We start from the raw sequence: 70,202 nt of genomic DNA on the forward strand, positions 1-70,202 counted from the left end.
TTTCCCACCCTTGAGAATGTACTTTTTGAGATCCACCCCCTGCCCACAAAAAATTGCTCCTAACTCCACTGCCTATCCCAAACCTATAAGAACTAATGATAATCCCACTACTCTTTGCTGACTCCTTTCTCAGATTCAGCCCGCTTGCACCCAGGTGAAATAAACAGCCTTGTTGCTCACACAAAGCCCGTTGGTGGACTCTCTTCACATGGACGCACGTGACAATTATATTTGAATCTTTTATTTTCTAAAAGATCCACATATGCCTTCCAGCTTAAGAAATAACACATTATTCCTGTATCTTTAAAGCTCTCCAGGTTCTTCTTCCTATTCTGTACTCCCTGCTACCCCCAAGAGGTGGTAGCCACAATACTGAGTGTTGTGTTAATCATTCTCTTGCCTTACTTTATAATTTTAGCACATAGGTATGTATCCCTAAACAATATGTTGTTTAATTCTGTCTATTTTAACCTTTATAAAATGAAATAAAAGTGTATGCAACGGATGAGAGATGCAGTGGCTCTCTCAGAGGCCTTTGAACCAGAGCAACACTATCTTGAGTAAGGGCTGGGTAAATGAGACCTGCTGGGCTGCATTCCCAGGAGATTAGGCATTCTTAGTCACAGGATGAGATAGGAGGTTACAAGATACGGGTCACAGAGACCCTGCTGATGAAACAGGATGCAGTAAAGAAGCTGATCAAAACCCTCCAAATCCAAGATGGCAATGAAAGTGACCTCTGGCTGTCCTTGTTGCTAATTATACACTAATTATAATGTATTAGCATGCTGAAAGACACTCCCACCAGCACCATGATGGTTTACAAATGCCATGGCAACGTCAGGAAGTTACCCTAGATGGTCTAACAGGGGGAAGAACCCTCAGTTCCAAGGAAATCCCCTCCCCTTCCCCAGAAAACTCATGAATAATCCACCCCGTGTTTATCATATGAGCAAGAAATAACCATAAAAATAGCCAACCAGCAGCCCTTGTGGCTGCTGTGCCCATGGAGTAGCCATTCTTTTATTGCTTTACTTTCTTCATAAACTTGCTTTCACTTTACTCTGCAGACTTGCCCCAGATTCTTTCTTGTGGGAAATCCAAGAACCCTCTCTTGGGGCCTGGATTAGAACCCCTTTCTGATAACATCTTGTTGAGAAACCGTGAAGGGACAATACTGGAGAGACCTCTGACCCAAGGGAAATAGACTTTAGCACCAGTTGACCAACTTTGGGTACATGGTGGGGTATTTTATCCAGGGTAATGGATGGAATTGGGATAGAGGCCCAAATTAGAGTTAGAGTCCCTCCTAAGACACAGGGAGTTAGAGGCCCCTCTCTGTAAAGAACAAGAATGCTTGTTCAAACTTCGGTTCAAGGCTCAACTTAAAAAGGTTAGAGGCCACCCTCAGTAAGAGCCCTCTTGGTTAAAAATGGACTCAGCACTGCAGGATGTTAACCACCATTCTATTTGGATTAATTTGCCATGCCCTCTTTGCTGATGGCTGCGGGTGACAGGATTAGGCACGTGCAGGATCATGGGACCTGGGGCGCTTTTTTTCCTCCCCCAAAGGGGAAAACTTGAGAGCTGATGGGACTGCTGGAAAAGATCCCTTTTTGACAAGCAGCTGTCTGAACTTTTGATTCAGTGTCACTGTGATGGATGGGTCTTTCTCTGGCTTCTGTGAGCTCCTCACCTCTGCGGCCCACCACAGGCAACACTCTTCTCCCTTCCCTTTCTGCTCTCTCTCTTTCTCGCCTTTCCCTTGTCTGTCTTCTCTGTCACTCTGGGTGATGATCTACTCTTCCATCTTGCCCAAAAACCACCTGTTGAAACTCCTGGTTGGCAGTCATTCCGCCCCACTTTGAATGGCTTAAACACTACAGGGGCCAATGGGGGAAGTTTTGAGCCTTGCCAGGTTGATATTGGGTGCTGAGGGAGGTGGCTAGTGTCTGTGTTTTGTCAAGTGTATTTTGTTCTGGCCAGAATGGAAAATGTTGATTCGATTCCCCCATGCAACGTGTTGTGCAGCATCTTGCAAAATTGAGAGGCTTTTGCCTGTGGTTCCATGAAATGGAAAAGGGTGATTTTTCCTTTGTGATGTGGCTTGGCCCCCACGGTTATGGTGCTGTGAGCAGGGTCACGAGGGCTGCTTAGGGAAAGGGATCCCAGAAACCTGGCATGCTGGCAAAAGGGTAAGAATTTCTTACCAGTCAGGCCACTGGTTTCTCTCTCTATGCAAACCAGTTGAGTGAATGGTAAAAATCATTGTCTCCTCTGCAAGGTTTTGATGAATGGGAAAAAGGATTTGTGAGGCTAGTCTTAGGCTGTGATGAATCTGGTGTACTTTGTGCAATGAATTTGGCTTTCTGTGTCATTCTGTCATAAGAGGGGTATCATAGGATAGAATGTGGCCCTAGGACCCCTGTAAGCCCACTATTCAAGCTGGCCCAGCAAACTGGTCTGTTGACAACTTTGCTTCAGGTCACTGAGAAACTGGATGAGGATCCCCCCTCGTCTTGTTTTATGTCCTTGGGAGCTTGACTTGTGACCATGTAGGGGTATTTTCTCTTGGTCTCTACCATCCCTGTGAGTAATGTTTTACAACCAAAATATATAAAAGAGCTCTATTTAATTGGCTTAAATAAAAATAAGCACTTAAATAAAATATTTCACCAGAAAAATTAAAATGTTAATGCCTTTTTGTTCACATGACTTTAGTCATCTTTGGAAAAGCAAGGCAGTTTTAAAGATTATTGGTAAAATAAAAATGTCTTTGAAATTTAGACATTTGGTCTAAATTAGGCAGGTCAGATACTATGTTTACTAAACTACTTCTCTGACTTTTGATAATTGTTCAATTTACCTTCTTTGGAGCCATTAGCGTCTACGTAAGGCCTGGGAACATATGGAATTAGCCATGCCCCTAGCTATGTTGGAAGGAGTCAGACCTTATCTGCACTTTTGTCTGGTGCCCCAAGCTCTACACCTGGTACACAAATAAAATCACTTACCAAATTTTTTGCCAAAAATAAAAGTTGCTAAGAGTTAACATTGTACCATATGTAACTGAGGTTACTGAAAGAACACTTATACATGCACAGTGTGTAAGGAAAGTATAATGTGTATTTGGTAAAAGATTATAAGAAGGCATGGGAAGGCAGGCTGTTTTTGCCTAGTTTGGAAGTTTAAAGAGTTGTTCTTAGATAGGAGAAAACGGAAGGTCTAAGCAAGTCGTGGAAGGTTTGTGAAAGACTAATCTTGTAAAAGCAATTCTCTGTGTTAACATATTGGCTAAAGTTAAAGGAGTATTATTCAGTTTTACCATAAATTGAACATTGGAATAAAAGCACAACAGGGTTTTCTTAGGGCATTGGTCTACTCTTTAACAAAAAAAAATTGTAAAGGGTTATAAAAGCTTTATGAAAATCTTACATTATGGTCAAACTGATTGAAGTTAGGAAAATTTGTCTATAAAGTTTTACTAGGAATTGAATTTGACATCAATAGTACACTCATGCAAAGATGAAATTTGGCTTTCTCTCTTGAACAAGATTTTCATGTAATATTAAAAGATAATGAAAGATTTTTGTTTGCCTTTTAAATAAACTACAGGAGAAAGAAGGGAAAGAAAAGAGACAGATTGTTTGAAGAGCTAAATCTTCCCTCTATCAATGAGTAAAGCTTTTTGCCCCTTTTAAATTGTTGCGTTAACATTTTGGCTAAATAAATGACTTATGGTGACCTGGAATTTTATTTTATAGTATCAAGTGTTTTAAACTTTTGTTATTTGATGAACTTTCCAAAATCAGATTCTAAATATGTCTTTTTCTGACCTGATTAATCCTTTTAGATGGTAAAAACCCTAAAGTCCAAAAGAGACTTATTTGGCTTATTTGGTATGTTAAAATCATACAGGAAGCATTATCAAGTATGAAATGGTGTTTGGCTTTCTTTAGACAATATTTGTATAAATATGTTATTGGTATACATTCTAAAATTATGGGAAATTCCTATAATGACTTAGTGTATGTTATTGGTGACTTAGTGTATGTTATCAGTAATAATTATAATTGTTATGTAAAATTGTATGCTACAGAAGTAACGAAATTTCCTTGTCAATTGCATCTTTGACTGTGGGTGTCCTAAGACTTTTTTGTCATTCAGAGACAATTATTGTCTCATTTAATCCTCTTCAAAAGAAGGTTTATAACCAGTTATGGATGCTGACAATTACTCTTAAATGCAAGTGTCTGATAACTTTGGAAAGTGTGCCATTAAAATAGAGAGGAAAAAAAAGCTTCCAGGACTCTTTTGGAAAGCTAATGTGTTCTTAAATATTGAGCAAAACAGAAATTAATTGCACAGACTAATGAAAGACTGAAATAATCTTTTTACGACTTTTTGCATAAAATGTTGCTGTTCCTTTCTGTTTTGTTTTCCAAGTCAAGCAAACTTATTTTTTTTTTTATTTTTTTTATTTTGAGACGGAGTCTCGCTCTGTCACCCAGGCTGGAGTGCAGTGGCGCGATCTCGGCTCACTGCAAGCTCTGCCTCCTGGGTTCATGCCATTCTCCTGCCTCAGCCTCCCGAGCAGGTGGGACTACAGGCACCCGCCACCACACCCGGCTAATTTTTTGTATTTTTAGTAGAGACAGGCTTTCACCGTGTTAGTGAGGATGGTCTCGATCTCCTTACCTCTTGATCCGCCCACCTCAGCCTCCCAAATTGCTGGGATTACAGGCATGAGCCACCGTGCCCAGCCAAACTTTTCTTCTGAACTATTTACAGCTTTTAACAGTTGAGTAAAATATACTCCTGTAAACAAAATTTGGAGCATATTTCTTTCTCTCTACCTGATTTCTCCAAAAATTGAAAACTATTTGCGAGTATTCTTAACTTATGGCTATATATTAATAGTGATTTGCATAAGTGCAATAAGGATCTGTTTTCTTTTGTAACAGGACACAATTGGAGAAATTGTTTTTTACTAAGGCTTTGAATGGAATGGCATGCTTTCAAATATAAAAAAAACTGCCTTAAGGAATCAAAGTTGATTTATAGAGCTAATAAAAGGCCCTTGGAAAAACTGGCTTTATACCTTGTCTATGCAGTCCCTGTACAGGGTTCCTGCCATGTGGTAAGTAAAGAATGTCACTTTGTGACAGGTCCAGAAGCCCTAAGTTATATTGGGACTTTGAGAGGAGAGAAATTTACCTAACTCATACAAGTATTTGAAGGCATAAACCCATGGCTGGGCAAGGCTTTAAAAAGTCAAATATAAGATTCCTTATGGAACAAGATTCTATCAAAGCCAATTTTTTGTAAAAAGAGCCTATATGGTGAATAATTATTCTTGCTGCACTTCATGCAAATGATCATGCCAAGTATAATAAGACTAAGGCTTATTTTTCAAACAAATAAGTCCTACCATTATTTGTTTTTAATAAAAATGGGGACTGAAGAGAGAAAAATTATGTTTCAAAAACTATGGTACACCTGTTACGAAATTCTAGTCTCATTCATTGTTTTTTGTTTGTTTGTTTGTTTTCTGCAATCTAGACTGACCCTGCTTATTTCTATGAACCAACCAGTGATCTCTGGCCATGGCTCAGAACAAATAATAGGGATGGGTAATATAAGAAAAATCTGGATCAGTATTCTAATTCAGGGCACATATTGGAATCTGTTAGCAACCCCATATCAGCTTAGTTCCAACAGTTGCCCAGTTTATGGAATGCCTTACTTATTTGGGATAAAGTATTAGCTCATTCTTACACTGCTATAGAGAAATACCCAAGACTGGGTAATTTATAAAGCAACAAGGTTTAATGGCTCACGGTTCTGTAGGCTGTACAGGAAGCATGGCAGCATCTGCTTCTGGGGAGGCCTCAGGGAGCTTTTAGTCATGGCCTAAGGCAAAGGGGGAGAGGCATCTTACATGACACGAGCAGGAGAAAGAGAGAGAGGGAGGAGGTACCATACACTTTTAAACAACCAGATCTCATGAGAACTCACCCACTATCATGACCAAGGGGGATGGGGCCAGGCCATTCATGAGAAACCGCCCGCGTGATCCAATCATCTCCCATCAGGCCCTACCTCCAATTTTGGGCACTACAACTGGACATGAGATTTGGTGGGGACACAGATGCAAACCATATCAGATAATTTTACTTATTTTGCTTTACTATTGTGAAATATATTCCTGTTGTACTCGTTGTGTAGGAATGCAGAATAAGCTTACTCACCGTTTTCTTAAATTGAACATTTGACAATCTTCCAGATATCACCTTTTGTTGGAACTCAGAGTTATGAATGGCCGTCACTATACTCATGCTTTCTGACTGAGTTCCTCTCTACCCTGAATACAAAAGACCTTAATAGTTCCACGAGAATATCATTACCCCTATTTAGCCTGAAGAAGCTCCAGAAGAGGAATCTTCCTACCTCTACAACCCTTAGGCTTAACGGTCCTCTTGTAAAAAGGAAGGGGAAATATGTCAGAGGCATTGGAAGCAGAGCAACTTTAACTTGAATAGGGGCTGGGTAAAATGATGCTGAGACCTGCTGGGCCGCATTCCTGGGAGGTTAAGGCATTTTAACCTGAGATCTGAGATGAGATAGGAGGTGACAAAATACAGGCCACAATGACCCTGCTCATATAACAGGATGCACTATAAAAGCCGGCCAAAACCAAGATGGTGACAAAAGTGACCTCTAGTTGTCCCAACTGCTCATTGTATGCTAATTATAACACATTAGCATGCTAAAAAACACTCCTACCAGCGCCATGGCAGTTTACAAAGGCCATGGGAACATCTGGAAGTTACCCTGTATGGCCTATGACAGGGAGAAACCCTCAGTTACAATAAATTCTTGCCCCTTTCCCAGAAAGCTCATGAATAATCCACCCCTTGTTTAGCATATGATCAAGACATAACCATAAAAATAGCCAACCAGCAGCCCTTGGGGGCGCTTTGCCTGTGGAATAGCCATTTTTCTTTTCTTTTCTTTCTTTTTCTTTTTTTGGCAGAGTGTCGCTCTATTGCCCAGGTTGGAGTGCAGTGGCGCAATCTTGGCTCTCTGCAACCTCCATCTCCCAGGTTCAAGTGATTCTTGTGCCATGGCCTTCTGAGTAGCTGGGATTACAGGCGTGCTACTTGAATAAAGCTCGTTTACTTGGCTCAAATGAGGCTGAGACCTGCTGGGCTGCATTCCTGGGAGGTTAGGCAGGAATAGGGGTAAATAGGGGTAATTATATTTTTAGTAGAGACAGGGGTTCACCATGTTGGCCAGGGTGGTCTCGAACTCCTGATCTCAGGTGGTCCACCTGTCTTGGCTTTCCAAAGTGTTGGCATTACATGCGTGAGCCACTGCGTCTGGCCTCCTTTGCTCTCTTCATAAACTTGCTTGCATTTTACTCTGTGGCCTCATCCCAAATTCTTTCTTGCTCAAGATCTAAGAACCCTCTCTTGGGGTCTGGCTCGGGACCCTTTCCAGTAACAGCTCCACAGACATCATCAGATGGTTTAATTTTGCCAGTCTGATGGTAATCAATGTCTTCTCCTTGCCTGATTACTGTGAGGTTGTATATCTTTTCTTATACTTTTTGGCCTTTTACATTTCTTTTTCTGTTCATTCCCCATCATCTTTGTGTGTTTTTAGGAATTGATCCATCCCATCCCCATTGATATATGTGCAATGCCAATTTTGTCATAGATCAAGTTTCCATACACACATGGGTCTTTGTCGGGGGGGCCTTCTATCATGTTGAACTAATATACTTGATCACATCTGTTCCAATACCAGTATCTTCATTATTATGTCTTTATAATAAGCCTTCCTATGATGTAGGACAAGTCCCCTCCTACCTTACCCACCTTCAACCTTCTGGGATTTTGAATGGAATTGCTTGGAATCTATAGCTTAATTGAGCGAGAACTGAGATTTTTTTTTTCTTTTAATAATACTGAGTCTTCTATCTAAGACCGTGCTTTGCTTTTCCATTTCTTTGGATTTTCTTTAATGCTTTTCATTAAGGGTTTGTAATTTTTCACTTCACAATATAGCTTGGAGATTGTTCCAGATCACATATAGAGAGCTGTTTATTCTCTAAAGAGCTACACGGTGTTCCACTGTGTGGAATTTATTTTACCAGGCCCCTAATGATGTCCTTTGAGGATATCTATGCTCTTTTTATACTACAGCAATGCCTCAGAGGATATCCTTGAACTTACTTATTTGAGCACCATTCTAAGTTTATCTGTAGGAGAAACTCCTAGAAGAAAGATTACTGGGTCAAAGGGTATTTGCATTCTGTGAGCGAACACACCCTCCCTTCCAGAGAGGCTGTGCCATAAAATCACTTTCCTTAAGGTCAACAAATACAATCAGGCTTTCATTGGATTTTCATTCTCCTTGTCTTCTTGGCATCATCAGAGACTTCACCATAGACTCCTTTTGGAAATTCTCTTTAGTTTCTGTGGCTCTGCATAAAGGACAAGACATTCTTTATTGAATCATTCGTTCATGTGTTGACATGCATTTACCCACTCATTTCATAGTTAAGTGCTTGGAACTGGGGATCCACCAGGGGGCCCTCCCATCTTATTTATCAAGTAAAATATTGCCTAGTTGTTCAGTATATGCCTGTCTCCGTGTAACTGAAAGCATTCATTGCCAAAACAGGAGAGTAAATGTTCAGAGGTGGGGAAACTGAGGCATAGGGAAATTAAATGGCTTGATAGAGTTGCAAGGCACACGTGTACATGGCCTCAGGGGAGACTTCTGTGGAAAGGCATGGCTTCCTGGGAGAGGGAACGCCCTTGCCCTCCTGGTTTTCTGCAGGTGTGAGGACCATAAAGAAACCTATTCACCTGGTGTGTCCTTGCAGCTGCCAGTCCTGATCTCCACCTGTCCCAAGCTGCTCAGAACGTGGGCAGCGCCATCCAGGAGCCATGAGCATGGGCCAGTGGCCAGGGAGGCTGGATCTGTCTGCCAAGTTTCCACTTTTCCATCTTAGCCGCTTCCCCGAAGCTCTGCGGAGACTCTCCCCACTCCCCCTGCCTTGGCAGTGGGACATCACCATCGGAGCCGGCCGGTCGCTACCCTTGGGAACAGAATTCAAAGTTTGCAATACCAATCTCTGCCCTTGTGGGATGACTGGGCAGCCATACCCAAAATAGCTGGGAAAGGCGGGATGTTAGGGCCGTGGTGGGAAAAATCACAGTGCCACTAATGACATGCTGCGCTTATCTGGAACTGAGTGTCTTGCAGACTTTAACTGAGGTCACATTGCTTTTTCCAGCAATAAGTAAACAGACCCAGCGAGTGGTGGTGACAGGCCCAGGGAGAGACAAAGAATTACCAAATCGGGGAGGGCACAGAACGTGCTGTCTCCCCTGCCAGGGGTTCCAGGAAATATTTCTTCCCGTTCTAGGACCTACCCTTGACTAAGAATATGGGATGATTTGGAAATATTCAGGAAGCCTTTAGGGGTTTTGACCCAGACACCTTTGTGTAGATGTGAGCTCCTAGGGAGTTTTAGGATGGGTTTGTGGGGGCTAAGAGAGAGACCTTGGGGAGGGGACTCAGTCTTTCTGGAAGTTGGCTTTGACTTCTGACCCATAATCTCAGGGCTGATGAAATCCCCCAGGCACTGTGGCTGATTTTTGTTTTTGATTTCTGTTGTTGCCCAACAGGGAAGGATTTTGCCAAAGGGAAAACACTCTGCCTCTTGTTGCTTGGGGTAGCCTAAGGCTGAGAAGGAAGAAAATCAGCCCCTTTGCAAGGACATCCCTTGCTTGCCAAAGTTTCCATCTTTCCTACTTACAATTACAAAGCAGAAGTGAAGTTGATGACAAAGAGCATTAGGAACCCGGCATGCTCTCTATTCTGGATTTTTTTTTTTCATTTTATTGAGGACTAGCTTGTATTCTCTGGGAGCTGGCCTTGTGAGTCTTTGCCCATCGCCTGCTGCCTTGAGTTGTGAGCCACGATGGTGGCACCTAAGATGTGCTCAGACCTCACCTCCTATTCTTTGAAAGTTCCCATGCCTTTGAGCCTTAGGTCTCACACAAGATCTTAGGAAACCCCAGGCTGTCTTTGTTATCGTTTGATACCACTCCTCCCTATCCCCAGTTTCTGCAGCAAGGAAAATGAGTAATCCATTTTCTAATCTCCTCCTTCCCTCCTCTTCCCAAGAGGAGGGAAGGAAGATTATACTTGTAATAATGGTAGTTGCAGTGAACACTGTGTCTGCTCCACCAACCTTTTTATTAATCGTGTGAGAAACTACAGGTTCACAATCACTTCTCCATAATCCCTGAAATGCAAAAAATCTGAAAACTTAGTTTTCCTCTAAATTTGGCACGCACAAATTGGACAGAACGATGTGGCTTGAACTATCCTGAGACTATGAATGCCTTCATCCCACTGCAGAATATTCAAGTGTTTGATGAAGGGGCGCCGCCCAAAGCCCACTGGGTAAGATGCTTTGTGGGATATTTGCATCTGACTCTGAACATAGCTGACTTCCTTGGCTCCAGATAAGAGACCCTGGACCTATCTCTGCTTTGTAGATAAGGAAGCTAAGGCCCACTGAAGTTTGGTAGCATCCCCAGGCTGTCTCAAGGCAGGACAGAGCCAGGACAAGGCCTCCTAGTAGGATGAGCCAGGTGCAGCTGGAAGAGATGACCAGCCTTCAGCTGTCTTTCTAGAACTTTGCACTATATTGGGCCTCTGAGTTCTGTCTTGGAATTGTGTTAAAGATAACTGTTTTCCAGTTCTTCAACACCAAAGCCATCTTGGATGGGGTAAAGAGAAAGAATAAATATTCCATCATCCACAGCTTTTTTTTTTTTTTTTTTTTTTGAGATGGGGGTCTTGCTCTGTTGCCCAGGCTGGAATGCAATGCCACGATTAGGGCTCACTGCAGCCTTGACCTCCTGGGCCCAAGGGATCCTCTCGCCTCAGCTTCCTGAGTAGCTGGGATTACAGGTGTGTGCTGCCAAGCCCAGCTAATTGTTTTATATTTTGTAGAGACAAGGTCTCACTATGTTGCCCAGGCTGGTTTCAAACTCCTGGGCTCAAGTGATCCTCCCGCCTCGGCCTCCCAAAGTGCTGGGATTACAGGTGTGAGCCACCACACCCAGCCCATCATCTGCATCTCCTTCTCTTTCGAGCTGTGTGTCCAGCTTTGTGAATTCTGGTATCTGCCCAGGACTTTCCTGAGTCTGAGGCTCCCAGGCAGGGCAACAAGAAGCCTTCTCATTGCACTGAGGGAGTTCCTAGCTCGTAAGAGTTCTAGAAAGGCCCAGATTCTCTGAAGTATGGATGAAGGTCTCATAAGGGCTGCAAAAAATGCTGTTGTTTTCTCTGGTATCCCTGCACCAAGGGCTATTTGAGGACAGAGTAACTAAGGAAAGGTCAGTCCGTGTGCTAGGCCTTGCTCCTGGTGACTGGGAAACTTCCTCATGTCACTTACAGGAATGGAGACAAGCTTATCTCTGGCTTTTCCTGTATCAATAAGCAACCAGGGATGTAGGTTTTTGCCAAGCCTCAGACACGTATGCCAAGAACACAAGCAACCCCTGATCTTCTAAGCCTAGCGGAGGCTGCATCTCTAGTTGGTTAAGTAGTGTTGACTTCATATCCCTGTCCTGTCCTCTGAGTTCCCCCGGGTGCTAGAGGCCTGGCAGCCTTTCTCCCTGTACTGACAGGAGGGGTTGACGCATGCAGTCAGGGCCTCTGTGGAGTGGCTGTTGGGTGCCTCGCCTGCCTGGAAGGCTCCCCTTCTGTTCTCATCTCCATTCGTCCTCAGCTCTACCTGAGTGCTGGCCTCGCCCAGCCTGGGGCAAGGCAGCGGGCATCGTGCTTGCACCCTCTTCTTCCTCTCCTTTTTGATTCTTTTCATCTGTCCAGTTGTTGGTGCAGTGGATGGGAGGACACTCCAGGCAGGGAAAGGTGAAGCCTCTTAGTTTTGCTCTGAATGTCCCAACCAGCATCCCCGTTTTCACATCTCCTCTTTGTCCAGAGACAGACCCTCACAGGAGGGATAACAAAACAAAAAAATCCAGCTACAACATCCAGGTGAGGGGCAGCTCGGAGAGAACAGGGCAGAGGGGGGAAAAAAAGGGGAACGCTGTTATCATCAGAGCTGGCTTCTGGTTCTCTGGCCAAATCCTTCCCCTGCTGGTGATATGGGAAGTGTCCAGAGCAAGCTGGGCTGACGCAGAGTCTAGGGATGGAGACTGGGTCCCAACCAGGGCCGGCTCTGGAGCAGCCTGGATCAGGAATCAGGATGGGAGGGCAGCCTATGGGGCTTGTTTGGAAAAAATATTTGTGTATGATTGAGAAAATGTCAGGTTTTCATATCAAGGAATGAGAGGCCTGATAGAGACTGAGGAGTGCTTCCAGCCACCCGGGGCCCACCACTGTACTCGTGCTGTTCTCTAGAAAATGGAAACCTTCCCGGCAGGGGCTCCTTCCTAACCTTTCGATCACAGAGCTCTCAAGACTCTGAACAAAATAGTGGACCATCACCTTCCAAAGATGTGTGTGCGTGTGTGTGTGTGTGTGCGCGCGCGCGCGCACACACACACACACGCACACAGAGTTTGGCATTTTGTTATAGGGGGTTCACAGATTCCCCCGAACCTGAGTCCCCGATAATGCACAGGGTGTCTCAGGTCTGCCACTGTTTGGAGACCTGACCCCTTGGGGTTGGCTACAGCGGATCCCGGAGGCCTTGGGGCCCATTCCTCTGCTACCAAGTGACTAGGAGTGCTCAGCCTTGCTGGGCACCCCCATCCTGCGGGGGGGCATCCTCGTCCGGGGCTCGCAGCCCCTCCGCCTCTGGAGGGACCTCCAGACTCACGGAATCGGCCCCACCCCCACTCTCAGCCTGGCGGGCTCCCCAGGGAGCCGGGAGGAGGCGGCCGCCGGATTTCCCTGAGGCGCGGCGCGGGGCACACACGGTTAATCCTCTGCGGCTGCTGTTTGGACGAAAAGCGCTGGGGGTGTTGGAAGCTCCTCGCTGCTCACATCTGGCTGGGCTTCGCTCCTTGCGCGTCTGTCCCACTTTCTTCGTCTCTTCCTTTACTTTCGAGAAACCGCGCTTCCGCTTCTGGTCGCAGAGACCTCGGAGACCGCGCCGGGGAGACAGAGGTGCTGTGGAGGGGGACCTGTGGCTGCTCGTAGCGCCCCCCACCCTCCTCTTCTGCACCGTCGTCCTCCGGCAAACCTTTTCCCCTGCTCTGTCTCCTTCACCGAGTCTGTGCGTCGCCCCGGACCTGGCAGGGAGGAGGCTTGGCCGGCGGGCGATGCTCTAAGGGCGGCGCGGGAGGAGCGGCCGGCGGGACGGAGGTAGGTGGCCCAGCCGGGGGACCCAGCGCTGCCCCGCCCCTATCCTCGTGGCTTCAGCCTGGTGGCCAGGGCGGGGATGGCAGACACCTGGGCCAGGACGGACGGAGAGCGTCGTGGGAGGGGCCGGGTTGGCGGTGGCGGCGCAGGGGCGGAAAGACCCGGGTTTTCGGGGGCAGCCCTGGCGGCTGGCTCTGGCTCAGGCCCCGCCATAGGCTCCTTTGCGCCAGGGTCAGATGGTCCCGGGTCTCCCTGACTGTGGAGGAGCCGGGCTCTTCTGCACATGGATACTAACGGTAGCAATTGCACCTTCCCCCCAGTTTTTTGTGGAATGTTTATCTTGTTTCACTGTTCTCCGGTGCCTTTCTGCGGGTGTGGAAGGAAGGGGAATGGTACTAATGCCCGCGGCTGCACCTGGCGGGGATGCCCTCACCCCACTCCTTATCACGGGGACCACCTGACCGCCGGGTCTGTCCAGTCCTGTCTGTGGCCAACCTGGACCTTCACGGAATAGGAAGCTCTGACTTTGGCCCCAGCATCTGACAGCCTTGGTGTCCTGGAGGGGGTCCAGCTTGGGCAGTAAAAAACGATGTTGCTTCCCCGGGGCCCTCCTGGGAAGTGAAGCTGCCTGTGCCGCTGGGAGTGGCCCCCGGCCTGGGGCTGGAGCCTCTGAGCCGCCCGGGGCCTTCTGGACCTCGCAGGTGGACCCACCGCCCACCACCCAGCCCTCCAGGGCTTCTCCACCGGTGCAGGTGTCGTCCCCACTGTTAGCCCGGGCCTCGTGGGGCCAATTCCCAGGCCACACTCTTCCAGCCCCAGAAAGCCAGATTATCTTCCCTGGACCCTCCACATGCTTCAGGCACCCTTGGGCCGACTCATCCCTGCTTGGGAGGGAGGGAGGAAGCGGCCCCCCTCTGTGAGGTGTTCCTGACTCTTCTACCCCACCTGGTTTCTAGGAGAGGAGGCAACATGACGTGCTGGGAGCTTTCTGGTCCTGAGCTTTGAACATGAGAAATGCCGTGAGAAACTGTTTTCTCCACCGCTGGCCACTTCACGGCCCCAGGGGAGCATGTGACGTCCTTACAGGCTGCCCGGCCTTTGCTTTTTATAGTGCAGGAAAGTACACACTCTCTGGCAGGCCGTGCAGCCATGAACAGCCACAGATAGATGCACTTGGCTGTTGTGTGTGCTGCAGGGAGCGGGAGGATGTGGGAGGACGTGCTCCAGGAGGCCTCTCCAGCACCTGCCAACCAGGGAGGAGGGAACCAAGACAGGGAGATGGGAGCCGAGGGCTGAGGACAAGCAGAAGCTTCCCCACCCTCCCTCTTAGACCTGTAGAGCTGGAGAGGCCCCTAGAGACGACCCACCAACAACAGTGGCAATCGTCATCATCATCATCATGTTAGCCACAGGTTTGTCTGTCTGCTTCTCACATGGCAGGCCTGAACATTATATTAATAATTATAATAATTATTATAATAGTTAATTCTCAACACTTCTATCAAGGGAACTCTCACTTGTGGAAAGAGCAGAGCTGCAAAGCTCAAGAGGCTCACGGCTTGCCTGAGGTCCCAGAGACAGGGATGGAGGACTCAAGACTCCAATCTGTGTCTTTATCCCAAGTGCGTCGTATGCTTCTTTTTTTTTTGAGACAGTTTTGCTTTTGTCATCCAGGCTGGAGTGCAAGGCCAAATCTCGGCTCACTGCAACCTCCACCTCCCAGGTTCAAGCGATTCTCCTGCCTCAGCCTCCCAAGTAGCTGGATTAGAGGTGTGTACCACCATGCACGGCTAATTTTGTATTTTTAGTAGAGACTGGGTTTCACCCTGTTGGTCAGGCTGGTCTTAAACTCTTGACCTCAAGTGATCCACCCGCTTCAACCTTCCAAAGTGCTGGGATTACAGGGGTGAGCCACCGCGCCTGGCCTCCAGGGCGTATACTTTTAACCTTCCTATCTGGTGTTGGGAACATGGCGCTCAGCTCGCCAAGCTGATGCTGGGAACTTGTCTCTCCCAGCTGCTAACAGAGAATGCCCAGGGGCAGGAAGGGCACAGGTCCGCTACCCAGGGACTCTCTACTTCTCCTCCCGCCTCCCTCTCCTCCTCTTGTGTTGCCAAGGGTGGTGTCCCCAGTGAGCTTGTTCAGGGGGGCAGGAAGCCCTAGGTGGGCGCTGTGCAGCTACAGGACTCCACTGCCCCTCCCAGGCAGGTGCAGCCAGCTGGCGAGGGACGTCCTCCCCAGTGGGAGCAGAGAAAGCCCAAGCTGTCCCAGGGAGGCCATGGGTTCCCTCCTTGTTCCTAGGAAGTGACCCCCCTGTTCAGGGCCACCAGGACAACAGAGTGTTTTTGGAACTTGCTCCTTCCTGGTGCCTCCCCCCAGCTGTAATTTGCATGACTCATAAACCAAATATTCTGGCATTGAACTTTGCTCATCAAAACAAAGATGAAAAGAATTTCGTAGATACAGTTGTGCGCAGGGACCGGAGCTCCCCATTTGTGTCTTGTCCTCAGGGGTCCCTGTTCCTGGGGTGGGGGGCTGTGGCTGAGGCTCCAGAACCTTAGGGAAGGTGTGGGGGTGACGGACACCAGGAAGGGCAGGAAGAAGGAGCAGGTTACACCATCCCCTGGACAGTCCCACCTCTGCCTGACAATCAGTAGCCTCTAGAGAGGGGGCACTCCCTCGTGGGCCACAGGTTGCCATTTCCCCTGTTAACCTGCTGAAATCGGCTGGTGTCAAATGGCACAAGGCAGCTCTCTGGACAGGACCCTGCCATCTCCCTGACCCCTTCATGCAGGGCAAGAACTCACCTGCCCGCTTTAGAGAGCAGTCTGGAAGGAACAGCGACGCCAGCTCAGCTCAACAATATGTTTCTTTCAGGCTCTCATGAGCCAGGGATCCTTGGGGCCCTGTCCTGGGGTCTATGCTGGGGTCCTTGGCCTGGAAGGGCCAGTCCTGAGCTTAAGCAGGGATGTGCAGGAGCAGGACATGCTCACTCCTTTCCTCCTTCCCGAGCCCCGCAGTGAGATGCTCCAACTGCCGCCGTTGCAGCCTCTAGTTCTCTGGCAGAGACATGTGGTGTGAGCAGGAAGGGAGGGGCTTCGGAACCATGTGGGAAGGATCTTTATCTCTGGGTCCTTGTCAAGGTCACGGCTGTGTGACACTTGTGCTGGGGTGACATGAGTGGCTCTTGGCAAATCAGCACACCTCCAGCTGCCCGTTCTTGCCCACACTTGATTTCCAGAGCTGGGCTTGGCATCTGAATGTGGTTCAAAGGGGGATGATCTCTGGCAGGGGCACAGGGAGCCCCACGGTCCCCACTATACACCAGGGCACTGCTATCTTGCCTCTGAGGCCCCCTGGAGCTAAGCCCTTCTCCAGCCTCAGACGGGGCTGGCACAGACTGCAGGGCCCTCCCCGGGCCCCCATCCCATCCAGGACGGCCGTCGGGACGGCTGTGGCTGGGCCCATGTCTGCCCATCTCCCTGGCTCCTGTAGGAATTTTCCTTGACACGAGACAGAGTAGAGCAGGAGATGGCAGGCAGGGAGGCAGGAGTCGAGGGGAGGAGGAGAAGAGGCAGACGGGCAGGCGGGGCATGGGGAAGTCAAGTTCTTGGTGCCCTGTGCTGGGTCAAATGTTGCTCTTGGCCACGGCTAAAGCCACACTTGCTGGAATGCCCCAAACCCTATGCTTTGGGTTGTACCCATCCCCCTCAGCAAGACATCTGGATAACAGCTGCCCTCTGCCCTGGGGAGCAGGGAAGGAAAAGGACCTCACCTGGGAAAGCTGCCAGCCCTGGGTGGGTTCGAGGCAGATGTAGGTCAGAAGGCGGGCAGGGCCCCCCGACTCTGCCCACAGGTTCCTGGGGCCAGTCTTCAGAGCTGGGGACAGAGGTGTGTTCAGAAAACGCTTAGACTCATTCTCCTTGTAAAGAATCTAAAGTGAGAGATGGAAGGATCTGGGTGGGTTAGGGGGTGACCACAGGTCTCTTGCATCTTCTGGCATTCAGGGGAGCCCCCTCCTCCATGAAAGGATATCGATGAGGGCAAGACCCATGGTCCTGTGGGTCCTCCCTGTGTGGTGCGTGAACTCAGATTCCTCTGCAACCCAGAGCTCAGGTCTGCTTCTGCCCATTAGAGGGTACTGGTCGGGAGAGGAAATCATCTGTACCCCAGCACGTGGGTCTTTTCCTCCCTTCTTCAGAGCTTGCCAGCATGCTGGTCTCTCTTCACCCTACAAAAGCAGTGCCCTAAAAATGCACATCCAATGGGCCACACTGCCCAAGCCCCTCACATTTTAAGGGGTGTGTGTGTGTGTGTGTGCACGCGCGCACGCACGCGGATGTTCCCGGTGATCCTGTGCCTAAATCCAAAGGAATTAAACTCCAGTGGTGTATTTTAAGATGCTAGCAGGCTGGCACCAGGGATATCTTAGCACATTGCATCAAGGAAGATGGTTACAGGTTTCCCTGGTGCCCCATACCATACATGGCATGTAGTGGGCACTCGGTAATCCTCTGTTGAATGATGAATGCAAGGGCTCAGCTGCTGGAGACAGTCCTCAAAGCCGAAGGCTGCTGCAGCTGTTCCACCTATAAACAAGTAAGGAAATTGGTGGGCACTGTAACCCTGAGCCCAGCGGGCGGGAACGGCCGCCACACCATGGCTTGCTCTCTGGCATCTTTCTGGCCACCCCTCGGGGTGAAGTGTAATGTACTTTGCTGTCGGACACACCTAGGTCTAATCTGAGCTCCAGCACCTCCCCACTGTGGAAGCTGGGGCAGGCATCTCCATCGCTCTGAGCCTGTTTGCGCATTCTAAGGATCAGGTATTCTAGGGATCAGGCATTCTAAGGATCAAGCTTTCTAAGGATCAAGCTCAGTGGTGTAGGGAAGGCACCATGGCCAGAGCCTGGCTCTCAATGGTGGCTTTTCAGGGGTAGCGGGACTTCGTCAGAAGGAATCTCTGATAAACTTTGGGCTACTCCTGGGTCCAGGAACATGCGGGCCATTGCACATCACGCACAGGATGGGCTGCAGGACGGGGCTCTGTTTCCTTCTGTTTCACGGCTGCAGGCCACTGGCCCTACTGAGGCAGCCTCCTTCAACAGCAAGGGCCAAAGACAGACAAAGCCCCTCACGCTAGGAAACGGGTTCTCTCTGGCTCGCCTAATTCCAGCCTGGATAAAGTGCCACCCTGCTGGGCTCCCTACCACCTGTGCCGTTCCTGGTCCTAACACATCCCATACCATAGCTGCCAGGGACTCTACTGCCCAAGGGAAGGGGCATCTTGTTCCATTCGTCCCGAGAATCCAGCTCCCTGCTGGGTACGTAGTAGACACTCAATAAACACCTGTTGAACAAATGAGCAAAAGAGCGTGAGACTTCAGCACTAGGTCAACTTGTATTCCCCACGGTTCCGCTTGAGCCTTAAACGATGCAGCATCACAAGCCCTCTTTTCTCCCCATCCTACTCTTCTATGCATCTAGTCGAGTTTCCTGGAATAAACGAAATGCTCCCTTAGTCCCCAGGGTGGGGCTTATTTGTCATTTTTCTAAGTGGAAAATAATGTGTACTTACTGTGAAAAAGGACCTGACTGTTAAAGGGGAAAGAAACAGAGAGGCCAAAATAAGAAAATGGTAAGCATCTGTATTTTCATCACCGCAGATAATTGCTGTTGGCAGCCCGGTGGGTGGCCTTTGGGTCTTTGTGGTTTTGTGTGTGTGTGTGTGTGTGTGTATGTGTGTGCATGTATGTGCGTGTGTTTGGGTCTGCATGTTTTCAATCTGCATTTTCAAAACTCATTATTGCTTTACAAACTTTCTCTCTCCTGCCTTCCTTCTTCCTTCCTTCTTTCTTTCTTTCTTTTTTTCTTTCTTTCTTCTTTCTTTCTTTCTCTTTCTTTCTTTCTTTCTCTTTCTTTCTTTCTCTTTCTTTCTTTCTTTCTTCTTTCTTTCTTGCTTTCTCTTTTTCTTTCTCTCTCCCTTTCCCTTCCTTCCTTTCTTCTTTTCTTTTCTTTTTCTTTTTTCTTTTTTTTTTGAGACAGAGTCTCACTATGTTGTCCAGGCTGGAGTGCAGTGGCGTGATCTCGGCTCACTGCAATCTCCGTCTCCTGGGTTCAAGCGATTCTCCTGCCTCAGCCTTCTGAGTAGCTGGGATTATAGGCGTGCGCCACCACACGCAGCTAATTTTTGTATTTTTTAGTAGGGACTAAAAAATACAAAATGGGGTTTTACCATGTTGGCCAGGCTGATATTGAACTCCTGACCTCAAGTGATCCGCCTGCCCCGGCCTCCCAAAGTGCTGGGATTACAGGCGTGAGCCACCATGCCCGGCCCAAACATCTTTCCATGTCAGTAAATATTCACCTATTTACAGAGATGCCTAACCGGTGCTGCTGGCTGATTCTGCCTCCCATCCCTCCATATTATTTCTTTTTTTTTTTTTTTTTTGAGATGGAGTCTTGCACTGTCACCCAGGCTGGAGTGCAGTGGTGTGATCTTGGCTCACTGCAAGCTCCGCCTCCCAGGTTCATGCCATTCTCCTGCCTCAGCTTCCCGAGTAGCTGGGACTACAGTCGCCCACCACCACACCCGGCTCATTTTTTGTATTTTTAGTACAGACAGAGTTTCACTGTGTTAGCCAGGATGGTCTCGATCTCCTGACCTGGTGATCTGCCTGCCTTGGCCTCCCAAAGTGCTGGGATTACAGGCGTGAGCCACCGCACCCGGCCCATATTATTTCTTTAAATGTCTTTAGAAAGAGCGTGTTTCCTGGTCTACCACAATCCCCATCCCTCCCTATTGCTGAGTTCGCCACTCTTATCAACCACTTCGTTTTTCTAGTTTCCATCATATGGATGGATGCACTGTAAATTTTTTGTTTTTTTTTGAGATGGAGTTTCACTCTGTCACCCAGGCTGGAGTGCAGTGGTGCTATTTCACCTCACTGCATCCTCGACTCCCAGGTTCAAGCAATTCTCCTGCCTCAGCCTCCCGAGTAGCTGGGATTACAGGCATGTGCCATGCCTGGCTAAATTTTGTATTTTTAGTAGAGACAAGGTTTCACCATGTTGGCCAGGCTGGTCTTGAACTCCTGACCTCAGGTGATCTGCCTGCCTCAGCCTGCCAAAGTGCTGGGATTATAGGCGTGAGGCACTACACCCAGCCATGTATTTCATTAGACTGTCTTCCTGGACTTGTAGGTGGTTTGTAACCTTGGTGAATGGAGGCAGTGGTTTCATCTCTTTGAAGCAACAGACTTTCTGAGTGCGGATAAGAGGAGCGTTTCTGGGGAAGATGGCTACATGGCCACACCAGGAGTCAGCATTCTGGTGACAGTGATGTACCTTGGATCTCTGTGTCCCCAGCTGGAGTTAGAGAGAGATTTGGACAGGCTTGTGGCTGGGCATGTCATCTTTGGATGATGGCTCTGTACTTGGGATTGATTGAAGGTGAGGAGAGCATTCGAGCCCCATTGAGAATTAGACGCCAGATGCTGGTGGTGCCTGAGAAGTGAGATGGGGCTCCCATTTCCGAGGGGCTTGGAGTCGTGGGGACAGGACGAGGAAACCAAGGACTGTAGATCAGTTCGTCTGGATGCTGGGGGAAGGGCACCTACAGCACACCCGGGTCTGGGCAACTTCTCGGAGGAGGTGGCCTCAGGCTGAACTCGGGAGAATACACGGATGGAGAAGGTGGAGGAGAAACAGGCATTCAGACACAGGAAAGAGCGGGTGCCAGAGGACGAGACCTCAAGTGTGACCTGTTAGGGACTGAGTAGCTCCAGGGAGCTGGAGTGAAGGGGACTCACTCACCCCAGCGGGGTGGGGAAGGGCCAGATGGAAACGCTCAGAGCTTACTCCCTCCTTTACTGGCATAGGAAGCCCCTGGAGCCAGGGGTGGCATTCAGATTTGCGTTTTTCAGAGCTGCCTCTGGAAGCAGTGTGGGAGACAGATGGGAGGCAGAAAACCAGCCAGGGCTGGGGAAGAAGTGATGGAGAGGAGAGGAGACCTGCAGGGGGTTGGCGATGGATGAGATGTGGCGGGTGCAAGGAAGGTGGCATCCAAGTGGCTTGCAGGCTTCTGGCCCGGGACCCTGCGTGACGGTGTGCATAGCTTTCACCAAGCTGCAAGCCACAGGAAGAGAGGCTAATGTGGTAAGGACGGGGGAGAAGGGGATGAGTTAATTGGGGGCTTAAAAGCCTTAGGGCAGAGCAGCCCGGTGCGGTGGCTCACACCTGTAATCTCAGCACTTTAGGAGGCCGAGGCGGGTGGATCACTTTGAGGTTAGGAGTTCGAGACCAGCCTGACCAACATGGCGAAACCCCGTCTCTACTAAAAATGCAAAAATTAGCTGGGCGTGGTGGCGGGCACCTGTAATCCCAGCTACTTGGGAGGCTGAGGCAGGAGAATTGCTTGAACCCGGGAGGCGGAGGTTGCAGTGAGCCAAGATTGTGCCATTGTACTCCTGCCTGGGCGACAAGAGCAAAACTCCGCCTCAAAAAAAAAAAAAAAAGTCTTAGTGCAGAGCAAAGAGGAGGTGTTCAGCAGATGATTGCGTATGTGGGTCTAGACCAGCGCTGCCCAGCAGAACCTTCAGCTGTGGTGCAAGGTGCTAAGAGCTGTGCTGTCTAGTATGGCAGCTGCTAGTCACGTGAACACTTAAAATGTGGCTCCTTGGCTGAGAACTGCATGTTTCATTTTGTTTAGCTGACATAGCCCCATGTGGCTTGTAGCCACTGTATTGACTTAAACATTTGCAAGCCCGGGTCTCAGCAGCCAGGTCAGTGGTGGGGACATGGACTGGGGCATTGTCAGCTGAAGACGTGGTGTGGACCAGGACAGGCAGAAAGAGGTCAGGCATGGTGGCTTCACGCTGATAATCCTACCCACTTTGGGAGGCGAAGGCTGGAGGATTGCTTGAGACCAGCCTGGGAAACATAGCGAGACCCTGTCTCTAAAAAAAAATTTTTTTTTAAATTAGCTGGATGTGGTGGAATGTGCTTGTAGTTCCAGCTACCCAGGAGGCTGAGATGGGAGGATCACTTGGGTCCAGGGGTTTGAAGCTGCAGTGAGCCATGACTGTACCACTGCACTCCAGCCTGGGTGACAGAAGGAGATCCTGTCTCCTAAATAAATAAATAAATGAATGTAAGAGAATTAGGAGCAAGAGGAGCTGAGAGCTGAGGAACAGCCTGGGAGAGCACCTGTCTTTGGGTGTTGATCAGGAAGGCTAGACACTGGGAGACTGTGTGGGCCAAACCCCAGGGCTGAAGAAGAGGGCTGTCGACATTGGCAGATGCTTGAAGTGCGCACGAGAGAGGAATACAGAAGGGTGTTGGGTACCACGAGGGTCGTGGGTGATCATAGCCCAGCAGTCGGGGCGGGGCCAGCAGGAGGAGGGCCAGTGGGATGCTGTGCTGATTATATTCCTGACCTAGAAGCCCCAGGCTGGGGACAAAGCCCTGTCTTATGCCAGGCTTCCTCAGGAGCTGCCTGGAAAATGCTGGGGCTTGTCCAGGCCCCAGACAACCAAATACGTCTGTGCTGCTTGTAAAGGGCTGGGTGCGAAGGGGCACCAGGCCATAGAATTCCCAGGTTCTTTCCTCCCTCTGTCTTGGGAGCGGTCAGTCCCCGAGGGCGTCCCCGCTGCTGGTGCTGGGGAAGTGGGCGGCGGGCCAGGCCACCTGCAGAGTGGGCTCAGGGCAGCTGTTGGTGCCTCTTCTCTCTCACACGGTTCTCAAAGCAGGGGCAAGCCTGCCGCCTGAGGCCTTCCAGCTGGGAGGTGAGCTGAGGACAGCTGCTCTACTCAAGGAAATCTTTGTTTCCACTGGGACGGAATCGGAGCTCTGGAGGCTGGGCTGGCCAAGTGCCCTGAAGGCCCGATGCCTGGTGGCTCATGCGGCCTCCTTGTTTGCAGGGCCTGGGCAAAAATTTACACTGAGTCCCACTCTTCGCTCCAGGTGAGTCCTTCCTGGTGAAGGTGCAGTTGCTCCAAGATGGGAGGGAGATGCTTTAGGATGGGAGAATTCTTGGCCTGTCTTTGCTTCACTTTTTTGTCCCAGGCCAGACCTCCTTCCCCTCCAGGGAAGAGGAAACCGTTGCTAATTAACTAGCAAGTAGCCCTGGAAGAGTCTGTATCCATCCCTGGACTTGGGCTTTGGAAGTAACCAAATAAACACCTAAGCCTTAAAACAAACCCCCCTTCTGCAAGACAGAGGGCAGCTTTTTGGAAACAGGAGAGAGGGAGATTGAGAGAGGAGATAGGCTCCAGGACCCCGGCATCTCTCAGGAAAAGGGGCTGCTTGCCTCCATCTGGCGAGAATTCCTTTCATAAGGGATCCCCATCCACCACGAGGTTGAGGGGAAGAGGGAGAGTCTGAGATCAGTGGGGACAGTGCAATTATAGCAGGGAACATTGGCTATTAAATGGGCTTCTGGCAGAGGTAAACACACATCACTCATCAAATGGAGCCACTCTGCCCCTCTCCTGCCCATCACCAGAGGAGTTTGGTCAATGGGCAATTAGTGTGACGAATGAATGGCTTCTGGCAGGGAGGAAAGGGCTGTAAGCAGATGTCACCTCTCAGGACACCCCAACATGGCACCTTCCTCTTTCTTGGCACCCCAGTACCTGAATCCTCTTGAAGCAACAGGAGAGCTCTGTGCTTCTCAACAGGAGATTCTACCAGACTTCAGAGCTGAGGGGAAGTGGACTCAGGGCTTCTCTTCTGGTTGGGAGGATTCTGGGGATGTTCCAAAGGTGGAAGGAGGGGGTGGCACGAAGGGGTGGTGATGGCTAAGGGGCCATTGAGGCTGTGTAGAAACCAGGAGTGTTTGGGTGCTGGGCTGAATCGTATTCTTTTTTTTTTTGAGACAGAGTCAAACCCCCAAATTGCAAGGTTCAAGCGATTCTCCTGCCTCAGCCTCCTGAGTAGCTGGGATCACAGACACACACCACTGCACCCAGCTAATTTTTGTATTTTTAGTAGAGACAGGGTTTTACCATGTTGGCCAGGCTGGTCTTGAGCTCTTGGCCTCAAGCAATCTGCCCACCTCAGCCTCCCAAAGTGCTGGGATTATAGGCGTGAGCCACCATACCTGGCCTGAATCCAGTTCTTGAACTGGAAACCACTAGGTGTGGGATAAAGTCCTATCTTATGCCAAGCTTCCTTGGGAGATGAATGTAAACTGGGGGCGGGGGCAACGTCTAGACTCTGGAAAAGGCAGACGAAGATGCTTGTCTTGGGTGGACTGAGGTCTGGGGGATGGCGGAGCCCCTGGAGGGCATCTCATACAGGCACAGGGTAGGAGGGAGAGTTGACCTTTAGGATCTATTCAAGCAGGCTGGGGACGGATGAGACGCGGACGCGCGAGAGGAGAGGGTCTAAATGCCTCTCAGATTTCTGGCCTGCTGTTTGTTCACAGTTACTGCTTCCTCCCTGATGGCTTCGTTTTAATCTAGAACAGAGCTGTCCAACAGAACTGTCTGCAATGATTGAAATGTTCTATTCTATACTTTCCAACATGGTAACCACTGGCTACATGTGGCTTTTTATTTTTATGTTTTGAGACAGGGTCTTGCTCTGTTGCCCAAGCTAGGGCGCAGTGGCACGGTCGTGGCTCACTGCAGCCTCAACCCCCTGAGATCAATCAATCCTCTTGCCTCAGCCTCCAGAGGAGCTGGGACTACAGGTGCACGCCACTATGCCTGGCTAATCTTTGCATTTTTTGTAGAGATGGGGTCTCGATATATTGCCCAGGCTGGTCTTGAACTCCTGGGCTCAGGCAATCCTCCCACCTTGGCCTCCCAAGGTGCTGAGATTACAGACATGAACAACTGTGCCTGGCCTACATGTATTAATAGTTATTGAATGCTTGAAATGCGGCTAGTGTAGCTGAAGAACTGAATTGTGAATTTTATTTCATTTTAATTAATTTAAATTTAAATAGCCACACATAGCAGCCACTGTACTGGACAGCACAGTTCTAGAATGTTAGCCACTTAGCATTTTAATTCAACATGTGCTGTCCTGTCTTGAGCTATAATTGGGTACGTGTCTGTTTCCTTCACTAGCCTGTTATATTCTTGAGGTCAGGGAATAGATTTAATTCATGGTTGAATCACTTCCTCCCAAGCTCTTGCACAATGCCATGCAAATCATGGGCATTCAGTAAACCCAGCCTGTGTTAGATTGTCAGCTGAGAGGGCAGCTTGGACTTGTCTGCCAAGGCTCCTTCCAATTCAAGGAGATTACAGGCTTCTTGCCTCTCAGAACAGCTGCTCACCTGATGAGGATTAAAGAAAAAGGAAAACAGTGTTTACAGAATGCTTTTGTCAAAAGGCCCTGCGCTGGGTGGAGCATCAGGACAAAACCCAGGCACACGGTCCCAAAGCTTCAGGGGTCTGCTGTCAGCACAGAAGCATGAGAGCATGGAGGTGAGGGAAAAATATAACAGGACCCACTTATTTATTTATTCACCATGCCCAGCTAATTTTTGTATTTTTTTTTTTTTTGAGATGGACTCTTGCTCTGTCGCCAGGCTGGAGTGCAGTGGCATGATCTCGGCTCACCACAACCTCCGACTCCCGGGTTCAAGCGATTCTCCTGCCTCAGCCCCCCAAGTAGCTTGGATTACAGGCACGTGCCACCATGCCCAGCTAATTTTTGTATTTTTAGTAGAGACGGGGTTTCACCATGTTGGCCAGGATGGTCTCAATCTCCCGACCTCGTGATCCACCCACCTCGGCCTCCCAAAGTGCTGAGATTACAGGTGTGAGCCACTGTGCCCGGCCAATTTTTGTATTTTTAGTAGAGACAGGGTTTCGCCATGTTGGCCAGGCTGGTCTCGAACCCCTGACTTCAAGTGATCCACCCTCCTCGGCCTCCTAAAGTGCTGGGATTACAGGCGTGAGCCACTGTGCCCAGCCAAAAGCCCCAATTTGAAACAAATATAAAGAATCATGAACTTGTGTGTGACCACTGTCTCCTGAAAGGATCTGCCACAGAGCTATGAGGCCTGTGGAGGGATACAAATTATTATTATTATTATTACCACAGGGTCTCACTCTGTCACCCAGGCTGGAGTGCAGTGGTGTGATCATGGCTCACTGCAGCCTTGACCTCCTGGACTCAGGTGATCCTCCTACCTCAGTCTCTTGAGCAGCTGCTGGGACTACAGGTGAACACCACCATGCCTGGCTAATTTTTGTGTTTTTGGTAGAGATGGGGCTTCGCCATGTTGTCCAGGCTGGTCTTGAACTCCTAGGCTCAAGCAATCCACCCACCTTGGCCTCCCAAAGTGCTGGAATGACAGGTGTGAGCCACCACAAGAAACCAAGGGATACAATTTTTTTCTTTTCTTTTTTTTTTTTTGAGATGGAGTCTCACTCTGTTGCTCAGGCTGGAGTGTGGTGGCGCGATCTTGGCTCACCACAACCTCTGCCTCCTCAGTTCAAGCAATTCTCCTGCCTCAGCCTCCCGAGTAGCTGGGAGTACAGGCGCGTGCCACCACGCCTAGCTAATTTTTGTATTTTTAGTAGAGATGGGGTTTCACCATGTTGGCCAGGCTGGTCTTGAACTCCTGACCTTAGGTGATCCCCCTGTCTCGGCCTCCCAAAGTGTTGAGATTACAGGCGTGAGCCACCACGCCCGGCCGGGATACAAATTATTAACGAGGACGTGTCCTCAGGTTTCCTGTCCTCCTCTACGTCCTGCGTGTAGCCTGGTTTCTCTTTTCTGGCCTCCCTCCTCCTGTAAAGGGGGATGTGTTCTTGTTGGGGAGGTGGTCAGGTGTAGGTGGATGGTGTGGGGTTGGGGAAGGGACGCTGAAGAGTGGCTGGTCCTCAGGGACATGGAGGGAAGGAAAATGTTCGCCGAATTACCATGGAAATTGGCTCGTATTTGCAGGATTTGGGAAAGGCAAGTAAAGAGCTTGTGTCATGCTGGAACTGTCTTCAGTTGCCTTGACTGCGATGAGGCCTGCAGACTGGGCCACGTGGATCTGGATTCACGCGGGTTTCACACCACTGGTCAAGATGTGCTCAGGGCACTTCCCTGGAACTGCCTAACACGTTCTTCCAGATAACCTTGCTGGGACACATCCTCCCCACTGTAGGGGGACTTTTGCTGGAAATCACTAACAGCGATCTGGAGCCAAGTTTGGTTAGATGTTGGGCAATACTGTTTTTGCCCAAAAGTGACTAAAATGATGATAATGTTATGACGCTGGCTTTGCTGTGGGATTTGGTAAAATGGTTCCTAAGATCTTTTCCAGAGGGAAAGATTTCAATCTGGGTTTGCTCTGACTCCAAAGAGCAGGCTTTTGAGGAGAGCCACCACTGCCAGAGTGGCCTTCTGCCTATCAGCCTGAGCCTGGGGCTCTCTGCTGGGGTTTCCCAGCCCCGCCCCACCCCAGTGACAGCATCATTCCTAACCCAGCTGCATCCTGGACCCCGTCTCTTCTGACCAAGGTGTGGAAAATCCCTTTGCTAGACTAGAAAGAGATAGACCAACATAAAAACAAATGCTGGTGCTTAGCTAGGGGCAATTTCGCCCCTGAGGAACAGGCATATTACTATGTTTGGAGACATTTTTTGTTGTCATAACTAGAGGTAGTGGTGCTAATGGCATCTGGTGGGGACAGTTCAGGGTTACTGCTAAGCATCCTACAGCACACAGGCTAGCCCCCACCACAGGGGATTCTCTAGGCCTAAACCTCAATGGTGCCAGGGTTGGCTGGGCGCGGTGGCAAACGCCTGTAATCCCAGCACTTTGGGAGGCCGAGGCAGGTGGATCACCCGCGGTCAGGAGTAGTTCAAGACCAGCCTGGCCAACGTGGCGAAACCCTGTGTCTACTAAAAATGCAAAAATTAGCCGGGCGTGGAGGTGCACGCCTGTAATCTCAGCTACTAGGGAGACTGAGGCAGGAGATTAACTTGAACCTGGGAGGCGGAGGTTGCAGTGAGCCAAGATGGCGCCACTTCACTCCAGCCTGGGTGACAGAGTGAGACTCCGTCTCAAAATAAAACAAAACAAAAAAAACACCAATCCCTCAATGGTGCCAGGGTTGAGAAACCACAGAGTAGAATAATCCAAGGTAGCTTTTTCATGCCTTTTGTAGTTACTTTCCAACCTCTCTGAAATAAATATGTGTGTGGGTATATATATGTATATATATGTAAACATGTGTGTATATATATATATAATTTGGGATTCAGGAAAAAATGTTTAAAGAAAGGAAAATCTCCTTTCCTTTTAACTGGTACAAGTTTGCCACTTAAAAGGAAAAAACAGTAATTATTGAGGCGCCAAGGAGAAACAGAGGAAATACAGAAATAGAGAAATAAACAAATTTAGAGAATTCATTCTGACAAATATTTGCTGAGCACCAGTGACATTCAGGGTGCTGCAGGATGCTTGGCTGGGGGACGTCCCAGCCCCGGAGGAGGTCACCCACGATCTGCTGAGTGGACTCTCATAGGCTAGACAAACTCTCTGCAGTAGGAGACAATAGGAAAAACAAAATTGTGGCGCCCGCCTATAATCCCAGCACTTTGGGAGGCCAAGGCAGGTGGATCGCTTGAGCTCAGGAGTTTGAGACCAGCTGGGGAAACACGGTGAAACCCTCTTTACGAAAAACAACAATAACAAAAAAATTTAGCTAGGCGTGGTGGCGCATGCCTGTAGTCCCAGCTACTTGAGAGGTTGAGGTGGGCAGATGGCCTGAGCCTGGAGGGTTGAGGCTGCAGTGAGGCAGAGTGAGACCCTGTATCAAAGAAAACTAAAACCGAGGATGGAGAATTTTTCCCAGTTGAGGGGCCTGGGAAGGCTTCAGGAAGACTATGAGACCTTGAGCTGGGTGTTGAAGACAAGGCAGGCAGGATTTTATTGTCATCTGTTGTCAGCCTGTCTGAGTTCAAATGCAGCCACCCTGCTCAAAAATCAGTCTTGGCCCAGCGTGGAGGATCATGCCTGTAATCCCAGCACTTTGGGAGGCTGAGGGGGGCGGATCACTTGAGCCCAGGAGTTTGGGACCAGTCTCGGCAACATGGTGAAAATTTGTCTCTATAAAAAAAAAAAAAAAAAAAATTAGCCGGGTGTGGTAGTGCATACCTGCAGTCCCTTCTACTTGTGAGGCTGAGGTGGGAGGAGGTCTTGAGTCCAGGAGGCAGAGGCTGCAGTGAGCCGAGATGGCACCACTGCACTCTCTCACAGAGTGAGATCTTGTCTTACAAAAAAAAAAAAAAAAAAATCAGAATTTCAGGCTAATTAGCTTCTCCAAGTCTCTGTTTTCTCATTTACAAATTTGGTACAGTAATGAATATTGTCTCTCTAGAGGATTAATTGTGGGGCCATCTGTGATGGGATACAAATTATTAATGAGGAAGTGTTCTCAAACCTAACCAGACTGATGGCTGGAGAGAGAACTTACATGTGTGTTTTATAAATTACCATGTGCACATACACACTTTCTTTGGCAAGTGGTGGGAGGTATCAGAGATTCTGGGTGGGAGCTGGGGCTTAAGCAGCTCCTTGGTCATTGGGATGGTCTCTGGGCCCTGACGCATGGGAGGGACAGCTGGCTGGAAGGACACTTGGAGGTGGGGGCTCCAACTAAGCCACTGCAGGGATGGGGTGGGGGCCATGCAGGGGGGTGAAGACTGGGCATAGGTATGTGTGACAGGGGAGGAGAGAGGTTCGGGGGGGCCAGCCTTGCTCTCCTCACTGTCACCTCGGAGGCTCTATCAGGAAAGCCCCGGACTCCAGATCTTCCCCTGCAATGTTGACTTGGTGTGAGGGCTCTGCGGGGAGCCCTTCAGACTTCACTCAAGAGCCCACTAAAGGCCGGGCGTGGTGGCTCACGCCTGGAATCCCAGCACCTCGGGAGGCCGAGGTGGGTGGGTCACTTGAGGTCAGAAGTTCCAGACCAGCCTGGCCAACGTGGTGAAACCCCGTCTCTACTAAAAATACAAAAATTAGCTGGGCGTGGTGGCGCGTGCTTGTAATCCCAGCTGCTTGGGAGGATGAGGCAGGAGAATCACTTGAACCCAGGAGGCGGAGTGAGCTGAGATTACACTGCTGCACTCCAGCCTGGGTGACAGAGCAAGACTCCATCTCAAAAAAAAAAAAAAAAAAAAAAAAAGCCCACTACAGACGTCCTCCCGAGGCTCCAAAGCCCCCGAGCGATGGCGTGTGTGGAAGAAATTCCCGGCTTCCCAAGATGAGTAAGACGTCGCGGTCATCTTGGTGTGTAATATGGGCAGAGAAAGAAATCTGTCTCAGGATTTTAACTTTCCTTAAACATAAGAGGAGTTAAAGGAGAAAGAGTCTGGCCCAGGGCCTTTGGAGATGAGCCCTTGCTTTCACTGCTTGCCTCTCAAGAAAGAGCTGGAGTTCACGCCGGCCTGGCAGCCGGGAGTGAGGGGCGCTTCTCACCCACCTTCTCACTGGGCGGCCGTGTGTCGAATGAGGTGTTCCACGGGGCCTGCGACATTTCGAGTTTTACATTTTGGTGAACAAAGAGGGGTTAGAGTTGACCACAGTCGCTGTGCCCCTCGGTGGGGAGGTTTTCGGCCTCCCTGAAACGGCTGGGCCTGCAACTCCCGATGCCAGATTCCCGGGCGAGGGGAGCGAGCTGCTCACAGCGTGGCAGGTGGGCGTTCGCCTAATGTGGGCCCAAGCGCCGCCCCTTGCGGGCTCCCTGGACTCCCCACCTCCGTGAGCACCCCTTTCTAGAAGGACTGTCCCAATACTGGATGGAGAGGGTCTTGCCCCAAGCTTTTGCCAAAAGCTCCAGGAGTGAGAGACGTGGAGCTGGCTTCCTGGAAGGATGACTGCTCTGTGGGGCTGGGCTTGGTACATCCCTAAAGTAGATGCCAAGGACACTCGCTGATGCGCCGCCTGGCGGCCAGAAAGCAGCTTGCAGCCACCTTCCTACCCACCTGCCCACCGGTGAAGGACCTGGTCATTGAGCCAGCTTTGCTTTAAGGGATGATGATCAAAGCTTACTTGGGATTTTTCTTACTGTCCTAAGAGGGGTGGTAAACAATTGTCTGTGGGGCCAGCGGCTGGTGGACTCTCCTTCCCGAGAGGCTGGGTGGGCAGAGACAGCACCTTCCTCAGCAACCCCTCAATACCAGCCTGACTGGCTGAGGCGCTGGGGGCAGAGTGTGTGTGCACATGTGAAGGTGTGTGTACATGTGAGCGCATGTGCGCATGAGTGGAAGTGCATGCATGTGAATGAGTTGAGAGTATGTGTGGGTGCATGTGAGTGTGCATGTGATGTAGGTATATGTGTGCATGTGAATGTGTGCATGTGTGCACGTGTTGAGTGTGCATGTGTGTGGATTGCATGTATGTGAATGTGCACGTGTGGGTTGCATGTGTATATGTGAATGTGCATGTGTGAGTGGATTGCATGTATGTGAATGTGTGTGCATGTGTGGACAGCATGTGTGCATGTGATGGTATATGTGTGTGAGTGTGCATGTAAGAGTGTGCATGTGTGCATATGTGTGGATTTCATGTATGTCAATGTGTGCATGTGAGTGTGGATTGCATGTGTGCATGTGATAGGGGTATATGTGTGCATGTGTGTGCATGTATGTTGAGAGTGTGCATGTGATTTGGGTATGTGTGCATGTGAGCTGTGCATGTTGAGTGCATGTGTGTGGATTTTCTGTGTTGAGTGCATGTGTGTGGAGTGCATGAGTGTGCGTGTGTGTGCACGTGTTGATTGTGTGCATGTGAGCATGTGGATTCCATGTGTGTTGAGCGTGCATGTGAGTGCGTGGATTGCATGTGTGCATGTGATGTGGGTATATGTGTGCATGTGACAGTGTGTGCATGTGTGTAGATTGCATTGCGACTATACATGTGTTGTGTGTGCATGTGTGGATTGCATGTGTGTTGTGTGCATGTGAATGTGTGGGTTGCATGTGAGTGTGACTGTGTGCATGTGTGGACTGCATGTGTGTTGAGTATGTGCATGTGTGTTGAGTGTGTGCATGTGTGGGTTGCATGTATGTGAATGTGTGTGCATGTGCGTGTGAGTGTGCACATGAGTGCGTTGTGAGTGCGTGTGTGCATGCATGGGTGTGTGAGAGTGGTTGTCCTCCCAGAAGCTGTGTAACTGCAGCCTTTCCCAGTGGCATGAGGCTGGGGAAGCACCTCTTATTTCCAGGCTGTTTCTCTCTCCGATTTCCAGAGTTTCTCTGTGCAGCTCCTTCCTAACTCGGTGCCTTCCCCGTGTGTTTCTTTCCCACCAGGGCCCGGCAGGAAGATGGGCTCCCGTGGACAGGGACTCTTGCTGGCGTACTGCCTGCTCCTGGCCTTTGCCTCTGGCCTGGTCCTGAGTCGTGTGCCCCATGTCCAGGGGGAACAGCAGGAGTGGGAAGGGACTGAGGAGCTGCCGTCCCCTCCGGACCATGCTGAGAGGTGAGGGGCCACGAGGGTGTAATAGCAGGAGCTCTGGCCAGGCTGAGCCTGGGGCTTGGGGCCCCTGGGGGTGCTGGTTCACTGTGAGATGTGAAGGCGAGAAAGCCGAAGCTGAGCCGTGGCCCTGCTGGAGGCTGGTCCTGCAGGATGGACGAGCTAGTCCTCCTTTCAGTGGCTTGGGCACCTCACCTGAAACTGCGGACAGTGATCCAGCCTCACCATGAGCCTAAAGGAGTAGGGTCTGCAAGTGGCTTTGCAGCTGCCTCCTTAAGAAAAGAGCAGATCAAGCTCGCTACCTACCCTCCAGCGTGTCTTTCTGTTCTGTGTCCGCTGAGAATATCTGCTGGGGTCCTAGGCACCACTTGTAGGCAGGGAGAGGTGGAGCATGGCCTTAGGAGAGGTGCTGGACCAAGAGCTGGTGTCCACAGCCCACGCGTCTCATCACACTGCAGGACAGGAGAGGACAGCGGAGACTGGGTGGGCCAAGTGTCGGCTTCCCTTGAAAGGTCATGAAGGACTCTGGATGGCATCTGCCTTCGTGTCTACGACCTGCAATGACAGCGAGACTCCAGCCGACCTGGGACGTTTCCTAGGGAAGCAGAGTGCTTCATCCAACTGCCACGTATCCAGCGTGAGGTCCTGGAGACCCGGCAACAGCTCAAGCCTGGCTTGGAGTCTCTTCATTATTTTGAGCATTGGGCCGACTTGATACTTGAGGCTTCAGGCTAACTTCAGTGTACAATGGGATTGGACAGGATTTGAGGCTGAGTCACACCATTCCGTTCTTTCTTCCTCTCCCTTCTCCTTCTTTGATTCAGCCCTTCCTATCAGTCAGGCCATCCCCCAGGCATGGGGGGACACATGAGTGGCACAGTCCTGGCCTCCAGGAGCTCTGAGGCCAAGAGGGAGATAGACCCATGAGAGACAGGGCAGCATGGTGGGCTTTGTAGTAGGGGTGCACCCGTGACGCTGGAGGCAGGGCCAGGAGAGGGAGGAGCAGGACCCAGCAAGACTGAGAGGAGTGAACTAGGTCTTGAAGGACACTTGGGGGCCTCCCAGGTGCAGAAGGAGGGGAAAGCCACCTGGTAGCCAGAATAGGGTGTGCAGAGGCATGGCTGGCAGTGTTTGTTGGGGCTGGTGGGTGGTTTGGGATGGTGAGACCCAGTGCTGGAGGCTGGAGGACAGTAGGGCAGTTGAGCCTGGAGGCAGCTGGGTCTAGTTGGGGAGGGTCTCACCTGAACTCAATCCTACAAAGAACCAGAGGAGTCATGGGAAAGCTTAAATTGGACGGTGTTCTCAGAAGAATGCCAGAGGGAGGCAGCAGAGGATGAGCCGGTGCAGGGAGGGGCAGATTCCAAGCGAGAGTCAAAATGGCAGGGGTGCATCAGAGACGATGAGGGCCCTGGGCTCAGGTCTGGAGGTGCCTTGAGGCTGGGGGCCCAGGACTCTGCTGAAGGTTGTGGTGGGGGGTGGGGGGGAGGAGTCGGGGGTGACACTGAAGGCTCCACCCTGGCCACCCGCAGTTGATGCCAGGAACAGAGCTCAGAAAGAGAAGATTCCAGGGGTGAAGGGATGGGGACAGGAGTTTTGGTTTTGCACACATGACATTTGTGGGGCCTGTGGCATCTCCAGATGGAGACATCTGGTGAGAAGTCTGAAGTCAAGATCTGGGGCTTAGGAGAGAGGTAGGGGTGAGACGTCCGTCTGGGAGGCCTGGGCTTATGGGTAGCTGAACTTAGGGCACAGAGATCCGTTTCCTGGGTAGTCTGGGGTATAGAAGTGGGAGCAGCGTTAGATAAGGAGCTGGCCCATCCAGGGGGACTTTGCTGCCCCCATGGGTCTGCACAGCTCTACAGCCTGGGCAAGAAGAGCCACAAGCCAGAGCACATGTGATGCCATGAGGGGCCGTGAGGTGGCAGCCAGGAGCCGCCACCATCCATCCTGCCTGCGGGCTGGTCCTTCCAATGTCAGGTTGGAAACTTCAGAGTCTCTCCAGCAGCTACAGCTGAGAGGAATCCTAAAGATCCAGTTGAACCTTTTTACAGACGAGTCAGCTTCATATGTTATTTTCTAGCATCACAGATATATGACAGGGAGTCCCGGCATTGTCTTGTGTCACCCAAAGACCCTCTCCTAGAGGTGTGGATTTCTCCTGAGCAGCCCCCATCTTGCGTGGCGCTCAGTTGATCGCTGCATGTGTTTCCAGGACTGTCATTGCCTTTAACAGAGGGCGGGGGGGCTCGTTCTGTAGTGAGGATCCCAGAGTGGGCCGTGAGCCCACCAGCGTGAACACAGAGCCTTGTGGGTCCAGGTGAGAGAGTGAGAAGGCAGGTCAGGCACACCAGAACCACTGGCAGCGGAAGACAGAAGTGTTTCCAGGCCTGAGAGTTGCTGACTTTCACTGTGATTCTTTATTCCCTCAGGGCTGAAGAACAACATGAAAAATACAGGCCCAGTCAGGACGAGGGGCTCCCTGCTTCCCGGTGCTTGCGCTGCTGTGACCCCGGTACCTCCATGTACCCGGCGACTGCAGTGCCCCAGATCAACATCACTATCTTGAAAGGTCAGACGGCTGCAAAGACAAGCACAGGGTGGCCGGGCTGCTCTGTGCTGATTCGGAGGAAGGGATGGAGTCGTTAGGGTGGGGCTGGGTGAGAGCAGAATGGCTCCCTTGGGACAGGGAGCAGAGGCAGGCAGGCTGTCATCTAGAGGGGAAGGCACAGGAAATTCTGATTTTGAGGCTCTGGCCCCTCTCCAAGAGGAGGGGTTGGAAAGGGGCCCGCAGGACCAAGAGCAGGAGAGGGAGCCCGTGGCCGCTCGGGGCCTCGTCCCTCCAGTTGTATGTGGACGCCAGGCTTCTAGGCCCTTTGCTTTGGGACTTGGTCCCCCCAGCCTGCTTTCTGAAATGCCACCTGCTCGCCCCGGTCCTGCACACGGCAGATAACCCTGCACAGCCCCGTGAAATCAAACTGGGAACACTAGATCCTGAGCCAGCCCCAACATCTGGACTTCATTTGCTCAGAGCCAGCCGTGGGTCTGGCGGCAGAGCCCGTTGCTTTTGGACGAACCCATATGTTCCATTTTTTTTTTTTTTGCCAGGGCTTTCCATAAGGAAAAAAAATTATTGCTTCTGGGCGAAAATAGAACCGTCCTTGAGGTTGAGTCTGTTTGCTTGGCCAGTTTGGGAATCACAATACCTCTGTGCCAGGCTGGGAAGCTGCCTGTGGCAGGGGGGTTGGGGGCAGGAGTGAAGCTTCTGCCAGGTCAGGGCTGTGAGGACGAATCAGGACAGCGCCAGGGACCAGAGCGTGAGCAGCCAAGGCTCAGGACACCACCGGATTGCTCCACTAACAGCACGCGTTTTCCCGTCCCTTTTAGGGGAGAAGGGTGACCGCGGAGATCGAGGCCTCCAAGGGAAATATGGCAAAACAGGCTCAGCAGGGGCCAGGGGCCACACTGGACCCAAAGGGCAGAAGGGCTCCATGGGGGCCCCCGGGGAGCGGTGCAAGAGCCACTACGCCGCCTTCTCGGTGGGCCGGAAGAAGCCCATGCACAGCAACCACTACTACCAGACGGTGATCTTCGACACGGAGTTCGTGAACCTCTACGGTCACTTCAACATGTTCACCGGCAAGTTCTACTGCTACGTGCCCGGCATCTACTTCTTCAGCCTCAACGTGCACACCTGGAACCAGAAGGAGACGTACCTGCACATCATGAAGAATGAGGAGGAGGTGGTGATCTTGTTCGCACAGGTGGGCGACCGCAGCATCATGCAAAGCCAGAGCCTGATGCTGGAGGTGCGGGAGCAGGACCAGGTGTGGGTGCGCCTCTACAAGGGCGAACGCGAGAACGCCATCTTCAGCGAGGAGCTGGACACCTACATCACCTTCAGTGGCTACCTGGTCAAGCACGCCACCGAGCCCTAGCTGGCCGGCCACCTCCTTTCCTCTGGCCACCTTCCACCCCTGCGCTGTGCGGAACCCGGGGCTCGGCACCAGGCTGACCCCACCGCCTCTTCCCCCATCCCTGGACTCCGCCTCCCTGGCTTTGGCATTCAGTGAGACGCCCTGCACACACGGAAAGCCAAAGAGGTCGGTGCTCCCAGATCCCGCAGCCTCTGGAGAGAGCTGACGGCAGATGAAATCACCAGGGCGGGGCGCCCGCAAGAACCCTCAGGGACCTTCCGCTGCCCTCTCTGCACACATCCTTAAGTGACCCCGCACAGCGAGACGCGGTGGCGGCAGGGCGTCCCAGGGTGCGACACCGCGGCTCCAGTCCTTGGAAATAATTAGGCAAATTCTAAAGATCTCAAAAGGAGCAAAGTAAACCGTGGAGGACAAAGAAAAGCGTTGTTATTTTTGTCTTTCCAGCCAGCCTGCTGGCTCCCGAGAGGGGTATTTTCAGTTGAGACTCCACTTAAGAGAAGATCCAAAGTTAAAGCCCTGGGGTCAGGGGAGGGGCTGGGGGCAGGAAACTACCTCTGGCTTAATTCTTTTAAGCCAGGTAGGAACTTTCTTGAGGGACAGGTGGACCCTGACATCCCTGTGGCCTTGCCCAAGGGCTCAGCTGGTCTTTCGGAGTCACAGCTGTGAGGTGATTGGGGCTGGGGCCCCAAGCAGCAGCCTCCTAGAGGGACAGCTGAGCCCCCTGCCTTGGCTCTGGGTTGGTAGAAACAGCCGAAGGGCTTCTGACAGCGGCCAGTGACCCCTGGGTCTCCCAAGCCTGCAGATGTTTCTATGAGGGGCAGAGCTCCTGGTACATCCATGTGTGGCTCTGCTCCACCCCTGTGCCACCCCAGAGCCCTGAGGTGGGGGAGTTTCCATGCCTGCCACCCTGGCATCGGCTTTCTGTGCCGCCTCCCACACGAATCAGCCCCACAAGGCCCCGGGGCCTTGGCTTCTGTTTTTTATAAAACACCTCACACAGCACTGCAGTCTCCCATCTCCTCGTGGGCTAAGCATCCCTATTTCCACATGTGTTGTGTTGGTTGGCAGTGAGGCTGATCCAGATCCCTTCTGCCTCCCCACCACCCTCATCCAGGCCTCTGACCAGTAGCCTGAGAGGGGCTTTTTCCAGGCTTCAGAGCAGGGGAGAGCTGGAAGGGGCTGGAAAGCTCCCGTCTGCCTGTTTCTCAGGCTCCTGTGAGCCTCAGTCCTGAGACCAGAGTCAAGAGGAAGTGCACGTCCCAACCACCCGTGTCAGGATTCACTCTCAGGAGCTGGGTGGCAGGAGAGGCAATAGCCCCTGCGGCAATTTCAGGACCACCTGGAGCAGGCCTGTGGCATCTCCATGGTGCTCTGGCCCTGCCCGTGGCTACCGCGTTCTCTCATCTCCAGGAACCCCGCAGCCCCTCTCCAGCTCACCCCACGTTGATGCCCAGGGTCACTCTTGCTACCCGCTGGACCCCAAACCCCCGCTGCCTCTCTTCCTTCCCCCCATCCCCCACCTGGTTTTGACTAATCCTGCTTCCCTCTCTGGGCCTGGCTGCCAGGATCTGGGGTCCGTAAGTGTCTCTCTTTAAAGATCTTCTGCGGGTCAGACTCTGAAAGCCGAGCTCCTGTGGGCATGCCCGGAAGCAGAGCGCCACACTCGCTGCTTAAGCTCCCCCAGGTCTTTCCAGAAAACATTAAACTCAGAATTATGTTTTCAGCATCCTGCCTCGTCAGTCTGCTCATTAAACCGAATCCTCCTCGTCTTCTCCTCTCCACCCAAGGCCCACACCTGCCTGGGAGGCCCTCAGCTTCATACCTGGGGACATTGGTACCCAGCAGGTGCATGCTGGACCCTGAGTTGCCTCGCTCCTCCAGGGGGTGCAGCCTCCCATGGGTGGGGCAGCCAGAGCGTGTCTCAGCTGCAGCTGAACGTGTGCCTGAGTTGGGCACCTGGGGCCTGGGTGGGTCTGGGGACTCGTGAGAGGTGGGTGGGAGGCAGGGGCTTGATGTCCTGAGCAGGACCGCACTGTCCCCCGGGAGAGAGAGAAACCGTGGAGGTAGCAGCTTGGCCATGGCTCTGCAGCCTGGACACTATTCCTTTCTTAGGGCTGCCGTGGAAACTGGGGTTGGGGCATGGGTGGCATAAGGCTCTAGCGGAGGGTCCTTCCTGCCCCTTCTGGCTGTTGGTAGCCACAGGCACTCCTTGGCTTGTGGCTGCATCTCCTCAGGCTCTGCCTCCGTCTTCACATGGCCTTCCCCTCCGTGTGTCTCAAATCTTCTTCTCCCTTCCCTTACAATAACACCTGTTGTTGGATTTAGAGAATCAGGTAAATATTTAGGGCCCACCGTAAATCCAGGACAGTCTTCTCTCTAGATCCTCACTTAATTACCTCTGCAAAGACTATTTCCAAATAAGGTGACATTCACAGGTAGCAGAGGTGAGGACTTGGACATATCTTTTTTCGGGGGATACAGTTCAACCTCTACCACGGCTTGCAGCTTGAATACACCCATCAGCAGCCCCCTCTGTTCTCCAGTGGTGCAGAGCAGATGTTCCTTCTTCTCTCCATCGCTTGCCAACTGGGTTAGCAGCCAGGCACTGATCCAGCTGCCGGCGGGCAGCACAGAAGCTACCTTGCTTTCTCTGGTGCCAGCAGGCGGCAAACAGCTGATCTCCTTCCTCTGCACGCTCCTGGGGTGAGGCCACGTGGTCATGCTTGGCCTTGGGCTAGAGCCAGACTGGATCAGGTGGACCCTGCAATCCTGCTCTCTGTGGGAGAAGGAGCAGGCCCCCACCTCCGCAGAGTTCAGGCCACTGAGCAGAGGATGTGCTTCCCAGGCAATGGGGAGCAGGGGCTAAGTGCCCTTCGCAGAGGTGCCTGGGGGGAACCAGCCAGCTTCATACAGGTGCCCGGTGACAACCCTCTCTGGAGACGGAGTCACGTGGATCATGTAATAACCTGTTTCTCTGCTGGCCAAATTCCCGTGGGAAAAGAGGCAGGGTCTGCTCCAGGGCCCGCTCCATGCTCCTTTTAACACCCCTCTATCTTTGGGGTTTCCCCACCCCCAATATTTTCAGGCTGGCATTTATGCTCCACCCATTCTTCCTCCAAATATTTCCCTTGCTCCTGCTTTGTGGCAGACCATGTGCTAGGCACTGGAGACATAAGGACAGATAAGATATGGTCCTTGCCTTCCTGAGGACTTTCCCAGGGTTTTGACTGCCATGTGACACAGAAGTCAGCCTTCTCAGAAGAGCTGCATGCTTGGTACCAAGTGATCTGCTCCACCTGATGCCCTCCCCAAGCAGTTGATCTTGACGGGGTCCTCTCCCAGTTTCCTGTCCCAAGCTGGTGAGAAATTGTTTAGCCATCTTAGTAAAGGGTCTGGAAAACTCAGTTGTAATACAAATATCAGTGTTTTAGCAAAAGGACTTAGAAATGGCTGATGACTCAGCCCAACGAAATAACTGCTTATGTTAGGACTTTCAGGAGCTTTTGTAGCCAGGGGTGGGGATGAGGAGGGCATGGCCGACACTAGTCCTCAATGATAATTTTCTGTAAGGTCCACTATGGGAACGCAGTGGCATGATGGCAAGCTGATTTTATTGGGCCATAATGACTAGCATAAGATGAGACATTGTTGCCCAGATTATTAAAAAATAGAATGTAACAGAAAATAATAAATAACGCAAGATGTCAATGTCTCAACATGTGAAAGAATGGAGTTGGGCCCCTACCTCACACCATATACAAAAATTAAACATGGATCAAAGGCCTAAATATTAGAGCTAAAACTACAAAATTCTTAGAAGAAAACCCAGGCATACATCTTCATGACCTTGGATTAGGTGATGATTTCTTAGGTATGATACCAAAGGTACAAGCAACAAAAGAAAAAAATAGATCAATTGCACATCATCAAACTTGTAAATTTGTGTGTTTCAAAGGACACCATCAAGTAAGTGAAAAGACAACTCACAGAATGGGAGAAAATATTTGCCAATCATATATCTGATAAGGGACTTATATCTAGAATATATAAAGAACTCTTGCAACTCAATAAAAAGACAAATAATCTAATTAAAAATGGGCAAAGCAGCCCACACTTCTCCAGAGGAGATATACAAGTAACCAATACACACATGAACAGGTGTAATCATCAGGGAAACACAAGTCAAAACCACAGTGAGACACAACTCTACAACTAATGGGAAGGCTGTAATCAAGAAGACAGATGATAACATGTGTTGGTGAGGATATAGAGCCGCTGGAACTGCTGTCAGGAATGCAAAATGGTGAGTCCTCTTTAGAAGACAGCCTGGCAGTTCCTCAAAATGTTAAGCATAGAGCTATAGCTGACCCAGCCATAACACTTCTAGGTATATACCCAAAAGACATGAAAATATATGTCTATGAAAAGCTTATAGATAGATGTTCATAGCAGCATTATTAGTAATAACAAAGAAGCAGGTACAACCCAAGTGCCCATCAGCTGATGAACAGATAAACAAATGCAGTGTGTCTATACAAAGCAGGCGGATCACAAGGTCAGGAGTTCACAAGGCCAGACCAGCCTGGCCAACATGGGGAAACCCTGTCTCTACTAAAAAAATACAAAAATTAGCCAGGCACAGTGGCCTGTGCCTGTAATCCCAGCTACTTGGGAGGCTGAGGCAGGAGAATTGCTTGAACCTGCGGCAGAGGTTGCAGTGAGCAGAGATCGTGCCACTGCATTCCAGAGCCTGGGTGACAGAGCAAGACTCACTTCATCTCAAAAAAAAAAAAAAAAAAAAAAAAAAAAGGAATGAAGTGCTATTACATACTGCAACATTGGTAAACCTCAGAAACATTATCAAAAGGGAAAGAAGCCAGACACAAAAGGCCATATGTTGCATGATTCCATTTATATGAAATGTCCAGAATAAGCAAATCTAAACTAAAATTTACTGAATTCTACACTTTAAATGGATGATTCTATGGTATGTAAATAATATCTCAACAAACAGCAGTTCTCAAAACAAACAACACAAAACCAAAAATTCAGGCTGCCGCAGCCTTCTCTGTTGAAGGCTGGAAAGTCCTGGAGCTCCAGGGTCATGACCTTCCGAGTTGGTCCCATTGTTCTAGGCTTGGCTTACGATGGCGCAGGGGCCAAGGACCAGTGAGATGGGATGGGAGTGTCAGGGTTAGTTTTTCCAAGGACATTGTCGAACAAGCATTTTTGAATCAACTGGTGGGTGAGATCACAGAGTCAGAGGGAGGCTGATGCAGGTGCCAGGGAAAGCATTCCACAAGGAATGACTAATTGAGGACCATGTCTTCCTCTCTAAAGTCCTTCCACAGCTGGGGCAGGGATGGGAAGCTATGGTGACCTCAAGTGCTCCCATATCCAGCCCTTCCTAGGGCAGAATGGAGTGAGCCCATTTCTCATTATGCAGATGGCCAGGCAAGGACAAGGAATTTCCACTTCAGACACTTTTACAGATAGGATTAGAAGTCCATGTGCTCTGGAAAATTTGGAAACCTCCTTGCCCAAAGACAGGAAATGTTCCAACCGATCAATTGACATAGCCACTAAGTTAGTTCTCCATGCAACTTGAGATCCTGCTTACTGAGATATTCCACAAGAATGTATTAAATGCCTACCACATGGGGGAAAAAACTATTACCATTTAGAGTTATCACAATCAAAATATAAAATAACTGTGCTTGCTACATTCAGGGAGGTAAAAAAAAAAAGGATTGATATTTGTGGCAGAAAACTTTAACAATGGTGATGATGGTGGTGATAATAAAGCAAATGGAAACACTGGAAGTGAAAAACAAAACAAATGAATTTAAGAGCCTGGGTGATATGGCAAAATCCCATCTTTACAAAAAAATACAAAAGCTACCTGGGCATGGTGGCACATGCCTGTAGTCCCAGCTACTTGAGTGGCTGAGGCAGGAGGACCACTTGAAACTAGGAGGTGGAAGCTGCAGTGAGCCATGCTTGCACTACTGCATTTCAGCCTGGGGTACAGAGTGGGACCCTGTCTCAGGAAAAAAAAAAAAAAAAAAAGAAGAAAAAGCAAAAGCAAAAAAAAAAGAAACTAAGAACTTGGTGGATAAATATACCATCATGCTGTACAGAGCTGAAAAGAAAAATCAGTGAACTAGAAGAGAAATCAGAAGAAAATATTTAGAGAGAAGTATGGAAAGACAAAAGAATGAAAACACAGAACAAAGGTACAGAAGTGACAATAAGAAGGCCCAATATATGTGCAACTGGAGTCCCAGAAGGCAACAATAGAGAGAAAAGGCAACAGAAATATTGGAAGATGAAATAGCTGAGAAAAATCACCCAATTCATCAGTCTCTGAGGTACAGATTCAAGAAACTCGGTGAATCCCAAGCAAGACAAATAAAATCAAGGTCACAGCCAGCATGGCGTATCATGGTACAACTACTAAAAACCAAAGACCAAGAGAAAGTCTTAAAAGGAGAGTGGAAAATATTTTCTTTCACAGGAGCAATAATAAGTATCACAACTGACCTCTGCTGTGGTTTGGATTTTTGTCCTCACCCAAGTATGTCAAATTGTAATTCCCAATGTTGGAGATGGGGCCTGGTGGGAGGTGATTGGGTCATGGGGGTAGGTTCCCCCTTGAGTCCCCCTGTTCTTGTGATAGAGTTCTCATGAGATCTAGTTGTGTCAAAATGTCTTCCCTGTCTCTCTCTTCCTCCTGCTCTGGCCATGCAAGACCAGCCTGCTTCCTGTTCGCCTTCTGCCATGATTGAAAGTTTCCTGAGGCCTGTCCAGAAGCCATCATGCTTCCTCTACAGCCTGAAGAACTGTGAGCCAATTAAACCTCTTTTCTTTATAAATTGCCCAGTCTCAGGCAGTTCTTTATAGCAACGAGAGAACGAACAAATACAAGCAAAAGAGCAGAAGCCACAAGATAGCGGAATGGAATGTTTAAAGGGCTAGAAATAACTGTCCATCTCAGTTCTATTTCCAATTAAAATATTTTTAAAAAGAAATTTTCAAACAAACAAAAATTGGGAGAATCTGTCACTGGAAAACCTGCGCTGAGAGAAAATGAACCCAGAGGGAAGGTGAGAGGCGCGGGGAGTAATCCAGGCCTAGAACAATGGTGAATTTGGTGGCGATTCTCAACGGATGTCGCCAGCAAGAAAATAATAATCTTGGAAACCAGTCGGAAAATTCTCAGAATGTTAAACATAGAGTTGCCACATGACTCAGTACTTCCACTAAGTGTATACCCAAGAGAAATAAGGACAAGCTCCCACACAAAGCTTGTACTCCAATGTTCCTAGCAGTATTCCAAAAAATGGAAACAGCCCAAATGTCCATCAGTGGGTAACGGAATAAATAAAATGTGGTATGTCCATATGATGGGCTATTATTTGGCTATAAAAGGAATGAATTAGTGATGCATGCTACAGCATGGAATGAACCTCAAGACATTACACTGTGTGAGACAAACCAGACACAGAGACCACATATTGTGGGATTCCATTTCTATGAAACCTCCAGGGGAGGCACATCCATGGAGACAGAAAGCAGACGAGAGGTTTCCAAGGCTGCTTGTGTCTGGTGGGGGGATTAGAATATGACTGCTACTTGGTTTCTTTTTGGGGAGACAAACTGTTTTATTGTTTGTTTGTTTTTGTTTTCTTTGAGATGGAGTCTTGCACTGTTGCCCAGGCTGGAGGGCAGTGGCGTGATCTCGGCTCACTGCAACCTCTGCCTCCCAGGTTCAAGTGATTCTCCTGCCTCAGCCTCCCAAGTAGCTGAGATTACAGGTGCACGCCACCATGCCTGGCTAATTTTTTTGTATTTTTAGTAGAGACAGGGTTTCACTATGTTAGTCAGGCTGGTCTCAAACTCCTGACCTCGTGATCCACCCACCTCAGCCTCCCAAAGTGCTGGGATTATAGGCGTGAGCCACCATGCCTGGCCGAGACAAACTGTTCTAAAATTAGATTGTGGTGATAGCTGCACAACTCTGTTAATTGTTTTGTTGTTGTTGTTTGTTTGTTTTTGGAGACAGAGTCTCGCTCTGTCACCCAGGCTAGAGTACAGTGGTAGGATCTCAGCTCACTGCGACCTCCACCTCCTGGGCTCAAGTGATTCTCCTGCCTCAGCCTCCCGAGTAGCCTGGGATTACAGGTGTGCGCCACCATGCCTGGCTAATTTTTGTATTTTTAGTGAGACAGGGTTTCACCATGTTCATCAGGCTGGTCTTGAACTCCTAACCTTAGATGATCCGCCCACCTCAACCTCCCAAAGTGCTGGGATTACAGGTATGAGCCACCATGCCTGGACGAAATGTTAAAGACGACCTTATTTAGTGACTCTTGTTAAGGCACGGTAAGGCAGACCTTATCAGGACCGTTGTGACAGGGACAGGGCCACGGCAATGGGGTCTTGCGGTGGAGGAATGGGATTGGGCACAACCTGGAATACAGCTTGGGCAAGTAGGGATTTATAGCCGAGGAGCAGGGTGGGGGTCAGTGGGTGGAAAATTCCTAGGAGGAAACATCAGGGTGGGGGGGTTCTGGCTATAACCATTAGGTTTTTATTGTGGTCAGCATCTGTAGGGAATGTTGGGCTGTGAGTCAGCACTGTTTCCCAGCGCATATATAAGTTATGTTTACGCTACACTATAGTCTATTAAGTGTGCAACAGCATTAATTCTTATCAAAAATGTACATACCTTAATTTAAAAAATACTTTATTGGCCCAGGCATAGTGGCTCAGGCCTGTCATCTCAGCACTTTGGGAGGTCGAGGCAGGTGGATTTCTTGAGCCCAGGAGTTCAAGACCAGCCTGGGCAACATGGTGAAACCCCATCTCTACAAAAAGTTAGCTGGGCATGGTGGCACATGCCAGTAGTCCTAGCTACTTGGGAGGCTGAGGTGGGAGGACCACTTGAGCCCAGGGAGGTCAAGGCTGTGGTGAGCTGAGATTGCACCACTGCACTCAACCCTGGGTGACAGAGTGAGACTGTGTCTCAAATAATAAGAAGAATAATAAAATACTTTATTGGCTAGGTACAGTGACTCATACCTGTAATCTCAGCGCTTTAGGAGCTCGAGGTAGGAGGATCGCTTGAGCTTAGGAGTTCAAGACCAACCTGGGCAGCAAAGTGAGCACACCTATCTCTACAAAAAATAGAAAAAAATTAGCCAGGCAGGGTGGCACACGGCTGTGGTCCCAGCTACTTGGGAGGCTGAGGTGGGAGGATCACCTGAGCCCAGGGAGGTTGAGGCTGCAGTGAGCCATGATAGCATCTCTGCACTCCAGCCTGGATGACAGAGCCAGACTCTATCTCAAATAATAATAATAATAACAACAACACAACTTTGGGAGGCCGATGTCACCTGAAGTGAGGAATTCGAGAACAGCCTGGCCAACATGGTGAAACTCTGTCTCTGCTAAAAATACAAAAATTAGCCAGGTGTGGTGGTGGGCGCCCGTAATCCCAGCTACTCAGGAGGCTGAGGCAGGAGAATTGCTTGAACCTGGGAGGTGGAGGTTGCAGTGAGCTGAGATTGCACCACTGCACTTCAGCCTGGGCGACAGAGCCAGACTCTGTCTCAAACAAAACAAAACAAACAAAAAACAAAACCAAAACTCTTCAAAGAAAATGAACAGGGCTAGAATCTAATATTGGATGCAGCATAGTTTTTTTCTGAAACATACCATGTCACCCTTGGCCTTAAAACTCCCTCCTCATGTGGTTATTTGTGTTACACCCGCTTATTCCTCATCCCACTGACCCCAAACCCAACACATCCCACTGTTGCTGACTGTGACTAAAACTTAGTGGCCAACACCAGAGTCATGGCAATAAGTTCCCGTTTTGTGTGTGTTTTCTTTAAACTGCCAATCCACAACCCCCACAAGAAAGAATAAAATAATGCCCGTGGGCCTTAATGAGGGCCTGATCCCACAGGTCCCCACCCACCCCACCGCCACGTACACACATACACTCCCCCTGCTGGGTGAGCTCCCTGCTGTCTCTGGACTGCCCATCTCCCTCTCAGGCACCTTGTTCTCTCCAGGGTATGTGAGTAATAAACTGCTTCTCTTCCGTCATGTGTTCTATAATGATGCCTCCTGGTCAGGGCTCTTCTAGAGAGTCACTGTCTTGGTAGGGACACAGGTCACACAAAAGCCACAAGGGCTTCCAGTGGAAACAAGTTTCCTGGGAGAGGGACACCTGGTGACATGTAGGCATTAGGCCATCCACCAGAATAAAGAAGCCTCTTATGGCCGGGCATGGTGGCTCACGCCTCTAACCCAGCACTTTGGGAGGCCAAGTGGGACAGATCACCTGCGGTCAGGAGGTCGAGACCAGTCTGGCCAGTGAAACCCCATTTCTACTAAAAAATACAAAAATGAGCTCGGCGTGGTGGTGCACGCCTGTAATCCCAGCTACTTGGGAAGCTGAGGCAGGAGGAATGCTCCAACCCCAGAGGCGGAGGTTGCAGTGAGCTGAGATCACGCCGCTGCACTCCAGCCTGGGCGACAGAGCGAGACTCTGTCTCAAAAAAAGAAGCCTCCTGTGAAAGGCATACTGCAAACACCCACCAGCACTTCCCCTTGTCAGGGCGAGTTTATAGCCACTCTCCAGAAGAGAGCTGAAGGCCAAATTAGAGGAAAATCACACCGCCACTGAGTGGTACACTTAAAATGGGTAATACAGCAAATCTCATGTGTGTTTTATCACAGTAAAAAAATCTGGAAGAAAAAAACAGGAAGCGGAGAAGTGGATGGCGGTTGGGGTTGGGCAATGAGTACATTTATATTTGTGTGTGTGTGTGTGTGTGTGTGTGTGTGTGTGTGACAGAGTCTCGGTCTGTCACCCAGGCTGGAATGCAGTGGCGCAACCTCGGCTCACCACAACCTCCACCTCCTGGGTTCAAGCGATCTCCTGCCTCGGCCTCCTGAGTAGTTGGGATTACAGGCGCCTGCCACCACGCCCGGCTAATTTTTTGTATTTTTAGTAGAGACGGGGTTTCACCATGTTAGCCAGGATGGTCTCAATCTCCTGACCTCGTGATCCGCCCGCCTCGGCCTCCCAAACTGCTGGGATTACAGGCGTGAGCCACCGTGCCCAGCCATGTGTTTTATTACAATTAAAAAATCTGGAAGAAAAAAAACAGGAAGCGGAGAAGTGGATGGTGGTTGGGGTTGGGCAATGAGTACATTTGTGTGTGTGTGTGTGTGTGTGAGTGACAGAGTCTCGGTCTGTCACCCAGGCTGGAATGCAGTAGTGCGACCTCAGCTCACTGCAACCTCCACCTCCCGGGTTCAAGCGATTCTCCTGCCTCGGCCTCCTGAGTAGTTGGGATTACAGGCGCCTGCCACCACGCCCGGCTAATTTTTGTATTTTTAGTAGAAACAGGGTTTCACCATGTTGGTCGGGCTGGTCTCAAACTCTTGACCTCGTGATCCACCAGCCTCGGCCTCCCAAAGTGCTGGGATTATAGGCGTTAGCCACTGCACCCGGCCACATTTGTATTTTAAATTCTACCTAATGTGCATTGTGTGAGGTGCACATGCCACCTTTTTAGTATGAGAAACCAAGCTAGCAGCCGGGCATGGTGGCTAATGCCTGTAATCCCAGCACTCTGGGAGGCCAAGGCAGGTGGATCATTTGAGCCCATTAGTTCAAGACCAGCCTGGGTAACATGGTGAAAACCCATCTCTACAAAAAATGCAAAAAGTAGCTGGGCACGGTGTCATGCGCTTGTGGTCCCAGCTGCTCAGGAGGCTGAAGGGGGAGGTGTGGCAAACTTCATTCTTGTCTTTTTTTTTTTTTTGAGACAGTCTCTTGAGCCCAGGAGGTTGAGGTCGCAGTGAGCTACGATCGTGCCAACTGCGCTCCAGCCTGGGTGACAGAGACAGACCTTGTCTCAGAAAAGCAAAATAAAACAAAAACAAGTAAAACCAAACTAGCACAAAAAGCTATATGTCTTTATTATAGAAAAATATTCAAATAGAAGCCGGTTATTTTAGTTTAAAATAAAGTATTGGGCCAGGCTCGGTGGCTCACACCTGTAATCCCAGGACTTTGGGAGGCCAAGGGGGGCCGAGGAGGGGCGGATCACCTGAGGTCAGGAGTTCAAGAGCAGCCTGGCCAACATGGTGAAACCCCATCTCTACTAAAAATACAAAAAAAAAAAAAAAAAAAAAAAAGCCAGGCGTGGCTTACAGGATTACATGCCTGTAATCCCAGCTACTTGGGAGGCTGAGGCAGGAGAACCGTTTGAACCCGGGAGGCAGAGGTTGCAGTGAGCTGAGATAGCACCACTGGACTCCAGCCTGGGTGACAGAGCAAGACTATCTCAAAAAAATAAAATAAAGTATGTCTCAGATTAAGAAAACATATATCATAAATACATTAATAGTAAAGCTTTAGTTGCCATAGCTAGAGATTCCTCTGATGGATCTGGGCAAGTCAACTGAAACCTTTTGGAAGAGATTCCCCATTCTAGATGACATTAAGAACATTCATGATTCATGGGAGGCCAACAACATTCACAGGAGTTCGGAAGAGCTTGATGCCAACCCTCATGGATGGCTTGGAGGGTCCAAAATTCCAGTGGAGGAAGGAACTGTAGAGGTGGTGGAAATAGCAGACAACTAGAATGAGAAGTGGAGCTTGGAGATGGGACTGAGTTGCCACAATCTCATGATCAAACTTAAATGGATGAGAGCTGCTTCTTAGGGATGAACAAAGAAAGCAGTTTCTTAAGATGGAATCTACTCCTGGTGAAGATGCCGTGAACATTGTTAAAATGACAACACAGGAGGCAGGGCGCGGTGGCTCACGCTTGTAATCCCAGCACTTTGGGAGGCCGAGGCGGGTGGATCACGAGGTCAGGAGATCGAGACCACGGTGAAACCCCGTCTCTACTAAAAATACAAAAAAATTAGCCGGGCGTGGTGGCGGGCGCCTGTAGTCCCAGCTACTCGGAGAGGCTGAGGCAGGAGAATGGCGTGAACCCGGGAGGCGGAGCTTGCAGTGAGCCGAGATCGCGCCACTGCACTCCAGCCTGGGCGACAGAGCGAGACTCCCTCAAAAAAAAAAAAAAAAAATGACAACACAGGATTTAGAATATTCCATAAATGTCATTGATACAACAGTGGCAGGGTTTGAGAGGACTGATTATAATTTTTTTTTTTTAGGTGGAGTTTTGCTCTGTCACCCAGGCTGGAGTGCAATGGCATAATCTTGGCTCACTGCAACCCCTGCCTCCCAGGTTCAAGTGATGCTCATGCCTCAGCTTCCCAAGTGGCTGGGATTACAGGTACCCGCCACAGCGCCTGGCTAATTTTTGTATTTGTAGTAGAGGCGGGGTTTCACCATGCTGGCCGGGCTGGGCTCCAACTTCTGACCTTAACTGATCACTTTGAATCCCAAAGAGCTGGGATTACAGGCCAAGCCACCATGCCTGGCCTGATTATAATTTTGAAAGAGGTTCTTCTGTGGGTAAAATGCTATCAAATATTATTGCATGCTGTGGAGAAATCTTTCCTGGATGGAAGAGTCCCTCGGTGTGGCAAATTTCATCGTTGTCTTTTTTTTTTTTTTTGAGACAGAGTCTCACTCTGTTGCCCAGGTTGTGCAATAGCACAATCATGGCTCACTGCAGCCTCGACCTCCCCAAGCTCAGGTGATCCTCTCACCTCAGCCTCCCCAGTAGCTGGGACTACAGGCATGTTTCAGCATGTCTAATTTTTTTTTTTTTTTTTTTTTTTTGTAGAGACGGGGTTTTGCCATGTTGCCCAGGCTGGTCTTGAACTCCTGGGCTCAAGCAATCCTCCTGCCCCGACCTCCCAAAGTGCTGGGATTACAGGCGTGAGCCATGGTGCTCAGCCCTGTTGTCATATTTTAAGACATTGCCACAGCCAGCTGGGCGTGGTGTCTCATGCCTGTAATCCCAGCATTTTGGGAGGCCAAGGTGGGTGGATCACAAGGTCAAGAGATTGAGACCATCCTAGCCAACATAGTGAAACCCCATCTCTACTAAAAAATACAAAAATTAGCTGGGCGTGGTGGCGCACGCCTGTAGTCCCAGCTGCTCGGGAGGCTGAGGCAGGAGAATCACCTGAATCAGGGAGGCAGGGGTTGCAGTGAGCCGAGATCGTGCCACTGCACTCCAGCCTGGCGACAGAGCGAGACTCCATCTCAAAAAAAAAAAAAAAAAGGAAATTGCCACAGCCACCCTAATCTTCAGTAGCCACCACCTTGGACAGTCAGCAGACACCAGCAAAATGATGACAACTAGACTTGCTGAAGGCTTAGATAATTACTAGCAATTTTTAGCTATATATATATATTTATTTTTGAGATGCAGTTTCACTCTTATTGCCCGGGCTGGAATGCAGTGGCATGATCTCTGCTAACTGCAACTTCTGCCTCCCGGGTTCAAGTGATTCTCCTGCCTTAGCCTTTTATTACAGGCGTCTGCCACTATGCCCGGCTAATTTTGTATTTTTAGTAGAGACAGGGTTTCACCATGTTGGCCAGGCTGGTCTCGAACTCCTGACATCAGGCGATCCACCCACCTCGGCCCCCCAAAGTGCTGGGATTATAGGCGCAGGCCACCACGCCCGGCCACAATAACGTATTTTTAAATTAATGTGTGTACCTCGTTTCTTAAGATATAATGGTATTGCACACTTAATAAACTACAGTATAATGTAAACATAACTTTATAATTAATTTTTTTTTATTTTGGAGATGGGGGTCTCACTCTGTTGTGCAGGCTGCAGTGCTGTGGCACCAACACAGCTCACTTCAACCTCCAACTCCCAGACTCAAGCAGCACTCCTGCTCCAGCCTCCTGAGTAGCTGGGACCGCAGGCATGCGCCACCACGCCCGGCTAATGTTTTTTTTTTTGTAGAGACAGGGTCTCATTGTGTTGTCCAGACTGGTCTTGAACTCCTGGGCTCACTTGGTCCTCCTGCCTCAGCTTCTCAAAGTGCTGGGATTACAGGGATAAGCCAAGGTGCCCAGCCCATAAACGTAACTTTTATAGGCCCCAGGAAACCAAAAAATTGTAACTCACTTGTATTAGTTTGTTTTCACGCTGGTGATAAAGACATACCCAACACTGGGCAATTTACAAAAGAAAGACGTTTAACGAACTTACAGTTCCACGTAGCCGGGGAAGGCCTCACAATCATGGCAGAAGATGAAAGCTTCTCACGTAGTGGCAGACAAGAGAAGAGATCTTATGCAAGGAAACTCCCCTTTTTACAAACAACAGATCTTGTGAGACTTACTATCACGAGAGCAGCACGGGAAAGACCTGCCCCCATGATTCAATTACCTCCCAGTGGGTTCCTCCCACAACACGTGGGAATTCAAGACGAGATTTGGGTGGGGACACAGCCAAACTATATCATCACTTTATTGCAATATTTACTTTGGTGGACTCAACTGAATCTGCAATATCTTTGAGGCAAGCCTGTACCAAATTAATTACATTGTTGCATAACAAACCACCTACCTAACAGCTTAAGAAGAAACATCAGTTCCTCACCGGTCATAATCGTGGGGGTTGGCAGGTGGATCTGCTGGCTTTATTTGGCTTGTTCATGAGGCTTTCTGCAGCAGGTAGTTCAGCTGGAGCCAGGTGGCCTACGATGGCCTCACGCACGTGTCTAGGGCCTCAGCTGAGAGGGCTGAGGTATCTAGGTTTCTCTCCCAGCATCCTCTTTCATCCCAGGCTTCTTCAGAGCGTAGCAATCTCAGCACAGTGCTCCAAGAGGGTAGGAGAGGAATATGCGAGGGCTACTGGCACCAGGCCTCGGGAGTCACATGGTGGCCCCTCCAGCCAGTCACAGGGCCAGCCCAGGGAAGTGGTGGGTAACAGACTTCACCATGTCATGGGGGGAGATGCAGAGAATCTGCAGCCATCTTTAACCCATCAGAGAGGCCACTTATAAAATGTCATTTACCCAGAGGCAAATCTTTTTTTTTTTTTTTTTTTTTCAAGGTGGAGTCTTGCTCTGTCGCCCAGGCTAGAATGCAGTGGTGCAATCTTGGCTCACTGCAACCTCTGCCTCCCCGGTTGAAGTGATTCTCCTGCCTCAGCCAAGTAGCTGGGACTACAGGCGCCTGCCACCGTGCCCGGCTAATTTTTATATTTTTAGTAGAGATGGGGTTTCACTATGTTGGCCAGGCTAGTCTCAAACTCCTGACCTCAAGTGATCTGCCCACCTCCGCCTCCCAAAGTGCTAGGATTATGGGCATGAGCCACTGTGCCCAGCCCCAGAGGCAAATCTAACAATCGATATGTAAGACCTGTACACAGATAACTGTTAAGAAGTATAAAATCGAAATCCACAGGCATGTTGGTTCTTATTCTCTGAAAAGATGCCAACACAGGATTGGAAGTCCATGAGATTTATTTGGGGACATGCTTGTAAGGATAAAGGCAGGAGGAGGCTGCAGTGGGGAGCTTAGACCACGTGGGAAAGAGAGGGCAAGGCAGGAGGATTGGGTTGGAAGAATCTCAAACTGTAGCACAGTTTCCAGAAAGGTTTGGCCAGGCTGATGGGCAGTCCTGGAGCAAACATGATCCTTTGTCACACTGCTGTGCTCAGTCATGGGCTAGGAGCAGACTGCGGGCAGCATGGCCTCAGTCTGGCTTTGTGAGATCCCCAAAGACAGCAGCTCAGCCCTCCAGTCACCTGTTCCCCTGTGCCCAGCAGGAGATCTGAGTGGTGCATCTGCTTGGTCTCCATGGAAGAATATGCCATACTTGTGTGCTGTCAAACCCAATTGTATAATGATGTCAATTTTTTCCCAACCCGGGATTTCAATTATATATCAATCCAAATTCCAGCAGAAATCAACAGAATAGGCTGGGTTCAGTGGCACACTCTTGTAATCCCAGCACTTTGGGAGGCTGAGGCAGGCAGGTGACTTGAGGTCAGGAGTTCCAGAGCAGCCTGGTCAATAGAGTGAAACCCCATCTCTACTAAAAATACAAAAATCAGCTGGGCATGATGGCCCACACCTGTAATCTCAGCTAGTTGGGAGGCTGAGGCAGAAGAATCGCTTGAACCCAGGAGGCAGGGGTTGCATTGAGTGGAGATCACGCAACTGCACTCCAGCCTGGGCGACAGAGCGAGACTCCATCTCAAAAAAGAAGAAAGAAATTGAAAGTACAATTCTAAAAGTTATATGGGGCTGGGAACGGTGGCTCACACCTGTAATCCCAGCACTTTGGGAGGCCGAGGTGGGCGGATCACTTGAGGTCCGGAGTTCGAGACCGGCCCGGCTAACGTGGCGAAACCCCATCTCTACTAAAAATACAAAAATTAGCTGGGCGTGGTGGTGTGTGCCTGTAATCCCAGCTACTCCGGAGGCTGAGTAGGAGAATCGCTTGAACCTGGGAGGTGGAGGTTGCAGTGAGCCAAGACTGTGCCACTGCACTCCAGCCTGGGAGACAGAGTGAGACCCCATCTCAAAAAAATAAAATAAAATAAAATAAAATAAAATAAAAATTATATGGAAATATAAAGGCCAAGAATATCCCTGTTAATCTTGGAGATCAAGGTCGGAGGACTTGTTCTGCTAAATATAAAGATTTATTTTAAAGCTTCGACATTAAGACTTTGGGATTTGCACAAAGATAAACAAAGACAAATGGAATAGAGGGCTCAGGCATGTGTGGATGTGTGACTTTCCAGAAGGGGGCACTGCAGAGCCACGGAAGAGACTTTCTGGAAATCATGCGATGACTGGAGGGACATACGATAAAAAATAAAATAAAACGTGTCCCCTTCTCTCACGTCATAAATAAAAGCAATTCCAGGTGAGCTGCAGATTTGAAGGTTAATGGGAAAACAATAACGCCTGCAGAAGATAACAGAGGATGGCGTAGCCCGTAAGGTCATGACTTTGAAGTAAGGAAGTGTCTTTAGAAAAATCCACGAAACTACAAATAGTAAGAGAAGAGGCTGATGAACTTTACTACAGTAAAATTAAGAATTTTATTTTTGATGGGTTAAGGAGGAGCTAAAAGTAGAAATTACAGAGTATTTAGAACTTCATGAAAATGCAAGTACTACCCCATCAAAACCTATGGGGTAACAAGAGAAGTGATTCTCAGGGGCACACGTGTCCCTGAGACTGCATGCATTTGAAAACAAAAAAGATTTAAAAATAAACGAAACCCAATTTGCAATTGCAAAATCATGGAACCAACCCAAATGTCCATCAATCAACGAGTGGATAAAGAAACTATGTGTGAGATATATATATATATATATATATATGTGCCATATATATGGTATACCATATATACTGTGATATATAAGATGTAATTATTATATGTATATTGTGATATATAAGATATGATTATATGATACATAAATGATGTATATGATATACCATATATATATCATGTATATGATATACCAGATATATACCATATATGATATATATACTGTGATACATATGACATACTGATATATCACACATATGATATACATCAGTATATATACTAATATATCACACATATGATATACATCAGTATATATACTAATACATGTGATATATACATATATACGATGTGAGAGAGAGAAACTGAGAGATATGTATACTGTGATATATATGATATACTGATATATATACACACACATATATATATGATGGAATACCACTCAGCCATAAAAAGGAATGAATTAACGGCATTTGCAGTGACCTGGATGAGATTGAAGAGTATTATTCTAAGTGAGGTTACTAGGGAATGGAAAACCAAACACCTTATGTTCTCACTCATAAGTGGGAGCTAAGCTATGAGAACGCAAAGGCATAAGAATGATACAATGGATTTTGGGGACTTGGGGGGAAGGGTGGGAAGGGGTGAGGGATAAAAGACCACAAATAGGGTACAGTATGTACTGCTCGGGTGATGGGTGCACCAAAATCTCACAAATCGCCACTGAAGAACTTACTCATGTAGCCAAATACCACCTGTACCCCAATAACTTATGGAAAAATAAAAAATCGAAAAATGAGAATAGAAATAAAAAAATAAGTTGAACCTAACTTTCCACTTTTGAAACCAGAAAAATGGCCAGGTGGCTAGATGCAGTGGCTCACGCCTGTAATCCCAGCACTTTGGGAGGCCGAGATGGGCGGATCACCTGAGGTCAGGAGTTCGGGACCAGCCTGGCTAACATACTGAAACCCCATCTCTACTAAAAATAAAAAATTAGCCGGGTGTGGTGGCGTGCACCTGTAGTCCCAGCTACTCAGAAGGCTGAGGCAGGAGAATCGCTTGAACCCAGGAGGCGGAGTTTCCAGTGAACCGAGATTGTGCCACTGCACTCCATCCTGGGTGACAGAGTGAGACTCAGTCTCAAAAAAAAAAAAAAAAAAAAAAGGACAGGTGAGGTGGCTCATGCCTGTAATCCCCGCATTTTGGGAGGCTGAGGCAGGAGCATCACATGAGCCCAGGAGTACGAGACCAGCTGGGCAACATGGTAAAACCCTGTCTCTAGAAAAAAGTATTAGCCAGGTATGGTGGCATGCACCTGTAGTCCTAGCTACTGGCAAGGCTGAGGTGGGAGGATCGCTTAAGCCCAGGGGTTGCAGAGGTTACAGTGAGCTGAGATCTTGCCACTGCACTCCAGCCTTGGTGACAGAGCGAGACCCTGGCAAACACACACACACACACACAAAACAAACACCAAAAAAACCAAACAAGAAAAATCCAGAAAAAGAACAACAGCATAAATCCAAAGAGCATGAAAATATTAAAAGCAGAAATTAGTGAAACAAAAAATAGAACAAAATAAAGAGGTTGTTTTTTGAACAGATGAGTAACATGGACAGTCCTTCAGCAAAAAAGCATGAAGAAGAAAAGAAAGAAGACACAAATAAACACAAAGAGACGGCACAACCAAGAGACGAAAAAAGACGATTAGGAACAACTTAATACCCCAAATTTGAAAACCTTGATGAAAAGGACACTTTTCTAGGAAAACAGTAATGAGCAAAATTGGCCCAGAAAGAAAGGAAGGTCTGAGTAGGTCAATAACTGAAAAGGAAGATGAATTATTAAGGACCTACATCCCAAAAGGCATCTGAATTTGTAGACATGAAAAGAAAAAACAAACAAACACAATTAAGCTAGAGAATTATTAGCCAAAGATGCAGGAGAATATCTTTGTGAGCTTACAGCAGGGCAGCTCTGCTAAACTGGGGAAGACAGGAAAGTCATATATGATGATATGAATCCACCTGACCATACTGAAGTGTGAAATAGCGATAGTACCAGAGACTTTGAAAGAGTTCTGAGACAAGCAGCACACAGATTCGCTCCCTTTATGTACAGTAAAGGCAAAATATTAGTATCTGGGGTTATGCAATACACCCCTATACACCAGTAAGAAAAGAGCATAATTGAAATGAACAAAGGGCTTAATGGGATTGTCACAGAAGATGTAACACATGTCCAAAGGGCTAATTGACATTACAAGCTGTGCAACTTGAAGTTTGTGTGTGTGTGTCGAATTGTTTTTCTTCTTTTTCTTTTTTTTTTTTCTTTTTTTGAGACAGGGTCTCACTCTGTCGCCCAGGCTGGAGTGCAGTGGTGCAGTCTCGGCTCACTGCAGCCTTAACCTCCAGGGCTCAAGCAATCCTCCCACTTCAGCTTCCCGAGTAGCTGGGACTACAGGTGAATGCCACCATGCCTGGCTAATTTTTTGTATTTTTTTGTAGGGATGGGGTTTTGCCATGTTGCCCAGGCTGGTCTTGAACTCCTGGGCTCAAGTGATTCACACACCTCGGCCTCCTAAAGTGCTGAGATTGCAGGAGTGAGCCTCCCATGCCTGGCTGTTTCAGAGTTTTTAAGAGACAGTGCCTTGCTTTGTCACCCCGGCTGGAGTGCAGTGATGCAGTTATAGCTCACTGCAGCCTCACTCCTGGTTCACGCTATCCTCTTGCCTCGGCCTCCAGAGTAGCTGGGAATACAGGTGTGTGCCACAATGCCTGGCTAATTTTTAAAACTTTTTTGTAGAGTTGCAGGTGTCTAAGTATGCTGCCCAGGCTGGTTTCAAACCCCTGGACTCAAGCCATCTTTCCACCTTGGCCTCCCAAATTGCTGGGATTGCAGGCATGAACCACCATGCCTGGTGCAACTTACAGTTAAAACAACAATGAAACTCAATGTTCGCACATCAGGTGAGCAAAAAAAAAAACTTACAGTTTGATAACATCACTGTTGGAGAGGTTGCAGAGTAATACATACTCATCCAGTGCTGGGGAAAATGTCAATGGTGAAACCATTTTGAATGACAATTTGGTAGTGACTGTTACAACTGAAAGTGTGCATATCCTACTGTTAGTAACTCATGTTTTTACCTTAAAAAGAAAAAACATACATATATACCCAAAAAGGTTTATACAAAGATATTCATTTTAACATAAAAAATAGCAAACAAATGTTTGTTATGTTGCTATTTAAGCATTCACTGCAATGATGGCATATTAAGTAGCAGTCAAAATGAACAAATTAGAGTTATATAAATTAATATGGCTTGCTTAAAAAAATACTGCTAGGTGTAAAAAGCGAGATGCAGAATAACCTGTACAACATGATACGATTTTTATAAAACACAAACAGCCCGATATAGTTCCAGGTACATACACATATTTTAAAGCACGTATGTTTTGAATATCTATAAATGTACAGAAAAGCATTTTATTTTATTTTATTTTAGTTTAGTTTATTTATTTTTGAGACAGAGTCTTGCTCTGTCACCCAGGCTGGAGTGCAGTGGCACGATCTCGGCTCACTGCAATCTCCGCCTCCTGGGTTCAAGTGATTCTCCTGCCTCAGCCTCCAGAGTAGCTGGGATTATAGGTGTGCGCTACCATGCCTGGCTAATTTTTTGTATTTTTAGTAGATACAGGGTTTTGCCATGTTGCTCAGGTCTCAAAGTCCTGAGCTCAAGTGATCCGCCTGCCTCAGCCTCCCAAAGTGCTGGGATTACAGGTGTAAGCCACTGTGCCCGGCCCAGAAAAGTATTTTAAAACATCTGGAAAAATACAGGCCAAATTGCTGATATTGGTGGAATCCTGAGGGGTGGACTATTGAGGGGGAAGTATGGAAAGCAAGAGGGGGGTGGATGAAAGGGAGCATGAATTCTATGTACAATGCTTTGAAATTTTAAAAGGAGAAAATGAATGCCATGTGTCAAAAACCAAAATTATAACACAATTACTTATAAATATAATTGGCTTTTATTTGAGATTCATGAATCGGGGCAGCTTCCCTTCTACAACATGGAGTAAGAGCTTCCGTTGGCCAATGGCAGATAGCGGACTTTGTGAGATGGGAACAAGGAAACAGAACCACAGGAAAAACGTCAATTGGTTACCATCGTGTTACTTCCTTTGGTAAAGGTTAAAGCAGAGGGGACTTCCTTATTACACTGACTTATGTAGACTGGAATCTCCTGTTTTCAGGAAAAACTTGTCTGTTTTGGGATCTAACTTCTTAAGGCTTTGGTTTGATGATATGTGGCGTTTAGCATGAGTGACTCCATCTTGGTTTGGTGTAGTCTGTTGGAGCCTAGTATAGGAGCTTACTCCAAAATAATGGGTTTCCATAATTTTTGTTTAACAAATATTTGTGCCATTGCAATAATAACACAAGGGAAAATGGGCAGGGCAGGCATCCCAGGTAGTGTCATTGTATTGTTGAGGAGTGAGTGTGTGTTCCCAGACAGAGGCGTGCAGGCAGGCAGGACTTTCGAGCAGGTACCTGGGTGCAGCCTCCAGTGGGTATAAAGGTGAGTTGTGGGGCTGGAACCAGAGGCCAGCCATAGCCACAGCTTTCTTTCATTCATTAAGCCTTTACTGAGTACCAAGGAGAAAGGGGGTGACAGTTGAAAAGTTATTCTTTTTCTTTCTTCCTTTTCTTTTCATTTTTTTTTTTTTTTTTGAGACAGGGTCTCAATCTCTTGCCTGGGCTGGAGTGCAGTGGCACAATCATGGTTCACTGCAGCCTTGACTCCCCGGGCTCAAGTGAGCCTCCTGCCTCAGCCTCCTGAGTAGCTGGGAGTATAGGCACACACCACCACGCCAGGCTAACTTTTTTTTTTTTTTTGAGATGGAGTCTTGCTCTGTCATCAGGTTGGAGTGCAGTGGCGTGATCGCGGCTCACTGCAACCTCTGCATCTCGGGTTCAAGCGATTCCCCTGCCTCAGTCTCCCAAGTAGCTGGGACTACAGGTGCACGCCACCACGCCCGGCTAATTTTTAATATTTTAGTAGAAACGGGGTTGCACGATGTTGGCCAGGATGGTCTCGATCTCCTGACCCGAAGTGATCTGCCCACCTCTGCCTCCCAAAGTGCTAGGATTACAGGTGTGAGCCACCGTGCCCGGCCCAGGCTAATTTTTTTGTATTTTTTGGAGAGATGGGGTTTCTCCATGTTGCCCAGGCTGGTTTCCAAGTCTTCTCAAGCAATCAATCCTCCTGCCTTGGCCTCCCAAAGTGCTGAGATTACAGGTGTGAGCCACCGCGTCCAGCCTTGAAAGTTTTACATGTGCTTTTTATTTTTCCTCCAGCTGATCTGAGACATGTATCTGAATGAAGGGACAGTGAGATTTATTGCAGAAGGAATGCAATGACAACGAACAAGGTAAGAAGATTTTGAATAACAAAAAAAGATACCAGCCTTGCAGGCAGGCTGCTGTTTTGAGAGTTTTGTCTAAATTCCAGGATTTACCCCATTCATCGTAGTTAGATTTAGCTACTGTAAAAACACCAACATAGTATTGGCTTAAATAAGACAGAAGAGTATTTCTGTCATTTAAGAGTCTGGGCTGGCTGGGAGCGGTGGCTCACGCCTGTAATTACAGCACTTTGGGAGGCTGAGGTGGGCAGATCAGCCTGATGACAGAGCAAGACTCCATCTCAAAAAAAAAAAAAAAAAAAAATTAGCCTGGCGTGGTGGTGGGCGCCTGTACTCCCAGTTATTCAGGAGGCTGAGGTGGGAGTTCGAGACTAGCCTGGCCAACATGGTGAAACCCTGTTTCCACTAAAAATACAAAAAATTAGCCAGGCGTGGTGGTGGGAGCCTGTAATCCCAGCTACTTGGGAGGCTGAGGCAGGAGAATCGCTTGAACCTGGGAGCTAGAGGTTGCAGTGCGTGGAGGTCACACCACTGAGCTCCAGCCTGGATGACAGAGTGAGACTCTGTCTCAAAAAAAAAAAAAAAGGCCCAGACATAAGCAGTCCAGGGCAACACTGGCCTTGCTCTTGGGGACCTAGGCCCCTCTACCCCTTCCACAAATGGCTTCCATCTCATAGTCTCAGATGGTTGCTGCAGTTCCTGCCATCACATCCTTGCACCCAGCTGGCAACCAACAGAAGCAAGGAAGGAAGGGTGGAGGGCATGCCCCCTTTGTTTTGCAGGCACAACCAGAATTGCACTTATCACTTTGTTTCTTGTTTCATAAACCACAGCTTACTCCTAAGTAAGCACATGAGGAAAGTGTAAGTTCTGCCACTGGGGAATGTTGTCTTCATCTGGGCTACCATGTAGTCAGCAAAAACATGGGACTTCTGTTCCTAAAGGACAGGCTCTGAAGGAATATTGGGGATAATTAGTTCCTGCCACACTCTTCAGCATATCAGCAACCAAGCCCGGGGGCCAGGTGGTGTCCACTCAACTGATTCTCATTTCTGGCTTCCCCGGAGGCCATGAAGGAGGAGGCAGAGGACGGCAGAGCAAGCAGGTCTGAGTCTAGGTCCCCACTCCAGGCGCTCTGGGCATGGCGAGGGGTGGTGAGGCAAGTGCATGCACTGCGGTATGACCTGCAACAGGAAGCTGACGGGACAGCATGGTCAGGCAGGGAGGCCCGAGGCTCAGCTGTCCCAAACCAACCAGACTTCCTGTACTGGTGTGGGCAGAGCCCAGGACAGCCGAGAGCCTGCAGGGAGGTGTCAGAGGGGCCCCTGTAACAGGGCAGGGTGGCTCTGCCGAGGCTGTAGTTCAGATTCACAGGTAGGGATGCCAGATTTAGCAAATGCATAGACAGCATCCTAGTTCAGTTGGAATTTTAGATAAATATGCAATAACTTTTTAATATAAGCTTGTCCTATGTCCCAGGCATCATTTATTTGGAATTCAAATGTAACTGATTGCTCTGTATTTTATCTGGAAACCCTAGAAGGTTAGGGTTTTAGAGGACCCACTCAGGCCTCAAATGGGTCCAGAGCCCCAGCATGAGCCAATGTGAGCTCAAGGCAGACAGGGCCCCTCCAGGCTTGGCCTGACATCCAGAGAGACCACGAGCCACAGGGGCTAACAAGAGGCCACAAGATCTAAGTCCTCTCTGTCCTCAGGGGCGTGCAGGGCTGCCTTCATTTTCTTGCTCTTTTAGACCAGGTGCCTACTCTTTGGAAAGGAGAGAATGGAGGTTTGGGCATATTTTCTCCCAGAGACTAAGCATTACCCAAGGGCTGTTCAGAGTATCCCTTAGAACTGTGTTCTAACCTGGGTAGGATGAAAGTTTATCTATTTTTATTGCTAAGCTGCAGGGGAGGGCTTGGGAACACCTGGCTAGATGCACATCAGATCAAGACTGTCCATGTCCGGTGCACCCCTGAACACAGTAGGAGGGAACTTGGTGATCCACTGCCCTCGTTCACTGTAAGCTTCCCAAGGCTGAAGCCCCAAAAAGGAGGCCTCTGCCATCTCTGTCCTCCCCATGGGTCAGCGTGTCCTGCTTCTGAGTGGCCCGTCCTTCCTGCCTAACTGGCTGGCCTGCACCCTGGCCCATATTCAACAACCTTAGTCACAGTTCCCACCGTTGGCGTTTATGGAAGCTTGGAGCCTCATAGAGTTCAAAGTCTGCAACAATAATAAAGGCCCAGTCAACTTGGCTTGGGCGGCAGCTGCAGCCCAGCACCGGAACTTCCTAGTTGTGGAGGGGCGTTGGGGCCCGGAGGGAGGAGAGCCTGGGCTTGCCCTGTGGGGCCTAGCCTTGAGTTCTGGCTTCTCAGGGCTCTGTTCTATAATGTTTCCTGTGAACTCCTTTTGTGCCTAAGACGCTGGGCAGTGCCACTCTTGCAGAGGTGCCACTCCAGGCCCTGCACGCTTAGGGGCAGAGCGACTACTACTGTCGAGCACAGGTGTGGGGCTGTAGAAAGAAATCTGTGTTTCACTGGAAAACTATGCATCCTACATAGGACACCAGCTTCCACATGGCCCGATACTAACCTACTAACCTTTCATCTTTTTTTTTTTTTTTTTTTTTTTTTTGAGACGGAGTCTACCTCTTTCGCCCAGGCTGGAGTGCAATGGCACTGTCTAGGCTCATTGCAGCCTCTGCCTCCCGGGTTCCAGCGATTCTCCAGTCTCAGCCTCTCAGGTGGCTGGGATTACAGGCATGCACCACCACGCCCGGCTAATTTTTGGATTTTTAGTAGAGACGCGGTTTCACCATGTTGGCCAGGGTAGTCTCGAACTCCTGACTTCAGGTGATCTGCCCGCCTCGGCCCCCCAAAGTGCTGGGATCACAGACGTGAGTCACGGCACCCGATCTGAAAATTATCTTTTAATAGGGGTTAGCTGCATGAGTTAAAGTCTCATTTCCACCATTTGCTGACTTTGTGCCCTTGGGGAGATTGCTTAATCTCTCTGGGATAAACCTCAATTTGCTGGAAAAAGGAAGCTGGTGAGGCTAAAGAGAGAACTCTAAGATTGGGGCGTTTCGAAGCCTTCTAGAGCCTTCTAGCACCCTGGACTCATAGCCAATGATGGGCAACAACAAGAACGACGACGAACCCTGGGCTCGGAACTCGCCCGGGCCCCGCCCCCCACAGCCCCGCCCCGTCCTCGGCCCCGCCCCCGGCCTGTCGCTGCAACAAAGTCCCCGCCGCGGGGCCGCTGGCCGGGAGTCTGCTCGGAGTCCCGTCCCAGCGCGGCGTCAGCGCTGCGCACTTCCCATTGGCCGAGCGCGGCGCGAGGGCGGGCTCGAGCCTGCGATTGGCTCTCGGCGGGCCCGGACAGTGTCATGGAGGCCGCGGCGGTGACGGTCACCCGGTCGGCTACACGGCGGCGGCGGAAGCGGCAGCTGCAGGGGCTGGCGGCCCCAGAGGCGGGGACGCAGGAGGAGCAGGAGGAGCAGGAGCTGCGGCCGCGGCGGCGGCGGCCGGGAAGGAGGTGGGGCTGCGGGGCCCGCGTGACCCCCGATCCGAGGGGCTGAGAGTCCGTGGCCCCGGGGCCCGAGGTTCCCCGGCACGGGCGCCCGAGGGGCGGGAGGCCGGCGCCTGTGTCCGCTCCGTGCACAGTAAGGGACAGCGGGTGGCAGCGCCCCTCCGCCCCGGTCCGCCCCGCCGTCCTCGCGCCACTGCCGGGCAGCGGCCCCCGGCCCCCTTGCGCGACCCCTGCCTATCTCAGAAATGCGGGTGCAAACCCGAGTGGCCGCTGGGCCCGGCGGGAATCCCGGCGCCCCGGCCAGATCCCTGCCTCCCACGTCGCTGGTCTATGCGGAAGATCCCGGCGGTGGTGCTCATGCATGGCCCCGTGGATGCCGGCTGGTGGAAGGGGTGGCCTTCTGCAGGGGTGACACTAGAACTGAGGCTTTGGGGAGGAGGAAGCCTTCAGTAGGTGGAGAATAGGGAGTAGGGTATCCACCTGCGGGGGAACAGAAAGAGCCAAAGCACAGAGACAGAGACGAACATGCTCCTCTGGGCTGGGCTTCCTTCTTTTGGGGGGCACCTGCCCGCCCAGTAAACCCCCCCTCGGTAGGTTGCAGGGGGAAAAGTTAGGAGCACAGACATGGCTTCCGGAAACAGCAGCCGTAGCTTTATTTCTAAACCCAAAGCAGTGAGACTGCTGAGCATTTCAGACCTCATGAGGATGGGATGGAGGCTGGCTGCTGGGAAAGATATTTTTGGACAGGAGGAATGTGGAGATGGCTCTTTCCCTCCTAGTGGAGGAATGACAGGTGACAAAGGTGACCTGGTGTGGGATTGTTCTGAGAAGGCCTGGGAGGGGGTGGCTGAAGTATAATAAGGACATCAACAAGGGAGGGGGCTTCGGAAAAGGAAGGTGGAGAGGAACAACTTCTGCGGCATCTCTGCTTGAATCTGTCCCCCACCCCTGCAGTTCTCAGGGTCTCCCAGTGTCATTCTGGAGGCCCTGGGTCAGTGTTTGGTGGTGGCAGATGCTACAGAGGACTCTTTGCAACAGGCCTCTGAATGGCAGTGGAGTGATGGCAGATGACAGCTCAGTAAACAAAGAGGTGGCCTTGGGCATTGGTAGATTTAGAGAATCTCAACGTTGGTGCCATGGCCCATAAATAGCCACTGCAGTGTCTTCTTACTGCTCTTAAAATAATAATAATTTTTTAGGCCAGGCATGGTGGCTCATGCCTGTAATCCCAGCACTTGGGAGGCTGAGGTGTGTGATCACCTGAGTTCGGGAATTTGAGACCAGCCTGGCTAACGTGGTGAAACTCAGTCTCTACTAAAAGTAAAAAATTAGTCAGCTGTAGTGGCAGACGCCTGTAATCCCAGCTACTTGGGAGGCTGGGGCAGGAGACTCACTTGAACCAGGGAAGTGGAGGTTGCAGTGAGCCAAGATCTCACCACCTCACTCCAGCCTGGGTGACAGAGAGAGACTCTGTCTCAATCAATCAGTCAATCAATCAATCAATCAGTTTTTAAAAGAAAATGGTTTGAGATGTATTTAGGAGCTTTCCATGTTAATGTACCGAAGGAAGGAAGGAACTCTTTCTCCCTGTAACATACATCCATGAACAGCACGGGAGGCACTTAGAAAAGTGTGACCTATAGAGGAAGCCTGGCCTCTGCTCTCTTAGGACCTGAAACTTTCTGGTACTTTGGGTATTTGTATATTGCCCCTTGGCCATAGAAAATCCTGGGGACCCTGTGAAGTATTTATGTCTGGTCTTTGGAGTGTGGTATTTGGGTGGCTGCTTTAGAGGGTAAGGTTTATTCTGTTTTGTTTTTTTTTTTTTTTTGAAATGGAGTCTCGTTCTGTTGCCCAAGTTGGAATGTAGTGGCGCAATCCTGGCTCACTGCAACCTTCACCTCCCGGGTTCAAGTGAGTCTCCCTGCCTCAGCCTCCCAAGGTGCTGGGATTACAGGCGTGTGCCACCATGCCCAGCTAATTTTTGTATTGTAGAGACGGGGTTTTGCCATGTTGGCCAGGCTGGTCTTGAACTCCTGACCTCAGGTGATCCGCCTGCCTTGGCTTCCCAAAATGTTGGGATTACATGCGTGAGCCACTGCATCTGGCCTAGGGTAAGGTTTATTCTTAGGAGTAATCATTGGCACGTGTGTCCATGTGGAAGCCAAGCCTGGTTGCTAATACAGGTAAAACCTTAGGACTATCACAGGGCACTTCCTTGCTTTATACAATGTTTCTATAGTTAATATTAAACTACATAAGGCAGAGAATATCTCTCTGTGTTTAGATGAAACTGGTCCATTTGCTTCTAACTGTTCTTACCTATTTATGTGTTTATTTATAAATGTACAACTCCCTCTTTGCTTAGCATCAAAGATGATGAAGAAGAGACAGTCTTTCGAGAGGTGGTCAGTTTTTCCCCGGACCCCCTGCCAGGTGAGGAGACAGAGGCTCTGAATACCTTCTCCACCTTCACACCTGGGGCTTTGGGGCAGGTCAGCCCCCACCCCCTCTCATGTTCCTTCTCTGTTATTGTTAAAGTGTTTCGATTAATCCTATAATAATTTCCATTAATTGCTCAATGTTTCTGTCCTCGGACCAGTTAGATATTATGACAAGGACACCACCAAACCTATCAGCTTTTACTTGTCTTCGCTGGAGGAGCTCTTGGCGTGGACGCCCCGCTTGGAGGATGGCTTTAATGTGGCCCTGGAGCCCCTGGCGTGTCGCCAGCCCCCTCTGAGCAGCCAGAGGCCCCGGACTTTGTTGTGTCATGACATGATGGGCGGGTACCTGGACGACAGGTGAGGACCTGGCCTTACATTGATGTTGCTTACATTGATTGTTCTCCTTTGCTGGGGTGGGGGCTGGAGGGGCGGGAGAGAGTGCGACGTGTAGAAAGAGCACTGGGCGGGAGTCAGGAGGCGGGCATTGGAGGGACTGCACTAACTGTGAGAAGGAGGCAGGCCCCAGTGTTTCATCTGTAAAAAGGGAAGATTGGGCTGGGCTCGGTGGCTCACACCTGGAATCCCAGCACTTTGGGAGGTCAAGGCAGGTGGATCACCTGACCTCAGGAGTTTGAGACCAGCCTGGCCAACGTGGCGAAACTCTGCCCCTACTAAAAATAGAAAAATTAGCCAGGCATGGTGGCAGGTGCCCGTAATCCCAGTTACTTAGGGGGCTAATGCAGGAGAATCGCTTGAACCAGGGAGGCAGAGATTGCAGTGAGCCAAGATAGCACCACTGCACTCCAGCCTGGGCAACAGAGTGAGACTCTGTCTCAAAAAAAAAAAAAGGAAGATTGGATTAGGCAGTGTCTTATGTCCCTTTCAGCTCTAGAATCATTTGACTCCTTGAACCTTCTCAACTTGAAGGCTGGTAGATTGGAGGGGGCACGGCAGGCAGGGGGTCCTCTTCAGCTGCCTGTCCCCAGCCTCACCCCCTCACTTGGTTTGGTGTTCGTCACCTTCTTCCCTTAAGCTCTGATCCTGTTCTGGGTGGCTGGGCTCTGGCTTTGAGGCACAGAGATGTTACACGCCCCACCCGCCCCAGCTGCAGACGTCCCATCCAAGGTTGCCATGGAGTCCACGCGGTGCTTTTAAATGTCCATAAAACAATCTTGATGGGAAGGCTTGAGTCAGAGCCAACCATCAAGGTAGAGACAGAAGCAGGTGATGAAACCTTGGGCGCAGCTCACAGGGCTGTCAACCGCGACCTTCCAGTTCTGGGAGACTCTGTTCTGAGGGACTGCCTACCCCTCCACATAGAGCGGGAAGCCGGAGACGGGACTTTGACATGAGCCTTCCTGCTTCCCCTCCTTTCTCTCCTTGGTTCATTGGCTCACAGGGGGTAGCAGTGCTCGGTCCATTAGATGCAATGGCAAATGCCTGATGCCCCGGTCAGAGCACTCTGCCTGTGGCTACAGGAGTGGCAGCTGGTTCCTGCCTCTCTCCCTGCCTGCACCTTGCCTGGACAAAGCAGGCTTCCAGGGAGTCTTGACTGAATGGAACTAAAGAGAAACCTTTGGGGACACCCTGTGGTCTCTGTGTCCTTATTCTGCTTCCTGGGACCCAGCTCTTTCTTTTTTTCTGTATTTTGAGACAGGGTCTTACTCTGTCACCCAGGCTGGAGAACAGTGGTGCAATCTGGGCTCACTCCAGCCTTGGCCTCCTGGGCTCAAGCGATTTTCCCACTTCAGCCCCCCAAGTAGCTGGGACTACAGGTGTGCACCACCACACTTGGCTAATTTTTCCAGTTTTTGGGGGGAGAGATGGGGTTTTGCCATGTTGCCCAGGCTGGTCTTAAACTCCTGGGCTCAAGTGATCCACCTGCCTTGGCCTGCCAAAGTGCTGGGAATAAAGGCATGAGCTGCTGTGGCCAGCCCTGTTCTGTTTCTTTCCCCAGGTTCATTCAGGGCTCGGTGGCGCAGACTCCCTATGCATTCTACCACTGGCAGTGCATCGACGTCTTTGTGTACTTCAGCCACCACACCGTCACCATCCCCCCGGTGGGCTGGACCAACGCTGCACACAGGCATGGGGTCTGTGTGCTGGGTAAGAGCCAAGGACTCACCTCTCTGTCAGCCAGACTCCTCAGCTCACCGGCCAGGGGACCCCGTGATTAGGAGGCACGGGCTTTGCCTGCTTCTTAGTGCCCAGAGCCCCTCGCTGGGGGCCGCCTCGGTCGGTCAGGACAGGCATCTGCAGGCTTTTTCTGGAAAGGACCAGATAGTATTTTCAGAATTTCAGACCACTGGGTCACTGTGGTGATTATTGGAGTGACGGCAGGTAAACAAATAGGCAGGGCCGTGTTCCAGTAAAATTGCATTTACAAACACAGGTAGCAGCGGGCATCGGCCCGAGGGCCACGGTTTGCCGATTCCTGGGTCAGAACAGTGCTTCTCAGGCTTTAGCCTCAATCCCGATCGCTGGTGCGCTTCCGTCACCAGGATTGCTGGTCTGCACTGGCAGAGTGTCTGATTCACGGGATATATGGGGATTTGAATGTCTACCAAGTGGTCAAGTGATACTGAGGCTGCTGGTTCGAGAACCTCGCTTTGAAAACCGTGGGTGGAGGGAAAGTGATTCCCGTGGCCGACCTTGTTTCTCTCCTGTCCTCACAGGGACTTTCATCACGGAGTGGAATGAAGGGGGAAGGCTCTGTGAAGCCTTCCTGGCCGGGGATGAGCGCTCGTACCAGGCAGTGGCTGACCGGCTGGTCCAGATCGCTCAGTTCTTTCATTTCGATGGCTGGCTGATCAACATCGAGAACTCTCTGAGTGTGAGTGCCCGGCCCTCACCCACCTCCCCACCCCTTGCTGTGTTGCCGCCCACCTCCACCTCTTTCCTTCCTTGGCCTCACTTCGCCCCCACACCTGGGCTGCAGGTTGCAGCAGTAAGAGCCACTTCTCGCCCCCCAGGCAGTGCCAACTCTGAAATCTTAGTTACAGTGAGACAGAATCTCCTCCGACTGTTTCCAGCAAGCGTGCTTGGCCGGCCCTCACATTTCTCGCCCGTGCCTGTGAGCACGCCTTTCCTTTTCCACGCGCTGCTCTGGACTGGGTGTGTGGCTTCCTTCTCAGGGCATCCTCCCCTTTTGGTGCACTCTGTCTTTTCCTGACTTCTGTGTTCCTGTCCTTCCTGCCGCAATAAGAAAGGACGATCATCTGTTTGGCTGGACTCCACTTTCGGGGCTGTGATGGGGAGGGCCTTTCAGAACTGCAGCTTCACCTGTGGGTCTGTTTGCTCTGTGTCCCCCTGTCTGTCCAGCGCTAGATACTTCTCATGACAGACGGATCTGGGGCTCACTGAGGCTCTCATCTCGTTCCTCTCTTTCAGCTGGCCGCTGTGGGGAACACGCCACCTTTCCTGCGGTACCTCACCACACAGCTGCACCGGCAGGTCCCGGGGGGCCTGGTGCTCTGGTATGACAGTGTGGTGCAGAGTGGGCAGCTCAAATGGCAAGATGAACTCAACCAGCACAACAGGTGAGCCTGCAGACGGGTGCTGTGAGGGGGCAGGTGCCGCGGAGCGGGGGGGTACTGCGAGGGGTGGGTGCCGCAAGGGGTGGGCGCAGTCTCCCTCATGGAGGCAGTGCATATATGACTGCATGGCATAAAAAGAGGGAGAAGGTAGGCCGGGTGCGGTGGCTCATGTCTGTAATCCCAACACTTTGGGAGGCTGAGGTGGGCAGATCAAGAGGTCGGGAGATCGAGACCATCCTGGCTAACACGGTGAAAC

The 70,202-nt window shown here is 49.8% G+C and overlaps 2 protein-coding genes across 11 annotated transcripts in view; both read left to right on the forward strand.

Moving 5' to 3' along the window:
• The first annotated feature begins 13,027 nt into the window (after nucleotides 1-13,027).
• Nucleotides 13,028-38,459, forward strand: C1QTNF1 (C1q and TNF related 1). Of its 3 annotated transcripts, none has more exons than XM_032178489.2 (4): nucleotides 13,028-13,368; nucleotides 32,636-32,804; nucleotides 35,228-35,367; nucleotides 36,183-38,459. In XM_032178489.2, the coding sequence occupies exons 2-4, from the start codon at nucleotides 32,650-32,652 to the stop codon at nucleotides 36,731-36,733; spliced, it is 846 nt and encodes a 281-aa protein (XP_032034380.1). In that variant the 5' UTR covers nucleotides 13,028-13,368; nucleotides 32,636-32,649; the 3' UTR covers nucleotides 36,734-38,459. The 3 variants fall into 3 exon arrangements, with proteins under 3 accessions (XP_032034380.1, XP_032034381.1, XP_058284995.1); XM_032178490.1 differs by lacking the exon at nucleotides 13,028-13,368 and adding an exon at nucleotides 23,093-23,327; XM_058429012.1 differs by lacking the exon at nucleotides 13,028-13,368 and adding an exon at nucleotides 30,883-31,020.
• Nucleotides 38,460-63,815: 25,356 nt separating this feature from the next.
• Nucleotides 63,816-70,202, forward strand: part of ENGASE (endo-beta-N-acetylglucosaminidase) — a 13,962-nt gene continuing 7,575 nt past the window's right edge. For all 8 annotated transcript variants that reach the window (XM_058428866.1, XM_058428861.1, XM_032178868.2 and 5 more), the window contains exons 1-6: nucleotides 63,816-63,969; nucleotides 66,332-66,399; nucleotides 66,566-66,767; nucleotides 68,368-68,516; nucleotides 69,086-69,243; nucleotides 69,801-69,949. In XM_058428866.1, the coding sequence (XP_058284849.1) occupies nucleotides 63,821-63,969; nucleotides 66,332-66,399; nucleotides 66,566-66,767; nucleotides 68,368-68,516; nucleotides 69,086-69,243; nucleotides 69,801-69,949 (875 nt within the window). In that variant the 5' untranslated portion in view covers nucleotides 63,816-63,820. The remainder of the gene's footprint in view (nucleotides 63,970-66,331; nucleotides 66,400-66,565; nucleotides 66,768-68,367; nucleotides 68,517-69,085; nucleotides 69,244-69,800; nucleotides 69,950-70,202) is intronic.

This window comes from Hylobates moloch, unplaced genomic scaffold, assembly GCF_009828535.3.
Source record: "Hylobates moloch isolate HMO894 unplaced genomic scaffold, HMol_V3 SCAFFOLD_15, whole genome shotgun sequence".
In the NCBI taxonomy this organism is placed as follows: domain Eukaryota; kingdom Metazoa; phylum Chordata; class Mammalia; order Primates; family Hylobatidae; genus Hylobates; species Hylobates moloch.

Coding starts and splice junctions, on each gene's coding strand:
- C1QTNF1 (XM_032178489.2), top strand. CDS start 32,650: ATGGGCTCCCGTGGACAGGGACTCTTGCTGGCGTACTGCCTGCTCCTG. Junction 32,805..35,227: donor CCTCCGGACCATGCTGAGAG/GTGAGGGGCCAC, acceptor TTATTCCCTCAG/GGCTGAAGAACAACATGAAA. Junction 35,368..36,182: donor CAACATCACTATCTTGAAAG/GTCAGACGGCTG, acceptor CGTCCCTTTTAG/GGGAGAAGGGTGACCGCGGA.